Here is a 72089-nt window from a genome sequence, read left to right as displayed (position 1 = left end):
CGCCAATCAGACGCCCTTACATCTGCTATTAACGTCCCGTGCGCCGCTACGCTGAGCTTCCTGACGAGGATTGCCAACCAAGTCCACCGGATCCTTGATTATTTTGGGAACATTTGACGCTTTTTATGAAACGTAAGCGTGAACAGAAGCGTGCATTAGAGATAGACGCACGCTTGCAATTACACCGAGAGACGGAGCATCGGAACGCATATTCGAGAACATAGGCAAGTTAAGGACATCGTTTTTGCCTGTTGTAGAAAAGTAAGGGGCCTTGAGTGAAGGACACGTCGACGATAAAAGCGATAATAGCCGACGGTTCAGGATAGTGACGGACGGGCGGCCGGGTGGAGGGGTGCACCCAACAGCAGGACATTGACCCTGGAGATGAAGAAATTAAATCAGTGCTACGTGGATTGCTGCATTGCAGGACCATGAGTGATGGCAATTGCTCAGGTAGGTCTTCATCCATCAATGGATTGAACATGACTGATGATGATGATGATACTGATGCTAATAATGTCATGTATTTACCCTAAAAAACTTCACCGAGTTTTTTTCACAAGGTGCCTGCGTTGGAATGTTGAACCAATTGCGTTTTAACAAGTGCTTTGCGTGTTGGACAAAGAGGAAACTATCTAATAACAACATAAATTGTGTTAAAAATATCAGAATAAGCTTCACCCTTTCTTATGTTTTCATCATTTTGATACTGGAAAAAAGGTCCCATGAAATTGTATTGATTTGTATTCATTCAAATATTTCTGCCCGGCTCATGATCCCACTTGTTCTACTGCCAGCAGCCCTTCACTATCAAAGTGTCGAATACGCTGGATGAAAAGCATGCGTGCGCCACCAGGCTCGGCAAAACGTACGGCATGAAGCACAACGGGACAATGCGAAGCGCTGTCATTATCGCCAACGTCATCAATAGCCATCATCTATTTACTGCTGCATGAGGACCTCCCCAAGTCATCACTATCGAACCAACCATAAAAGACAAACAAAGAAAAAACAAATCCTCCGAAGGTCCTTTAATAGGTATTGCGGTCTATGCAAACATGACTCCTTGTAAAAAAAGGTGTCAGTTTTGTTGCCAGATAGAAGGGTAAAGAACCAATTATCATATTTTTACTGGCAAATGAGGTTCCCATAGTGTAGATGCTTGCCCCGAGCTCTCATACTCTGATGGTGCATTGTCTTTGAGTTGTGCGCCTTTTGGCGTCATCTGGTCCCACCCATATGAGACTAGGCTCTAAGGAAAGCTGTCTCGGGTGTGGATCAATCAACTTTAAGGACAGTGCACATTATCAGAGTTATGTTCTTTTGTTTGTATTATGACTGCAGGTATTGCGGTCTATGCAAACATGACTCCTTGTAAAAAAAAGGTGTCAGTTTTGTTGCCAGATAGAAGGGTAAAGAACCAATTATCAAGTAGACATTATTCAAATTACACACCACGTAACCGACGTCGAAATCTTCTTGGTTCTTTCCATGCCCAAGTGAGCAAAGAGTGATGCCCGCACATCTGACCCACTGTTGGAAATTCCACGTTACCATGGCAGGGCCCATTCTCCATAGGACAACCACTGAGTCAACCACTGTAATTTGAACTCGTGAGATGATTGCTGTGAGTCAAGCCCTCCTAACCACAGTGTAACCTGGCTAGATATAAGTTGGTAAAGGTGAAGCCATGACAATTGCTTTGTAAATGCCACTGCTGGCAGAAGGACCTCCACGACCATTGAGAGGGCACCGGAGAGCCCTTTTAGAAGATATTTGGCCGATTCTTCCACTCTGTCCAGATGTTTTGGAATTGGTGGGAGTTATCCACACTTTACGCCACCGCACGTGACCTAACTCTGGTTGTCTCCACTTATACTGCTGGGTCGACAAAGTTGGGGGACTTTGTTGGTAATGCCGATTCAATTATGAACTGTGTTAGTTTGTATCTCTGTGTGACATATGTATACACTCAGTATGTATATGCACTATAATTAGTTTCGTGGATGGTTTATACAAATGAAATATAATTTACGTAAGACAGAAAAAATACATATAAGTTAGCCAATTTTTCAGAAAAAATATTTTAAGATTTATTTACCATTTTTGACGGTTAAATGGCATAAGAGTTTAAAATTACAAGTAAAAATTACGGATAAATGCTAAACAATAAGTATTTGAAAACATAGATATGTACATAAAAAGTTGAAAAGAAACACAGACAGGAGTCCGTTCAATACGCGTAACAACTAAATACAATTATATTTAAATCCACAATGCATGGAGAGAACACATATATAAAAGCTTAAAATTATTGACACATTTGTATGTGACAGTGATCCAAATCCTTTGTTGTGTGTGCGCGCGCGCGTGCGAGAAATTCCAACTTTGACCGGGAGATGTGACTGTAACATCACAGGTATTCCTGCCTCTGGCTACCCGCGCCAGTGGGTTTATAGTCATAGCAAAAGATCGCTCTCCACGCTCAACCTGACCCACGGACGGGTGACTGGGTAAAGCTCCTCACCAAAGTGTTGGATGACAAGGGCTCATTTTTTTTTCTTCCGAGTTGAGAAGGTTAAGGGTAACTGCGCGTGTGTGTGTGTGTGCGTGTCGCTGTGGGGAGTGGTGGGGTAGCGGTTAGCGCGTTGCGCCGCGAACCCGTCGACCCGAGTTCGATTCCCGCTCACGGCCAACACCGGTGACGATTATCTGAACCGGTCCTGGGCCTCCCCTAGATCGACTCAGCCTCAAATGAATACCTAGTGCCGTGTGTAAACATCGACGCTAGGGAGACAAAGGCGGCCGGGAGTAGTGCTGGCCACCTACCCCCCCCCCCCCCTCGTGTGCTGTCCTGGCCTTTATAGGTGCTACTCGCTAGCAGCACTTGCCCCAACAGTCTGTGAAGGCTATACGGGAGATCTTTGTCATTGTCTGTGTTGCGTGGTGGTGGTGGTGGTGGTTAACGCACTGCGCGACGAATCTCGCCCCCACAAGTTCCATTCCCCCGGCCACTGCTAACATTGGTGGCGATTATCTAAACTGGTCCTGGGTCTCCCACAGGTTGACTCAGCCTTACACGAGTGCCTGGTGCTGCTGTGTGGGAAGATGAAAAACAGCTGGGTATGGGTGTTTACTGATCACACCACCGCCCCTCGTGCGCCGTGTCTCCCTTCATTGGAGCAAACAGCACTACCCCCCCCCCCCCCAAATCCTGTGTAGGCTACATTGAGGATCTTAGTCTTTGTGGTTTGCATGGTCTTGTGGATGTTTTGGTTAGGGAGCGCTGTACTACGGCTTAAGCAAGCTTTGTTGAATTCCAAGGTATGCACGGAATCAATGGCAAGCGGTATCTGCATCTGTTCGGGTACTCTAACTAGGTCAGCTGAGCCTGAAATTAGTACCTCGAGCGGTGTGTAAGCCAAGGCCGTAATTATAATATATATTGGAGGACACACATCCCCCCCCCAATATTCAAATATGCTCAAAATGTCCCCCCCAATATATTGCTATAAAATAGATTTCTGTTTATATGATTGTGGTTATGGTTGTACTTGATTAATCCCTCATCTCTGCCATTACATACAATGAAACAAGAAAAGGTGAAAAATAAATAAACAGAGCAATGTAATACAATACACTATTAGACATTATTGTAAAACATAAATAAAAAGTCCATCCTATGTGTTCGTGATTTTTAAAATATTTTAGACAGAAAATTAGTTTTCAAATTTAGATTTTTTTTTCTGGGGGGGGGGGGGACCCCCACACCCCTGGAAGATTTGGTCCCCCCCAATGTTGACTCCATGGCTACGGTCTTGGTGTAAGCACAGACGCGGCGCAGATAAAGCCGATCACCCACCTCTTCGTTTTCCACGTTGGCCTGAGTAGGTTCTTGCAAAACAAGAGCGCTCACCCCTCTGGTCTACGAGGAAGACTTAGAGGAACCGTCGTGTTTTTGTATGGACACGTGCGTGTGTGTGTGTGCGTGCTTTCACAAACGACAGCTCAACGAAGTGGCCCACTCGTGTGGACACTCATCGCAGCCAAATACGGTGCTCGGAACGCGTGATGTCGATTCTAAATGTGGTGGGAAAAGCGGGAGGACCCAGAGAAAAATCCACGTGGCCACGGGGAGAGAGAGAGACACACACGCAAACTCCAAACATACGGGCGTCATGGTCGGGTTGGAACCCGCGAACCTTCTGTGTACCAGGTGAGGTAGTCAACATCTCGCCACTCGGGGTCGTCGGGTTCGCCTATATATATATATTTTGGCAGTTATATATTTATTAAATTATATTAATTTTGAGCTGAGTGGAATGGGAGAAAGAAGCGGAAACGGCCGCATCACCTGCTGTCCGCGTGTATATACACCTGGTAAGCGCTAAGTATTGAGCAAACAGCAGAAGGCGTTAATTTGTTTGACAATAGGAGGAGCCGTTCAAGTGATGGTGCCCCCCTTTCTTTTGTTCCCCTCCCAAACCCACCCCGGCGCTGGTACAGAGCAGTGGGTGCCGGGTAGGTGGTGGTGGTTTTTGGGGTGGCTTGGGTTTGTTGTGAGAGAGCAAAGAGATTGGAGCGAGTGACAGAGGCTGGAGAGAGAGAGAGAGGAGGGGGGTGGTGGTGGGGAAGTTATCGCAGCTCCGGATCTCAGTTGGCCATTGTGAAAAGCCGCGCTTCTCTCATTCATCGAAAAACCACGAAACGTCGTGGTTTTTATTTTTTTAAATATTTTTATTTTATTATTTTCATTATTTTTTGTCACTTTATTATTATTTTTCTATCTACGTGACTTGACCGAAAGAACCAAACAACAATACGGACGTGTTTGTTCAGAGAGAGCATTTCACCGGGATGATCCTTTGAGTCAATTGTGTCTCATTGACAATGATGGCGCTCCGCGCCGAGTTGTTCTTGTGAGCCCCGGCAAACCGCTCGCCTACTTGGCGAAGCGTCAATTAATAACTGTGGAATTGCCGGGTTGCAGCTGGCAAAATACGCACTCGGAAAGCGTTGCCTTGTATTCGTTAGGAGGTTCGACGTGGATGTGATGCAGGCTCGCGCGTGCAATCTGTGCGTTTGGAAGCAACCAACAATGGTGCAAAACAAGCAACAGGGCATGTGCTCAATGTGACCGCGACGATATGTTAACAATCGCCCTACACGAGCACTCAGGCGGCTCTGCGAATTAGCGATCGAGTAGGATGGTTTTGGATGGATCGGAGGGGACGGATAAACGGATCCAACGTTTGTTTCATTTGGGACGAAGCCACGCAAGGGGAGACGTTTTAATGCCAAAATTATCGTCATTAACCGTCCATCACCTGACAAGATTGTCACGGTCAGAGTTGTATTTTCTCGCGGTGCCAATCGATGCGGTGATTCGATGCTGACCGACAGAGCTCCTCTTCACCGGTGGCCTGAGACTTTACACGGCTGAATTCAACAACAACAACAACATCAGCGCACATATTATTGGTCCGCTTCACAGTGGATATTAAAGATCATTAAAAAGCCCATGATGTAATTTGCAACAGCAGGACATTGTGCGTCATGGTCCAAATTTGCCAACTTTGAAAAATTACCTGCAAATTACTCAAGTGGGATTAGTGTACAACACAGCAATCATTGACTTCTAAACTACCGTGACTTGGCAGGACCCTCCTAGCGAGAGTCATGAGGGTTTCCTAGGTAAACATGCGGAATAAAAATTGTATCCACAGATGATGGCATGGATATTTAGGGTGTTAATTTTTGTAGTGTAATGCCTCACATGTAACAATGTGGATAAGAGGAGTTTAAAACCACACACATATTGGTTTTGTGTGTATGTTTGAGTGTATAATTCCGTGCCAGCTTTGACGGGTGCTCGCTGACAGCACTTGCCCTGACAGTCTGTGGAGGTTATATGGGGGATCTTTGTCTTTTGTACACACTGTACGAGGAGCGGTAGTGTCGCGGTTAGCGTACCCGCGCTACCGAACCGGCGACCCAAGTTCGATTCGCACTCGCGACCAATAACAGTAACGAATATTTAAACCAGTGCGGATTCTCCTCTAGGTCAACTCAGACTTAAATGTGTACCTCGTGTGTAAACGTTAGCACTGGGGAAACAAAGGCGGCCAAGCGTGACGTTAGCTACCCACCCCCTCGTGTGCCACAGTCAGTGCCGGCCTTCATAGGTGCTACTCGCTAACAGCACTTGCCCCGACAGTCTGTGAAGGCTATACGGGTAAGATCATCGTTGCTGTGTGCATGCACGCGTTGTGCGAAATAGCATGCGTACGGCAACCTGTCTGTAACCGCGAATTATAAACGAGCATTGACATGACACTTGAACTTTCAAACCCAAAAGAATGTGAAATAGCGGAAATTTTGGATTTTCGACGTGCGTGTAATGCATATAATTATAAACACACCCTCCCACCCCCCCCCCCCCGATACCCCCCCCCCCTGCTCCTTACAACACCCCCCCCCAACCCCAACAAAGCAATGTGCACAATGTTGACACTGCGACACACACGGGGTATGAATGGAAAATGCACTTGCAGCGTTTTTCCTTGGCTTTCGGTCGCCCTGTCTGTAATTACTGGGGTAGAGTTACCACCTCCAGACGGGTCGGCGACTCCGCGTGTGTCCATGTGTGTGCGCGCGTGCGTGTGCATGTTTGTGTATGTGTGTGGATGATCAGTGATTGGGGAGCGGTAGAGTAGCGGTTAGCTGCGCTGCGCTACGAAGCCGGCTACCTGAGTTCGATACCCGATCCCGGCCATCACCAAGTGACGATTATCTGAACCGGTCCTACGCCACGGAAGGGCAAAATCCCCCCTAATAGTCTCCGTAGACTTTTGGGGCAAATTGTGTTAGTGAGCACCTATTAAGGCTGCACCGGCTACTCGTTTGAGAAATAGTCGACAGAGGAGAGACCTCAGACCGGTTCAGATGATTCTTGACTTAAAGCTGTCGAGGCTGCAGGAATTCCTATTCTTTGGGTCTTTCGGTAAAGTCACGTAGATATGTTCAAATTTATAAAAAATAAACAAAAAACTACGACGTTTCGATCACAACACAAGCGATCCTGATGACGACCCTGATGACGATCGCTTGTGGAGTGATCGAAACGTCGTAGTTTTTTGTTTCTTTTATTTTTATTAATTTTAACCTATCTACGTGACTTTACAGAAAGACCCAAAGCATATGGTTCAGATGATCTTCACAGTCGAACTTGGGTCGCCGGGTTCATAACGCAGCATGCGCTAACCGCTACACTACCCCTGCCCAAACATGTGCGCACGCACACACACACACATCTGCCGAATTCTACGACTATCACTTGAAAATACATGGGGACAATTTGGTCGTACAATGCATAGAATACGATGAATGATGTGGATTCAACTCTTAAGAGTACATACTCCGATGGTTAGCAAAATACGACGAGAAAAACAGCACGTGTTGAAACGGACTTTGCAGATACGCAGGGTTGCACTTTAAGTGAAGTTGACAGTGAATCAATTGATACTTTTGAAATAAAAATTGCAGAAATACGACCCATCTAACTGCTTTCCATTCATAAACAATTATGAGTACGGTATGTGAACAAATCTGCACGTGGGGCATGCCAGTAAATGGAAGATCACTTCTCTAATGAGACCAGGGGGTCAGTGTTCCACTCTGCAATGTACCTCTGCCGTTAAAGGAGCTGCTGTATATTATTGGCTCTTTCGGTAAAGTCACGTAGAAGAGAAATAATTAAATACAAATTTAAACAATATAATACAAATTCTCACGACGTTTTGGCCACAACGCAAGCAGCCGTCCATTCTTGGTTCTTGCGTTGTGGCCGAAACGTCGTGAGAATTGTATTATATTATGTTTTATTTTTATTATTTTATTATTTCCCTTCTACGTGACTTTACCGAAGAAAACAATAATATGAATCCCTGCAGTCACGAAAGCTTTAAATCGGAGCTGCTATACTCGCATATCATACAGAGATTCCGATACTCATTCTAAATACTAGAAATCTCGAAATGTACAAACAATCTCTGCAATGGAGGCTATACTCGCGTACATTATGTAGCGATTCATTCATTCAAATCAATTCTTAAGCCTCACTTTGCATCCAACGAATCATACTTTTGGGACTTGCGTATTTCAACGTATTCACGGTGCATGGATTCCGTGTATACCTAGGACCAAGGACTTATGGAAAAGACAAACATCTGGTAATTCGCCAGCATTAGTTCAAGCAAGTCTGACTGCGACTGCTGCCGAGATACTGAACGTCCAAAAGGGTCCAGTGTTTGCTTGTATTGAACCAATGCTGCGAAGAAAATGGGGACTTGCACAGGAGGCCAATGGGCTGTGTAAATCATATTTGTTTTGATTTAAAGCTTTCGTGACTGCAGGGATTCATATTCTTGGTTCTTTCGGTAAAGTAACGTAGAAGGGAAATAATAAAATAAAAATTTTGTATAATATTTTTTCCCTTCTACGTGACTAAACCGAAAGAACCAAGAATATACATATTTGTTTTCTCATGTAGAGAGGCACATTTGGGAAGGAGCTATTACTTATATTGTTAACACCAAAACAAAAGAAAATCCATCATGAAGTTAACCACGATACGCGACGTCATAAAAATAATATAACGCATTTAAAACAGAGTAGAGATACAGGATTACTGCTACCTACCCGTTTGTAATCTGATTACAGTTACTTGTAACTAGTTACTCTCCATCTCTGCCTTCTACCCCATAAACAACGACTTCATCTGGAGGCACGCTGACCTAAAAGCACATTAGCCAGCTGCCTGATTCTCTCGACTTCTTAGCTTTTTTTCATCTTGGGGTTTTTCTTAATTGTTTTTCAAGAGGAAGGCTGTGGTCTGGCACGGCCACAACTTGGGACGTCATACCGGTCACATTATCTGCTCATCAAAAGTGAGTTGTACGCATGAGTATGTGGAAACGCGTGCACGCGACCAGCTTTTGGAACGACTACACGCCCTCTCAATCTCGCTTCCTCTTAGCCAAAGATAGTAAAAAAAAGACTAAATGACTCTCTTGCTCTCAAATGAGCAAATGAGAATCGCTCATCTCAATTGGAAGTGCTGAGTCATCGGAGGAAATTCCACATTCCTTTGTCAGGGTTTTATTTGCTGCAAAGGATGAATATTGCGAAGCAGTGGTGCCCACTTTACCAGCACTGGATGTATGATGGGCTGTATGATTGGTATTCTCAGGTTTTTTCGGTAAAGTCACGTAGGTAAAACATTAAAAGTAATGAAAGTAAAATAAAACAAAACAAAAATAAAAATAAAAATAATAAAAATAAAAATAAAATTTTACTTTCATTACTTTTAATGTTTTACCTACGTGACTTTACCGAAAAAACCTGAGAATATGAATCATTGCAGTCACGAAAGCTTCAAATCTAGAATGTATGATTGGTGTTCGAACCCACAACCTCCCGATTGTGAGTAGAGCACTCCACCGCAACACCAGCAGCGGTGTGTTGCAGTGATTTCGGAAGAAAAAAATATTGGTTTGAAAATGCTTTATTTCTATGAAATTTGTAGAATACAGTCGACAGAAAAACAGCGCGATCTATACTGTCTAAGCAACTGATGATGATTTGGGATTTCAGTAAATTCCATTCCATGAAAAAGGTAAAAAAATTCTCAAACTGAAAGGATTTTTGCTTGTTTTCTTTTTTTAAGTCTCAAAGGCATCAAGTGAGAACACTCACAGAGTAGTCTCTCACCCTATGTTAGAGACCGGACCACAAAATCCGATTTCCCCAGGATAACTTTACATCCATTTATCCCGCCACGAAGGGGCACACTTTCCGACAAACCCGGCCACAGAGAAATGTGTGTGGCGTGGCACTCAAACCAATTTTTTTTTCCATTCTCAGACCTGGAATAAAGTGAAAAGCACAAACCGAATGTGATATATTTTTTGTGTGCCGTCATTGTTGACTGGGTTGATATCATGTGTGCACGTACGTTGAACTTCTTTCGCACCGTGCGTAGCCAACCGTGATAACCAGAGGATGGCTTTTAACCTGGGTTCCAACCTAGGTAGCAGTGGTGCCAGCTCACCGAATAGTGATTAACCACTAAAGTTTTTTTTAAGCCAGTTCTTAATTTTTAAATTCATTGAATTATATTTCTCGTTAATGTCATTTTATGTCCTACGGTAAAGGTAACTTTTCACATGTTCTGCCGTATTTTAATAGTAACCTTGTTAAACAAATATAATGACACCGGTTACTGAGAAACGTCTTGGTCACGTGGTAATGGGCAAGCAATGGGTGTGAAGACATTTCGATGTTTGCCTTAAGTTCATCCTCGTTACACCCTCATGCATTTGATCTCACTTCATTTTTATTCACTTAGTCGGTTCAACTGTTTCTCTTCTGTTTAGCGCTTTAACACCTGACCCAGTGCATTGGGAAGAGCTGTCCGAAGATGACGACTCACGACTTTTCCCATCAAAATCCTCTTTTCCCCGGGGCGGCTGTAGCTGTTTAATCGTTAATATCTCGATTGCAATCCACGCCCAGATCCTCACTTCCGTTGTCGCGTGTTTACATTTCATAATAATAATATCCGAAACATAAAACGCCAGGAAGTCTATAATCCTCGCGGAGCTATTGGACAAGTCATTTTTTTTTCTCTCTCTCCAAAAGCCTTTGAAGCTAATTATCTCTGAAAACTTAGCGAGCTTGTTGGAGTGGCTTAAAAAGGAATGGTTCGGCGAAATCGCGACCCAAATGTAGTTAAGGGCTGAACCTTGTTCGCACACACACCACAGAGAACCTGCTGTTACTGGCTCCAAGAAAACTTCGGTTTCGGCTTCCGCAGATTTCTGCCAAGCGCTTGGGTCACGACTCACGACGCATGTGCTCCCAGCGAATTGTATTGCAACACTTCAACGTTGTCCCCATAATTATAGTCGCGTTGACGTTAAAGTAAACTATTAAAACCGTGGGCTTTAATCAACAGCAAACACACACACTCTCTCTCACATGTATACATACATACTTACAAACAAGGACTATTGGGGCAAAGTGCTGTGAGCGTCTATGAAGTCGGACACGTCCCACGAGGGGGTGGGTGGCCAGCACCACACCAGACCACCTTTGTCTCCCCAGTGGCGGTGTTCACACACAGCACCAGGTACTCATTTGAGGCTGAGCCGACCTACCGGAAGCCCAGGCACGGTTCAGATAATCGTCACTGGTGTTGCCTATGAGCGGGAATCGAACTCGTGTCGCCGGGTTCACAGTGCAATGCTGTGCCCCCCCCCCCCACAAATCAATAAAAATCGAGTTGGTGGCTTTGCAGTCAATATGCTCCCTGTTGGATCAATATTTAATGGTTTGAGACCCTCTGAAGCTGCCAGTTCATTTCTCGAGAACTCATCGAAGAGTGCCAACGACTGTTCGGCGAACATCAAAGACTGTGATATCACTTCAGAAGAGTGGATCATTGTCTTCGGGATATTAGCCCAGAGTCAAATGTTAGAATGTACGCAATTTTGAAAGCGGTGCGCTAAACGGCTGCCCGTTCACGAACGTCGGACACAAAGTTCCACTTGTTGAAAGACAACCGACTACGCCTAACGGGCCTCGAAGTGAAATGACCAGCACCGAGATTTGTAGAACCTCTGCCTCGTTTTAAATTGCTAGGTCGTTCTCGATTCACGCCGCCCGATGATGAACCAAAAACCATTACCAATAATATCATCAATGCGGCCATGCTCCTCTCTTCACAGCTGCAATCCGCACTGGAAGTACTCAGTGATGTGATACAATTGGACAGCTCCTCGACTAAACCGCCGTGAGTGAATCGAACATCGGAAAGTGCGGCGTGTGCCGATATCTCCCACGTGCAAGAAAGTGTGAGTGTGTGTGTGTAGCGGTGGTGGAGTTGTCCATACAGTCGGTTAAGGCGACACGGAGGATCTTTGTCTTTGGGGCCGTCCATAAATGATGTCACGCGATTTTGGACGATTTTTGACACCCCCCCCCCTTCGTCACATGGCGTCACAAAAAGTCAGACCCCACCTCCTCAAATATGACGTAAAAAATTCAAACATGCTTCAAATCGCTTTAAACTATTGTCTTTAATGTGGCGCTGCACTCTGATGTTGGAGGAGAAAACATTTCTTACAAAGTATATTTAATTAAGTAGAACGTGTTGTCTATATTTATTTAAAGTTGCGCATTTTCATGTGACGTCACATTTCTCAAACCCCCCCATCGTCACACATCGTCACAAATGTCTGACCCCGCCCCTAGATGCGTGGAGACCCGGTTTCGATTCCCACTCACGGCCGACACCGGTGACGATTATCTGAACCGGTTCTGGGCCTCCCCTAGGTCGACTCAGCCTCAAATGCGTACCTGGTGCGGTGCGTAAAAACATCGCCACTAGGGAGACAAAGGCGGCCGGGCGTGGTTCTGGCCACCCACCCCCTCTTGTGTCGTGCCGGCCTTCAGAGATGCTCGCTAACAGCACTTGCCCTAACAGTCTGTTAAGGCTATACGGGGGATCTTTGTCTTTGGTGTAGCGGTTAGCGCACTGTGCTATGAACCTGGATACCCGGGTTCGATTCCCGTGTGGCCAGAACCACTTTGGTGTAATGATTAGGTCGTCTAAGCCTCAAAATAGTACCTGGTACGCTGTCTTGCGGGTCATGAAGTGCGGTGTACTTCTGGCAGTCTTCAATTATTCTTGACTCTGCAGCATGTGGTAACTGCACCAGCCCTAGATTAGCTTCAGATGGATACCTCTTGCATGAAGGTACAGTGAAGACTAAGGCGAGCGTTCGCGAAATACTCTGGCCACATCACCATCCCATGTGTACCAATTCCAACCCCGACAGGTAATCACTCGATAGCAGCATTTGCCCAGCAGTCTGCCGTGCAACTTGGGGCTCTCCTCTGTGCGCTGTGGCTCGTTGCTGTGCCAGTTGTGCCTGCAGCCACTCAGACTCAGGTGAGGTCATGGGGCGGAGTAGTGGCGCTGCAGTTCGCGCACTGCCCTATGACCACGGCTCCCCCCCCCACCCCCATTGACTAACGTGGTGAAATATGGTCACCCCCCCCTCCCCTCCAGCACCCCCCAAGACTAACTCGGCATGGGGGGAACTTCATCCAGGAGCGGATTGACAAACGGCTGTAAGTAAAATTACCTTCTATTCTCGCGCATGATGGCCAGAGGTTCGGCAGCTAAATGCCAATGTGGGGGTCTGCCGCTGGCCAAGACGAGAGGGCTTCAGGAGAGAGAGAGAGAGAGTTCGTGTCGTTTTGCTGTTCCTCCTCCGTTGAAGGAGCGCAGACCACAGCGATCTAACTACATGTGTCAATGAAGGACAGACCACAGCGATCTACCTACATGTGTCAATGAAGGACAGACCACAGCGATCTAACTATATGTGTCAATGAAGGACAGACCACAGCGATCTAACTACATGTGTCAATGAAGGACAGACCACAGCGATCTAACTATATGTGTCAATGAAGGACAGACCACAGCGATCTAACTACATGTGTCAATGAAGGACAGACCACAGCGATCTAACTACATGTGGCAATGAAGGACAGACCACAGTGATCTAACTACATGTGTCAATGAAGGACAAACCACAGCGATCTAACTACATGTGTCAATGAAGGACAGACCACAGCGGTCTAACTACATGTGTCAATGAAATTATGACAAAGGTCACCGTCATATAGAACGCAGAGATAAAGCAGATAATTGTGGAAATGAGCACGATGACAGAATTCAGATGTGATTAACAGGACGTGCACGTACATGGCGGCTGGGTTTAACAACAGCGAGGCTCGCAAACAGATCATCGTTGCAAAAGGATACGGGCGCGATGATGACATAGCAAGAAACTAAGTGGATACACACAACCGACAAGACAAACAAAAACCAGAGGCGTGCGCAGAACAGCAGGGAGAAAGAGCGAGGAGAAAAAAACATTTGAGAAGTGGGAATGAGCTAAAATTTGCGAGGCGTGTAACAGTCGCTTCAATAATGGTAGGTTTTTACCCTTTTAACTGGTACAAAACTGACACCTTTATTCAAGGCATCATGTTTGCAATGACCACAACACAAGTAGTCAATAAAGCAAACAAAAAGAAGCAACTCTGATAAGGATAATAATATGCACTGTCCTTGAAGTTGATTGGCCCACACCCGAGACGGCTTTCTTTAGAGCCTAGTCCCCATTGGTGTAGGGCCAGATGACACCAGAAGCCGTACAACTCAAAAACAGTGCAATATCAGAGTATTGAGAGTTCGGGGTAAACATTTACACTATGAGATCTCTTTTACCAGTGGCAAAATATAATGGTAGGTTTTTACCCTTTTAACTGGTACAAAACTGACACCTTTATTCAAGGCATCATGTTTGCAATGACCACCAATCAACTTCAAGGACAGTGCATATTATTATCCTTATCAGAGTTGCTTCTTTTTGTTTGCTTTATTGACTACTTGTGTTGTGGTCATTGCAAACATGATGCCTTGAATAAAGGTGTCAGTTTTGTACCAGTTAAAAGGGTAAAAACCTACCATTATATTTTGCCACTGGTAAAAGAGATCTCATAGTGAGTCGCTTCAATAGTTAACTGGAAATGATGAAGCTATGATTAAGTACATTTTGCCTTAATCCAAGGTAAGGTTTTGCCTTTTTGAGCTGGTATATGTCCTCGGTCACTCTAAGTTTCGGAAGCTCGATTGGAAATCAGTGGAAGTTATAAACGTGAATTAAAAATCGTTCTGTGTCAACTGAGCTCCACATAAAAGGGCGATAAAGTCTATATCACACCGAATACAGGCAGACCCACCGGATGCATGGAAGTCAAACGTTGTTCATGTATGGAAAACTGTAACCCCCCCGGCTCATCCGTCATAAGAATGTGGGATTTCAGCAACAGACAGACAGATAAGCATCACCTAACCCTCTTTGTGGAAGAGGCGACTTTGACCGTTTATCAACGTGTGTGTGTGATGCATCACGACTGAAGCTATATTCCATGAGAGACTGGTAAACGTGATCAGATGACGTGCAGAGGAGTGGACAGGGGGGGGGCAGGTTGCCAGGGACTGGCGTTTGAAAACCCGCGCTGCTCTGCCGTCCATCAAATCATGAAGCCCGATTTCCGTTTTGTCGAAAGGCATTTTTCGTCAAACATATCTGGAAAATGAACAACGCTTCTTTGGCTTAAAAAAAATGAACCCAAAAGCCACCTTTGCTTATGAAAGCGAGGCAAAACGTGACGTCACCGCGGAGATAAGCATCGGTTCCATTAGGCTGCTTGATTATCTCGGCGACCGATCTAAATTAAACATACCAACGTGTCGTGCGCCGTCCACCTCAACGGAGCTGCCGCGGATTTCTATTGCACTATGCAGGACGAGTGTGGCAGATGTTGCATGTGCGGAGGGGGAGGGAGGGCGACTGGGAATGGAGAGGTTTTTTTTTTGGGGGGGGGGGCAGTGAGTTCTTATGGGTGGGGGTGGGGTACAGGAGAGAGAGAGAGGGAATGGTGAAGGAATTGGGCGGGGGGGGGGGGGTGAGTTTGACAGCATTGGGAGCAGGGCGGGCGAATAAAAACACTTAAGACGCAAGTGTCCGTGCGGCTCGGCACCTTGAAAGAATTGGCTGCCGACCAAATGATGCCATTGATGACGGCATTTGAACCACTCGTCTGGATCAACCATCAAGACGGTGCTTTGGTTTCCGTCTGACGAATGCCTTGCTCGCGTTGTCGGGCAGATATCCCTGGCGATGAAACGGGGGGCCGCCTCTAGCTGGAAGGGATTTGGGATAGGACATTGGGGGGGGGGGGGGGGGGCGTGGGGGGGGGGGTATCGTGAAGAGACATCCGAATGTTGGTCCGGCTTGGTGCTTCGTTCGGATGGGGGCGTGGAGGGGCGTGTGTGCGTGTTGAATTCTAGAAATGAACGGCCAATGTGACCCTGTAAATTGACAATAGTCTCAACCCCGCAATGTTTACAGGAACTGAACCATCTTCATGTACCAGCGAGGTCCCTGAGATCTTTCGGATCGCGCCTCTGGTTAGCACGGTCGGCTACGTACGGTGTGAAAGAAGTTCAACATACATTCTAAGTACTCCGAGATCAAGGTTCATTTCCTGCAGGGGCGATCGGGATTTTGCCACTGTGTATCTCCCAAGCGTTGGAACAACGCTCTGCCTTTGCTCATACGACGATCAGCATCGTTCGCTATATTTAAGTCCGTATTGAAAACTCACCTCCTTAAACTGACCTTTACCCCCCAACTAGTTCTGGCCGATTACCCGGGAGGTTCTGTTAATTTCCTATTTTCCATACACGATGGCGCATTGGGATCCACGGGTGAAATGCACCATACAAATATAAAATATTATTTTTTATCAACATATCACCGTTTTTTTATTTCTCCAGAGCCTCGCGAGTGTGATCCGCAGTACAATTGAATCTCTCTGCGCTCTCTCTCTCTCTTTGCTCGGAAGAAGGGCCACAGACCAAACCGTCAGCCGACTCTGTAGCTTTCTGTTATGAGGCAGCGTTCATGCATTACACGAACCGTTCTTGGGTTGTGCCTGCTCTCGCATTGTTTAGCTTAAGCAGATGTAAGTAGGTAGGTTTCTAAGCCGACAATGGAATTTTGACATTGCCAGGAGGGGGACTGCTTCAATTTCTGTGGCCTCACCAGACAATTTCCATTTTTATTCTCACCCTGGAGAAATGATAATGATGGTCATCACGATGACGGCATTCGAGACTGCAATTGCCAACTGATTTTTACAATCATCGAAATTTCTTTGATTTATTCACAACCCAATTTTCACCTTTCCATCAATAAAATAAATACTCCTTTGTGAAACATTACTCTTGGTTGTCCTACGAATACACGGGCTTCTGTCATAGAAACGTGGAGTTTCCACCATTTGGTCAGCGCCACCAAGAGACCGGCACATCGCCCGTGCTGGTTGAAACTGGGGAAACGCTTCGACTCGTGACGTTTTGAATTGTGTGTTTGGAAGAAGAAGAAGAAGAAGAAGAAGAAGAAGAAGAAGAAGAAGAAGAAGAAGAAGAAGAAGAAGAAGAAGAAGAAGAAGAAGAAGAAGAAGAAGAAGAAGAAGAAAAAATATGATTTGTCCAGTCCGATCGGCAAGTATGAGTTAACAACAGGCCGATTGGGAACCTTACCATTAATAACAAAAACATGGATAGGGGTGGTGTAGCCTATAACGGATAGGAAATACTACTCTGCAACATGCTGTCTTGTTCAACTTCCAGCCACTTATTGAGCCAAACATCCGATAAAATTGATAGCTCTGTGTAGCATCTTCATGTTGACTCAGCTCCAGCCCTACACAAGATCAGCTCATCCTCCAACGCACACCCTTCGGGCTCCACACATCGATGTGAACGTGGGCACTGAGCACCCACTGCTGCAAGCTTAAGAGGGGATAAATAAATAAAAATAAGGCTGTAACGCACGTATGTACGATTAGCCAACACAATAAACAACAACATTCAGGCAATGTGAATTAAAATTATCTAATTTTGCTTAAAGACACGTATCATTCAATGCATGCATTTGTGTTTTGTGATCATGGTTAACATTTTAAGGTCAGGTAAAAGAGGTCATCATGGCCGAAGCTTGTTGATGCCACCACAGTTCATCAAATGATTTCCACCCTTTGGCAGATACCACAGCGGCTGCATAACTTCCAAGAACTGACCTCACGGTAACAGTTAGCGTTGAGAATAAAAGTGAACAAAATGTGCAAAGACGATTGAAGCAGCAAAGTCAATAAATGACCGACGAAATATGGAGGTCATTCGGCCCCAATGTCGCTCTTGGGCTAATGTAGAGAAAATAAGACAATCATATTACAAATAATTGTTGTCCAATGGAGAGACTGTCCTTACCATAACAATGTAGGATTTCCATCAATGGCTCAGGACCACTGATGAGACAATTGGCCCACGCTCATTTGAAAGGAGGAGACATTGATTTTGACGTTTTACTTGAATTTGGAGTGTATAATTTTGGCTTTTGCAGTGGCACAAAACGACTTATTAATACGAGTGTCGTTGTCACAGGGCCTTTAACGTCGGATGAGTAATCATTAAATAAATAACAACATCGTCATTCCCTTTTGGGGAGTGAACTCTCAACTCCGTGGAAACTGGCCCGGTGACTGGGCCAATCGCTTGCTGCACGGTGCTGCGTCTAAGAGGTTGAAGCCAAGGGGGTGACCAAAAGCCAGATGTTGCAATGAGGCTGTAAGAGCGAAACTTTGGTGTTGACACAGGCTGCTTCTGGCAGTAGCAACGGTGAGGTGTGGTGGCATGAGTGGCCTTAACCTGTGGTGATCTCCTGACTTTTACACTGGAAGGGAGATGGGGTTTTCGGGTGCTAACTGTGCATTGCTAATTAAGAATGGCAGTGATAATTTTAATGAGGTCATTGCACGTCAAGTTACATAATGTGTCTGCAATACCAGTAACATTCACTAGTTGCAGAGCCTCTACGTTGCCATACCTATGTCACGAACCACTCAACAAACCTTTTGTACGTAAAAAAAAAGGCTTGCTTTTATTGGAAGCCAAGTGAAACATTATGTCAGACACGAAGAGAGGGATGTAAATTCTACCCAGACCAAGGTCTTTCTACCACACTGCGAATGACATCAGTGGTGGACAAAGTATCGGGTTAAACTCGCAGTGGTCCTAGACCTGGGGTGCACGCATTTCCTGGGGGTGCGAGATGCCCTTTCTGAGAACCAGACGGGTGCAGGCTGCAGTGACGGTTAAGAACCACTGGGTTAAAGGATGACCAACGCTCAGCCTGTTTTTTATAATGATCAGGTCGAGTGATGCTGTGGTCAACAACTCGACTCAACCTATCCACCCAACAGAGTCGACAAAGTTAGCAGCTGTACCATTTTGCTCGAAAGTCAAGACACATTGTTTCGTGTAAGAGATATTTCAAACCAATGGCCCTCGCCATAGTAATGTGAAATGTCCAAAGACTGTGCTTTCAGCACCGGTCAATGATCATTGGAATGCGGAATACACTTTGAATTGCAACAGACCCAGCAAGACCAACGGGATAAGCTGGGCGCCCAGCTTATATATATGCTCCAAGCTCGTGTGCTGTTTCATTCAGACTCTGTCGCCTCGACGGACCTGGTTTTCACCTGAAGACGGCTGCTTGCGTTGTAGCCGAAACGTCGTGAGAATTATTTTATTGTGTTTTATTTTTATTCTTTTATTACTTCCCTTCTACGTGACTTTACCGAAAGAACCAAGATTATGTATGTGTATTTAACGTCTTACGCACCATACGTAGAAAACCGTGCTAAGCGGAGGTGCTGGGGAAGGACAACAAACTAAACACAAAAAGCAGTTCTCAACAACTGAGTTTTCATTCTACATTTAAAACTGCATAGCGCCAGTGGCTTCTTAATATTGGAAGGAAGAGCGTTCCAGACGGCCGCAGAAGCGCATCTGAAAGCGTGCCATACGGTGACCGTCTTTGTTCGTTGGCTGGCCAAAAGCCGCCGCTGCGAAGCTGACCTGATGTACAACTGCCACTACATTTCACAATTTCCTGTGGTTGAGCTGGAGCGAAGAGAGAGTGACGTCTCTCCCTTCCCAATCTTCTCATCCTTGCTCTGAAACCAACCACGACCCCCACCACTCATCCTTCCCCGTTCCAAAGAACACCACAATGACCCCTTCCCATGCCCCTGCCCAAGCCCTGGGTGTCCCGCGTGCCCATTGCGTGACGAGGCATCCCTGTTCTCCAGTGCCCGAGGACCCGAGGAAGGTCGCCTCCCCTAAACATCCGTCCGGCCGTGTCCCGCTGAGAGTGCATTCATAGTAACGATGGGTTTGATGGGTGGGCAGATGAGTGCAGGCAAGGGGTTGGTGATGGCACGGATCCTGCACCTGCCTTGCTTGCAGTGTTCCCATCCCCACCACCAACATCTCACCAACACACCGACGCACAACTGCCCTGGGTCCCGGGCTTGCCCTAGGTAGACGCAGCCTAAAATGAGAGATGTATCTGGTACAGTGATCGAGCTTCAGCGCTGCGAAGACGAACACAACGCTCGCCCGCGCCCTCTTGCCCCCCCGCCCCCGTGCCGAACTTAATAGGTGCTCGCTGACATCGCTTGCTTCTTGATAGTCCAAGTGGGGCCTGACTTCTCGCCGACTGTTCTCCGAGTCCGCTGGTAGACCGGAGTAGGCACGTGACTAGCAGCCACAGTCACATCGAGGGGTATGGCCGATGTGGTGTGCCTGGAGGGGGGGGTGTGTGCAGAAATATGTATCCGGATCGCTGACCCGGGAGAGAGCCTGCTCAAGTTTAAACCTTTAGTCCAAGGGTACATTGGGATTCCTTTTTATTTGCGTGTAGCGGTGGTGTAACGATCAACTATACCCAGGCAATGCAATTCATTTTCGTGATCCAGAGACGTGATTCGATAAAAAAATATTTTTTTTTGTTACGCTTTCGCCTTCAAATTTATAGTGTTTCTTTGTGATTTCTTTTGGCCCCTTGTGAAGATTTTCTCACTTATTTGCATAGAAGCGTCATGTAACTTTCATGTATGATCAACGTGGTGCGACGCATGGACCATACGCACCTATGGAAATCAGCTCCTAACGTTTGAAGTCCATATCTTAATCTTGCTTGGGCCACCTCTAGGTCGACTCAGCCTACGTAGTGCCGTCTATCAACGTCAATGCAAGGAAGACAAAGGTGGTCAGGCGTGCGCGGTGCTGACGACTTACTGACCACAGCTGGCAATCGTGTGCATGGTCCTGGCCTAAATAGGTGCTCGCAAATAGCACTCACAATGTGCACGCTTAAGTGTGTATCTGCTGCACAGCTGTAGGTGGAAGAACTAGCCCAAACGTCCGACCATTAATATTACCAACGTGTATTTCCTCTCTACTCACCGTCTAAAGGGACCCTAAGTTCAAATCCCGGTCGAGGATGACTCAGCTGTCTCATACCACAGGGCTCGATTGAATCTCAATACTATGTCAACTATTTACCCACGAAAGCCTCAGCGAGTCTCCAGACTATTCCAGGAGGGTCCTGGCATGAGGATGTTTGGACAATTCCACTAATGAGCGAGTGTTTTTGCTACCGCTTTTTGTTGACAAGCCAACGGTGGTCGTCCAATATATGCACTCCCCATCTCGCCATGGGAACATTGAATTTCCACCTCTGGCTGAGGACCGCCTATCGAGATGCGGGTCATCCCAGTGTGCTCCTTTGAGTGGGGAGACATTCTGGCTTTGATTTGTTCGATTACCAAAGAACTTATCCATTTGTACCACTGGGTAGACTATTGCGGTTGAACTTAATTCAGCTCAGCCATCAACCCCAAACTACCCCGCTAAATAGGAGCTGCATTCAGTTCCCCAAGAACCCAAGAAGCTCCCAACGCTTGGAGTGAACCGATGAAAGTGGTGCCAAACAAACGCGTGGTACGACCCGAGAACACATGCAACAAAAGCTCAACTTGCATTTAATAATTCGCTAAACTGCCCACGTAGGTTTTATAATTATAGAACGTTAGGCTCCGCGCCAACAACACATGACCCATCACCCTAGCTACCCCCCCCCCCGCTCCTTAACTTCTTTAGCATGTTAAGAGGAACCTGCGGTGCCTCTTCCAAAAAAGACCTTCTCTTCGTGCCACCACTGTCTTCCATGCGTGTTCGTACGTGCGTGCGCATTGCCTCTGTGTAAACCAATTTGGTGTTCCGTGTACACAAACAACTGTCTTGTTTCCTTGAGAAACTTCCGAACGGGCGATTAGGAGATCTGATAGGGCTCTCGCATCAACATTGGCTTAAGGTAATGGCCCATCAGTCGGTGGCTCGCGTGAGATGGGCGATGAGGGAGGATGGAGTTAGCGATTGGGGGGGGGGTGGTTTGTCAGGGGGATTTGGGATGGAGGTTTGGCAAGGAGGAGGAGGGGGGGTGAGTGACTTGGTGTGCGTTGAGCGGGGATTATTTGAGGGGCATAGAGGTCACAGAAGGGACATAGTTCAAGCTGGATTTTTTTTGAAACGCTTGTTTGGCTTACGTTAACATGGGTATTGTATTGTTAGCGAGGCCTTATGAAAGGGAAACTTGCACGTTTCTCCCCTATTGGTATCACATTTTAGATTGAACAATATTTATGGAGGTGCCACTCACACCACGACTGGCGGACGGACCTCCCCTCGACGGAGCTCTTGGGTGACCCTCTGTATTCTGACGTCTTGGAGGAAGTGGGAATACCCACACTTTACCCCACCACACGCATCCTGCCAAAACGACCCTTTATGCAATAAATGTGGCCCACAGTTTATTCTGCCGTGGTGGGAGATTGAACACGCGACCCCTTGATTTTATCATTCCTGTTGCGCTCACCATTCACACCACCGTGGAAGCATCGCACGTTCCTATTCACACTCTAACTTCGTGTATTATGCTCAAGATGAAATGTGTTACATTTAGATGAAGCACCAACATCCAAATTGTCTCCCAGGGCTTTTAGCCAGTGATAGAAATGCCACGTTCCTGTGGGGCTGCTCAGTTGTATCCGAATTGCAGCCACTAACCGCAACGTGGGACTCGGTACACTCCGAAAGGACGAGACTCAGATGGGCTCAGTCGATATCCTCCTCCTCGAAGGGGATATGAACTCGTAACCTCCTGATTGTGAGTCAGATGCTCTGAACACAGCGCCGCACGGCCGAACACAATATTTGTCGTCGTTCCATACTCTTTGCTTCTTTCGGTAAAGTCACGTAGGTATAAAATAAAATAAATCACGACGTTTCGGGCGCAACACAAGCGTCTGTCATCAGGTAGGAAAGCGTGGTCTGCTGCTGAGGCAGACTGTTTTAACAGGTTTGAAAAGGGTGTAGCCCAAGGGTCATAAAGAGAAGTGGCCGGGGCTAGTGATGTCAATGTGATAAATTAGCATGTAACTGTAGAAACGAAGGAAAGCGGCCTCCTAGACGAGGGCACGAAAGTGGCTATCGTCATCCCCTCCGTTGGCTGCACCTGGGAAGAACGTCCACGGTGGAGACGGAGCAGTGAAATCAGCTGGGTTGCAGGTGCGAAGTAAATGATCACATCGGTCGAAGGAGACATTCATCCAGCAGTAGATTTATCATGGCTGATGATGATGGTGACGTTTAATATTCCGCGACCTGTTCTAAAAGTAGGCCATCATACTTGTTGTTGTTTTGTTGGTTTATTGCACCGTATTTTACGTCCTTTGTTTAAATTAGCCCATGCATAAATGTCGTTCTTGCCTGGAATTACATTAAGAGACGGAGAAAGGAGAACGTGTAGCATTGGAGGTCATACGCAGATTAAAGATATCATTTCGACTGCTTAAGAAAAGAACGTTTCTTGACCATATATTATGTTCCTTTTAGATTAGAAGTTTTCGTGACTGCAAGGATCCATACTCTTTAGTTATTTCGGTAAAGTCACGTAGGTCCTGGGATGTAACGATCTACCCAAAAAAATGTTTCTTTTATTTTTTAACTTTTATTATCTTTTATTTCCTACGTGACTTTACCGAAAAAACCAAATAGTATTATGTTCCTTGTTTAAATAAGCCTATGCATAAATGTCATTCTACCCTGGAATTACATTAAGAGACAGCGAGAGGAACACGTATGGCATTGGAGAACATACACAGATTAAAGACGTAATTTTGATAGTTTAAGAAGAGTCAGTGGGCCTGGGCAGAGCAACATCGCAAGCGGGGATGATGTCCAGTGGGCTAGAATAACGCGAGAGTTGGAGCAAAGGGAGAGGAACGTCTGAAAGGGAGAGAGAGATAACGTCCTTCGTGGAGATGGACTAATGAAAGCAGCTCGAGTGCAGGTTCTGGGTGGATCGTTCCACCCCAGGACGGTGAGAAATGCCAACAGCTTTGGGGGGACTTACTTCATCCAGCAGTGGATTGATCATGGGTGGTGACGATGATGATGAATCAAATTTCGGTCTTTTTTATATAAATTAGTATTTTAATTGAATGTACCCCGTGTCACAACGGGCTGGTCTGCATAGGCTCCTCACACTTTGTCATACAATTTTATTTTTTATGTTTTGTCTCAATTATGGTCATGTCAATTCCTGGAAATGCCACATTGCCACCGCGGAAACATCTCGACGTCACTTCTTGTAGCGTGACAACAGTCGCGTTTCATCGCGTGAAGCGTTGGCGCTGTTAATCGGCGAAATTCGTTCCGTTTCCGGCTAACGGCGAACATCAGTCGCGACTCGAAAGTTTTGTATACGGTATATATTTGAACCAGGCCGCGAATTCACCACCTACCCCCTTCAGGCCGTGTCACCAACCCGCACGGACCGGCGTGGTGAAGTATGGTATAAAAACCTCCCATGAACGATACGACCTGGATTTGAACTCCACGACCCTTCTGAGCCGAGTAGTGCACGTACAAACAAGCACACAAAAAACAACCGTACAGCCCCTTTTGTCGATTCACAACTCGATATTTTGACCATACTTCACCCCGCTGGTCGATGCGAGACAAAGAAGGCAAGACAGCCCAGTAGCGGTTCAGATGAAACTCCCCACCGATGTTGGCCGTGGCCTGGAATCGAACTGGTGCGGCCAGGTTCACAGCGCAGCGCGCGAATCACCGTCCCACCCCACACAACACGTGTGTGAATCGGGTCAAGGTGCAGCCCTGCAATAGCTTTGCTCCCTCCACTGCTGGCGGCAGGGACATGCGCTCCGGGGTTGCTCCCAGAGGGCATTTTGCCCTCACCCTTCTCGGACGAGGTGGTCATACCCCCACCACACCGCGACCAGACGATCTGCTGGGTGGACAGAGACGGCGATGGGTGAGTGGGGTGGGCGGCGGAGGTGTCGGTGGGATGAGGCATTTTGAAGAAACCTGCCCATTAATTTTTTAACTGCCGCGCCTGGAGATGGAACCCGCGACTTTACGCACGGCAAGTTCGGAGCGCCAGCCCATAACAATCCCCGACAGGTTGTGTGAATGAGCGCTCTAATTATTATGCTAAGCACTCCTGCACCGCCCACTGTGTGTGTGCGTCCTGTGTGCCTGTGTGTGTGTGTCCCGTGTGCCTGTGTGTGTCTGAGAGAGCGAGTGGGAGATGCGTGGGGTGAGTGGTGGCGCAGCAGTTAGCGACAACTGCGCGGGTTCGATTCCCGCTCGCGCCCAACACCGGCGACGATTATATTGCACCGGCCCTGGGCCTCCCCTAGGTCTACTCAGCCTCAAATGAGTACCTGCCGCGACGTGTAAAAACATCGCCACGTGGGGAGACAAAGACGGATGTGCGTGGTGGTAGTGATGGTGGTGATGGTGACTCCCACCTCGTGTTGCCATGCCAACCTTCCATAGGTGTTGCTACTCGCGAGCAAGCACTTGCCCCACCCGCCTGTCGAGGCTACACGGGGGACCTTTGTCTTTGCGCGCGTGCGTGCGTGATGTTTCGCGGCATCCAATCATCGTCATCATCTCTCTCTCTCCGCTTCCATCAACCCAACCCCGGCGCAGCTCTTGTGGCTCTCCCCTCCTGCCACCTACACGTTCAGCCTCCACCCCACGGGCAGTTCGTGTTAGCGGGGGGCTGTATTTAAACCTCACGGAGTCTGAGCGCACTCGAGTTGCACATACACGCACGCACGGGTGCGCCGTGGCTACGTGCGCCCCCTGTCAACATTAAGGCACTCGCCGCTGTCGTTGTGGCATCAGACCCTGAACCATCAAAGCCCTGCATTGGACAAGGTACGTCAACAACAACAACAACAAAACAGCACTCGACACGGACAAAGACACGCACAGAATCACACGTTGACACACACACACACATACACGTGTGTGAAATTAGCGCTGCGTATGTTTTAACTTTGCTAGACTCAAGGATATTATTTTGAATGGAAGAATTCAGGGGAGCTTTCGCGTGGGTGGACTTATGCTGCCATGGGAATGTGGAATTCGTAGCAATGGTTAAGGGATTGCTTGGGATATTAGGCGAAAGCCGCGTTCGGGCGTGGATATACGGTTCTGTTTTATATCATAGACCTCAATGCGGACTAAGATTACTACATATAGATGGGGCGATCCATTTACAGACACCCCACTAATATACCATTTAAAGAGAAAACGGCATTTGACGTCAACTCCTCGACACGTCTCTCACCAATCTCTACACGTGCACACTTTACATCGCTTTAACACTCGACCCTAAGATACCGAGACATCGCTTTCACAGTGCAGCTTTCGATCAAAATCACCTGTTGAGAAGAAAGTCGTTCTTAGACAGTGGTGTATCTATAAATGGATCACGCTGTACTATTAGTGTCGTTAACAGGCACGCCACACCTAATAACATTGGGAGGTCTATTTTTTGTTTTGTGTTTCAACCGCGGTTAACAACGATAATATAATGCGATATGCAGTGCCATGTGTGTTTGCGTGACTTGGGACTGCCGGCTCTGTGTGGTTTGCATTGTGTGGTTAGGGGATAGGGGGGAGGGTGGTGGTGGTGGGAAATATATATTAAAAAATAATTACACATGACAGAATATATTTAGGAGCCCGAGTGCCGTGCGTGGGCGTGCGTTCTTGAGCCGAGTTATAAAAAAAAAAGTGTCTTGTGGCAGTGTGTGTTCGGCATGTGCGTATTGTAGTGGTGTGTGTGTAGCACGAACGTACAAAGACAAATATCCCTCCCCCCCGTGTAGCCTTAACAGACTGTTGGGGCAAGTGCTGTTAGCGAGCACCTAATGAAGGCCGGCACGGCGCACGAGGGGGGTTGGTGTGGCCAGTACCACGCCCGGCCGCCTTTGTCTCCCCGGTGGCAATGTTTACACACTCTACCAGTTACTCATTTAAAGCTGAGTCGATCTAGGGGAGGCCTAGGACCAGTGCAGATAATCGTCACTGGTGTTTCCCGTGAGCGAAAATCGAACTTGGGTCACCGGGTTCGTAGCACAGCGCGCTAACCGCTGCGCCACCGCTCCCCCCCCACACACACACACAGAGCTACACACACACACTTTAAACTAATTCCGCTTACTCTTTGGTTCTTTCTTTATACCTACGTGACTTTACCGAAAGAACCAAAGAGTATAGATTTCTGCAGTCACGAAAGCTTCAAATCAAGATGAATTCCACTTAATATATCAATCGACCATTGAACGAACGCCTGCCTTAGTCGGTCATGGAGATAATCTGACCATACTTCACCACGCTGGGCTGTGCGTGTTGGTGAGGGGGGGGGCGGGGTGGGACCGGTTATGATATCACGTTACCACTGATGTTAGCCGTGGTCGAGAATCGAATTCGGGTTGCCGGGTTAATAAGCGCAGTGCGCTAACCACTGTGCCACCGCTCCTCCCCGCTAGAGGTAACGTGTCTGTGTATATTGATACAGCGGCGTTCATTTTCATGTTATTCGGAATATTGGTGAAGTTGCGTAACCTCGGTTGGGGAGGTCCTGAGTAAGGTATTGAAGATTACACATTGCCGTGGCGGGGTCGAGTCTGTTCTTTGCATGGGGAGCATCTGCTGGTGGTTTCCCACAAAGCAAGCAAAGTGGCAGTCGTTGTTTTACTCTGACGGTCAAACAACACTCACGCATGGAATTGGCAAAAAAAAAAAACATCCCAAATCTGGAACATCCTGCAAGAGGAGTTCTGAGACTTGTTGAGTCTTTCCTGGACAAATAAAGGAAGTTATTGTTAAGCGTTACTTATTATATCCCTCTCGGAGGGATGAAACGGGGCTGAGCCGACCCACCAATCAAGATTTGAATCTCGCAAACTTCAAAGAGCTCCAACCACAGTGTTGCGTAAGTTATCATCTATTCTTCATCAGGCGTGATCAATCCACCGCTGCATTAAAGGCGTCCCTCGACAAATAAGCGGCATCATTTACGATCATGCGATGCAACAATTCCCCTAGCAGGTGGCGGGGATGTTCACTACCTCGCCTGGTGTGCAGGAGGTCGTGGGTTCGATTCCGACCCTGACGCCTGCTGCTGCTGTATATTTGGAGTTTGCGTGTTCCTCTCCACGTGGTCGCGAGGATATTTCTCCTGGACCTCCGGTTTTTCCCTCCACATTTAGAATCAACGTCGCCACGCGTTTACAGTGTTCGGCCGCTCTACATTTTGATGTGATACGCCACTTCGTTGAGCTACCTGGTAAAATAAAAACAAAAGTTAATAGTTTTTTTCTTTTAAATCGCTCCATCTCCTTGGCGTACGTAACTATCAAGCGCGTCGCCTGTTTCCCCTCGACTACCACTCAGTCATTATCCTTGACTACCGGCCGTCAGCATTTATAGCCGTGTGCCGGCTTCGAGTCCACTATCCTCGCAGAGTGCTTGTTGATTACATCAGCTCATGCGCAGATGCACGGTGGATGATTCACATCGCAGGGTCGTGAGATGGTGGAGGCTTGGAGAGGCCTTCATCCAGCAGTGGAATGACCACGACCGGCCACGATTATGATTTCATATTAAAACGTGCCCCTATTTATATGAACACACAACGAAACAGGTTAATCTATACTGGCAATCCTGAATACGTTATTGCAATTCTACATTCCCTTCACGGCGACCAATCTCTGCATGTAAAGTTAAACTTGCAAATGATCATATTAATTCGCATGTATTAAACACGGCTTTGCAGTAGCGCCTATTAGGAACACGTGTAGCCACTTTGCATTGTGGGGATTGAACAAATTATTTTGGTGACACTGCGTTGGTAATCGTGCAAAAGCGGAGATAAACAAAAACAAAAACTTGACACATTCTCCAATAACACTGCATTTATACGTGAAATATATGGCAACATTTCAAGCAATGACCCTTCTCAAAGGCACGTGCTGCTGTATAGCCGTTTTTTATACGCGATGAAGAAACGGGCGTAGCTCGAAACGCACCGTTTTTGACCAATTTGTTCAAACTAAAAAAAATATTACCGCGGGATACCGTGGGCTCGGATGTGACACGTGCTTGCATGAGCTGTGTCTGCCACTGTGGCTGCCTCGCCTCGAGCGTGAACAACGAACTGAAGAATCCTAAAGGTGCTTTGTTTTACACCGAGAACCTCTGCCATTAGGAATTCTAAAATTACCTTTGCCCCTCTCTGGGTTTCGGGAATTAACAAAGGGCCAAGAGGATCCTAAAGGTGCCTTCATGTACCTCTCTGAACTTCGGGCATTAACAGTGCACCTTAATACGAGACCAGTAAGTACGTCTGTGTTGGCGCTATTGTATAAACAGCTGTAATATGCACGCGGATCTTGTGCATTTCTGCGTACTAGTTTATTTACGTAATCAAACTCAACATTAAAAGAGGATTTTTCCGACTCACCATGCACTGCCATAGGGCAGCCACAGTCATCGAGTCTCCTGTATCACAAATTTGGTGGAAATTTCACGTTCGCACAGCAATTGGCTCAGACCTTCCGTAAAACGACCGCCGACTGTAGAATCCCTACAAAGCAATTTACGAAAGTTTTAAGTCGAAAGCAACATAGATTACTCGCACGTGTCGATCCATGTGGGAGCAGCGGAAAATGCGATGAGCTGACTCGCGATTTGAACTCCGCCAACTTTGTCGCGAGTTGCATCGACGATCAGGTCTCTTTCTATGTCTGCATACGCCCGTACGTTCAGGAGGTGGGTGTCAATGCCAACGTTGAGGTCTGCGAGCCACGAGAGGGCTTCAGGAGAGACTCGGTGTCGCCTTGCTATTCCTTCTCCCTTGAAAGAACGCAGACTACAGTGGTTTGCTATACGATCCATTCGCCACGAATGATATTGTTAAATTATATTTATTAAATTAAGCCGATATTTGATATACACACGCTCTACTCGAGTTTATGCGTATTGAGAATGAAACTCAAACATTAACAAATATGTCATCTGGGCCTATGCAAATTACCGCTCGGAGGTTGATTTTGTTTCTCGCACAGAGCAGTGTCACTTCCAGGTCTCAGTGTTGATCACACACTAGCTACGGTATATGCACACCATCTCCATCATCAGTGTACCAAGTAATTCGCCGCCCGTGTAGTATGGTGACACTGATTCACATGCGTTTGATTCCCGACCACGGCTCACATCACTGACGAGTAATAATGTGAACCGGTCCTTGGCTTACAGATGCCCTTTCATCAACCGACACTTTCCAGCGTGGTCATGTATGGTCAAACACACTCCAACGAACTGCACGGCGTTGGGATTCCTTCATCCGGCAGTGGATTTACAGAGTCGTAGTCGATGTACAAATAAGACTGAGCGCTCAGTTGAACGTCCGATGTGACGCATTGGTCGGTGTGTGTGTGTGGGTGCGTGACACGTGCGTGTGCGTGTTGCGGTGTGGGGTGCGGTAGTGTAACGGTTAGCGCGCTGCGCTACGAACGGCCAACCCCAGTGACGAGTATCCGAACCGGTCCTGCGCCTCATCTAGGTCGACTCAGCCTCAAATGAGTAGCTGGTGCGGTGTGTAAAAACATCGTCACTGCGGAGACAAAGGCGGCCGGGCTTCGTGCTTCCCACTCCACCCCCGTCGTGTGCTCGCTAACAGCACGTGCTCCCAAACAGGCTATACGGGGTGTCTTTGTCTTTGTGTGTTGCGGTGGGTGGGTGAGGGAGGGCAGGGTTGCACGTGGAGTGAGGTGTGCCCCGTGGGCATGGGCGGATGATAACCAGTCCAATATCAGCGCTAATGAGAGAGAGAGAGAGGTGGGTGTGGGAATGCAGAGTAGGGCTTAAAAGTTGACGTATTGCGTAGGGCCTATCTATATACTGTACTGTATATATCTATTAAACAGTCGGCCAGAGCACAAAACTGATGATGGAATTGCAGCCAAAGGTGGGAAACGCATCCACGGGGAGACGACCATGCATGTATGTAAGTTGAAATTATTTCGCACCGTACATAGCCAACCGTGAAAATCCGAGGTGCGAAAGACAACAAACTAAACACGAAAAAGCAGTTCTAATAAGAAATGAGTTTTCAATCTAGATTCGAATATCGGAAGGAAGAGCGATCCCCAGACGGCGCGATGGCTCGCCGTTGAACCAAGACGATAAAAAAAAGCCGCTGTGAGGATGACCGGAGTTCGCTTGATGACCGGAGTTCGCTTGATGACCGTCGTGGTGGAGCGATGGGTTCAGTTCCCGTGCAAGGGGCGAGATGGATGGTTGCAGTGGTGAACCGTCAAGGATGGCGAGGGCGTGAGTCGGCAGACCTTCATCGAGCAGTGGATAGAATAACGTTGATGGTGATGGAAAAAATAAGCATTGGTTCAGATGGGCGGCGCTGCGGTTATGTTGTTCAACTGACAATGGGGTCACTCTCAATTCTCAGTTGGGATCGACTCAACCCATCATAGTGTCAGCTCTCCAGGGTCGATAAAATAGGTATCGCTCTGTGAATCGTCAACAGTTGAATGTCGTGTGGGTAAGATGGTCCCCACCATAGGAATGTGGAATTTCATGGGCGGCGAGGGGCTTCTAAGAGGTGGTGCAGCAAGTAGGTTCACAGCCGATCGGTTCAGACATTCGGTGTTATCCCATTGTGTGGGCTTCCTCCGGACACCACCGGTCTCTCTCCGTGTGAGAAAATTACCCAAAGAATTTGGCATTACGGGGACTACTGTATTTACAAACATTTTCAAAGATACGAACAAACTTGTCCGTATGTCCAGTTGCCTGTTCTGACCGAGACTCGTAAGTTTAACTTCCGCGCAATAGACGATGGTGGTGGCATCTACATCAGAACATGGAGATCCAGTGGCATCTACGTCTACAGGAGGTTTGCCCGTATAAATAAAGTCATTAAAAAAACATCGCATAATAGGCCCGCAAAAAGTTATGATAATTAAAATTCCGTACTATCATTTAACTCTTTGAACTTGATATTTTTAACTATTTCAAAGAGATATGTCTTGTGATAAAACATTTTTTAATTACACTTCCTCTTCATATTGTTAGAAATCGTTGCTTGTTTACGCTGTCTTGTTATTTTTTTACTGTCATGCTTAAGTGACTTGAAAAGGATACTTTTTGATCTCAATGGGCTCTCACCAGGGCGTGACGATAATTATGATGCCGACGGTAAAAATAATTACTTATTTCACACAGGAAGCCAAGGACTCGTTTTTGTTTTCCAGGAGAGTCCTGCATTGCATGCGTTTTTTCAATATTAAGATATTTCAGACAATTTAGCGAGAAACCAGAGCACCTGCAGAACACACACATGCAAGGGGGAAACACTCTATCCCCATAAGAGATTGGACAGATGATATTAGTCCACTCTTGCTGTACCGCCTTCTCCTGGCGAGCCGTGGTATGGCACCCAAATGTGAGAGAGTGAAGAGTGAGATTTGCAACGTTTGTGTGCAATCCACCAACACTCCGCCTCCACGGTGCTGGATTACAGGCCGCGTGTGTAACCACCACCACCACCACCAGGCTACATGATGATGATAATGATGAAGTGGAAGCAATAGTAGATGCAAAACAAGGGAATGATTTACAAAAACACGAACAGCAATCTTCAAAATAATTCAACTCAGTAAATGTTGTAACTGCCAACTACCACACAGCAACTGCCATACATATAACATGTTAAATTAATGGAGCTGGTTAAACGTTCAAATGCAGGACATTCTTGATAATTGTTTTGTTTATTGAGACCGAATAAGGCTTTCCTGGGTAATTGAACTGAATAAGGCTTTTCTGTATGAATACATTATTGCCATATCACTCTGATGCCACATTACTATTGCGAATAATGTCCCAACTTAGACACCAACGGCCCTTCAACTCAGAATTGAGCAACGTCTCTTCATTGCACTCTGGTCTGAAATGTCACAGGTCGAGCATGACGCGTTGATGCGGAGACTGGCTTTTCTCTTCAAATCCACGGTTGGACTCCTGTGAAGATGACCATCCAGGAACGACAACCCTCGTGTCATCTCAGCCGGGTGTTGCTCTGAGTACATCACTCGGCATCCTCCTGCTCACCACCACCACCACCATCATCATCACCGTCGTCGTCATCATCGTCGTCGCAGTGAAGAGCGTGCCCCTTGGGCGCGCAATCATGCTCCTCGCCACGTTGAGAGAACCCCACAGCCTCTCCCACGGCAAGGGCTCAAGATGAGCGAGTCTCGGCACGGCTTTGTGCTGCTGCTGCTGCTGATTACGATGCCGTCAACACTGCCACCGTGCGCGGCAATGGATTTATCGACGTTTGGACGAGTCGACATCGTCAAGGATGAACGCGGCGCACAAGTCCTCTCGGCGTTTTCGTCCGCCACCGCCGGTGCCCACAAAACATATTCCTCGTCTACATCATCATCTGCTGCCGCTGCCGCGTCCGCTCCATCGGAGAGCCAACGACTCCTGCAAAAGGACCTCGAGACGCGGCTGCTGGAAGTGTTCGGCCTCAAGAGGCGACCGAGGCCTAGGCCAGGCGTGGCGGTATCCCAGTACCTCGTGGACGTCTACCGCCTCCTGCAGACCGCCGCGCTGGGGCCGACCGGCCCGGGGGGGTCCCAAGCAGCGTCCGCGTCAGAGTTGGAATCCGATTTAGGGTTCGCGGAGCGAGCGTCGGCCAAGGCCAACACAGTGAGGGGCTTCCACCACGAAGGTAAAGGGGGAGGGGGGGGGGTGGTTATTGGGGGTCCGAGTGTAATGTGACCGGGGAGGTGGAAAAGCACGGCCGGTGGCAGCAGTGTGAGATGTATTTTAACGACAGACAATATCACGTAACGCACGTGCAGGAGTAATGCACGGCGGTGTTGGAAGTGGGTTTGAAGGGCTGCCGGACAGCTGTTATCTTGCGCATTTTGTTAAAAATATATATCTTTTTTGTTGCATATAAGAAAAGGGAAATTCAAAAATGTTTGTGAAAAAGAACCTAATTATGTATCATGTACAATATTAATATATGTGTATATCAGAAGGTCTCTCTTGCAAAAGTATACGATTTGGGTAACATAACAGAAAGGTCTTCTTGGTTATTTCGGTAAAGTCACGTAGAAGGGAAGTAATAAAATAATAAAAATAAAACATAATTAAACAATTCTAACCACGTTTCGGCCACAATGCAAGCAGCCGTCCTCAGGTGAAAAGCAGGTCTGTCGAGGCGACAGCGTCTGAATGAAACAGCACACGTGCTTGGAGCATATATATAAGACTTTGCTTTGGTGGAGACATAAGAGACCCTAAAGAGGCAGAGGTGGTCTCATGCGGAATAAAATAGTGTCATTTCACGTTCGAGGTCTGCGGAATCGGACATCAGAGGTTTATTTCCCCGAGTAAAGTCCGTGGAGCCGTATCGCTCTTTTTCAAAGGTGACTCGGCCAGCATGCAAAAGTACACTCACTCTGCGAGTATCAGCACGATGCAAGAAAGTATAATATTGAATTTTCAAACACGTCAGGTATGTTTGTTGTACGCTACGTATGTTGAAATTATTTCGCGCCGTATGTAGCCAACCGTCCTAATCGTAGGTGCGGGGAAGGACTAACAAACTAAACACAAAAAGCAGTTCTAAAGAAATGAGTTTTGCAGTGTTAAAACTACCAAACAATATTTAATATATATTTTTTATAGAGTATTGATCAACATAGCAACAATGACAACTCGACTGTTGCATCAATATTTGAGCGGGAGTCAATAGTTTTGGCAATGTGATGATTACAAATATTCCCAAAGAACAATGGGCCAAAAATGGGCCTTTATTATTCTTAGCCGCGTATATAGCTGTAGAATTATAGAATAAATATAACAGAATTAGCAATTAAAGAATGATACCCGAGTACTTTGAATATCCTTTCCTTGAAACGTGTCAGCCACCTCTGTGTAATTTATATATAACAAGCGGCAGGGTATAATGTGTGTGTGTACTTTACACACACGCATCAACGCATTGATCATGGTGTACTCGTATATCAAGACATACACAGTGTGAAATCACCTTCAACTAGAAAGGCAATGTCCTCCCGTACGTATAATCTACACCATGTAAAACACATCGAGATAACGGATCTATCGATGGGTGACACACCTCAGTGCTAGACAATGAACACTTGGTGCAGTGTTGTCCCCAACGCCTATTCAACGCAGAGCACCTCCGATTAGCCCGGTTTGGCTACGTACGGTGCGAAAGAAGTTCAACGCACTCTTCGGTTCTTTCGGTGAAGTCCCGTAGGTAGAAATAGAATAAAATAAATCACGACGTTTCGATCGCAACACAAGCGGCCGTCATCAGGCGGAACCGATACAGCAGGACAACATCGCGATCGAAACGTCGTGATTTATTTTATTCTATTTCTACCCACGTGACTTTACCGAAAGAACCAAAGAGTATGGATTCCTGCAGTCACGAAAGCTTCAAATCAAGTTCAACGTACATACGTTATAATCAATCGCTGAGACGAAGGCCGCCTCCCTCCCCACGCTTTGTCGGTCATTCGCGAGGTTTGTTGTGAGCATGCCTCACCACGCAACAGGTCTCTGGCGACAGAGAATCCCATAGCAGAGCTCATGAATAAGGGGGGGGGGGGTCCCCCCGATTTGTATCCTCCCCGGGGCCTCTAGGGTCCCCTGGTCAGTGCAGGTTGATGTCGGGAGGGATTTGGGGCGTGGGTTGTAGGGTCGGTTTAGACATCACTCGCCACTGATAATAGTCGCGTCCGACAATTGAACGCGGGTGCCAGATGTTCATACTGGAAAGCGCTAACCACTGCGCCACCGCTCCACCCCCACGATGCTGTAATGTTAGAGGAATACATGTTTTTGTTGTTGCAAATTTCGAAGCTCAAAATAGTGGTGCGTGCTGGTAAAGTAGGGGTTAGCAACTCACGACAAGACTGCACGCTCAAGACACTCGCCTGCAGGGATAGCGAGGTGCTTGTAAGCAGTACAGAAAGCAGGTTTCAGATCTTGATGTGTGGAGTTGGAATCTTGTTTTCTCTTCTTTTCCCGACATGATAAGGTTGGTGATGGTCATTCGGGTGGATTGAAAGTGCTGCTGCTGATACTACTTCTGTTACTCCTGCTACTGATGATGATTAGGATCATAATCATTGATTAAGAACGCTGCTGATGGTTAAAAGAATGCTGCTGATGATGGTGATATGGTTATGCTGCTGATTGTGCTTTGGCAATGCTGCCGATGCTGATGCCGGATTAAAAATAATCTTATTGTTGTTGCTGATTATGGGGGTGATAACGATGTCCATTAATTGGATATTCTAGCCGTTTTAATAACGGATGATGCCAGATTGAGCTCCTGCTGATGCTGATGATATAAAAAAACGAAAACGAGAGGATTGAGATTGCTGCCGTGTCTGCGAATGCTAATTATAACGATGGTGGTTGTGGCGGTGGTGATGATGATGGTGGCGGAGTTGGGAATGAACGCTGTTGCTGCTACTGATGTTGCTGCTGCTGCAGATGATGATGATGGTGTGCACAGTGGTGCAAGTTGTGGCAAGTGCGTGTTCGTTGCATCTGCCGATGAGCAAACCCGTCATGCTGAGCGCAGGGCAGTCTGGGATTCATTACAGCTGGAGCTGTCCGGGGCTGAGCGCTGGAAAATATTCCCACGCACGAAATGTTTCCATGAGAAACTCGAATTAAAAATATCTATAGCGGCATCTAGTGGTGTGAGAGGTCACGTGTATGATCCACCGCTAAATGAGGGCCTCACCGCGCCGTTTGGGTCATCAAGGTTATTTGACCATACTTCACCACGCTGGTCAGTGCCGATTGGTGAAGGCGGGGTAGCTTAGATGGGGGGGGGGGGCACAGAAGTACAGTGCAGCAACTGATTATCGTTGCACTGCCCTCTGATGCCCACCACAAATCTACAGCGAAAATCACTCGCCACGGACGCGAGCACTGGTGGGGAATCGAACTCGGATCACCGGAGTTCATTGTACCAGGGCGCTAGTCACTTGCGCCACCGCTCATCGACCCGTTTGCGAACTTTGCCTTTTAAAAGGAGCCGTCACAAACGCGTAACTAAACACGACCACGCGAAACATTTTTTTTTACATCCAGGATATGCAACAAATTACTTTACGAGTTCAATTGTCTTTAACTCAAAACATTGTGAGCGGTTCCAGAAAACTGTCGGTTCAAATGAGTGCGCCAAAATGATGATACTAATGCCGTGAGAATGCTGATGTGCGTTAAAATGTTGCTTCTGCTGCTGCTGCTGATGATGATGATGATAATAAGGACGCACGGATGATGATGCTTCTGCTATTGCCAATGATGATTGTATCATGATGATGATGATTTGAGAATGCCGCTTCAGCTGCTGATAGTGACGATGATGCTTTTGGGCATGAAAAATATAAACAGAGTAATTGTAAGTGGGTATCGGATAGACACAAGCGGGCCCAATTCATTGGCCACGTTGCTCCTTTCATAATGTACACATGCAGCCCTTTTGTTAATCCACTGCTGGATGAGGGCTGGATAGTTGAGGGCCCTCCACGTCATAGCTGGTCGCATGGTGGAGGGTTTTTTGACCATACTTCACCATGCTGGCCCTTTATAATATAGAAATAACATTCAAGAGTCAACCAAGTGTACCATCACTCACACGAGCAATTTGTGACGCACGTATTTCTCCATTGGCAGCCCTTAACCGATTACAAGTCCATATTCCCATGACGGTGACCAGTATATCTAAAAAAAACACCCACAATTCACTTCTCACAAAGTGGTATTTGCCCATTTTATCGACCTGCAAGGACGGATAGGCGAAGTGGACATGCGACGTTTCGAAGGTTTCACTGCCCCTCCAGCCAACGCGAATAATTAGGAGTTTCGGATAATAGGATTGCGGAATAATAGAGCCGCGGATAAGAGGAGTTCTGTATGTGGAAAATAACGTTTCACGTTTACTCCCTGCATGTAATTAACATTTCATTCTATTGTCTTGTCCACTAGAGGACGCTGTTTTCATTGGCACCCACAGCATGCAGGAGTTGGAGTCTTATAAAAGCCAACATTTTCCCCACGTTCTATTATTCAGACACAGTAACGCCCGTGCAACTGTCAAGTCTAATGAATGGGACCTTATTATTGTTGTTGTTGTTGTTTAAAGGCGGCTGACCCGGTGCTATGCAATACATATCTACAATGAAGCAAACGCGTCGATTCGCGCTTGAGTTGTGTTGAATAAATAGCCGGGCCTCTGTGTGAACAGCCTCTGTCTGATGCATATTAAAACTCGTTGAAAGACGTGCCTTCACAGCTATAGTCAATTGACGTGTCCAACAAAAAGAAGTTTGTCATTTAAAAAAACACGTTTAAAGCTACTGGCGGGGGTCTACAGCGAGCCGTGTGTAAAAGCGCATGCATCTGTACAACGCGGATACAATGTAGTGTCTGCATAATATATGTCCTTTCCATACGTACAGCGGTGAGCATGTGCATGTTAGAGCGCTTTTGTCAATCCACTGCTGGATGAGGGCCTGTTTACGTTGTGTGGGTTATCTGAATGTGCTTGATGATGGCATGGGGGGCATCGATGTGGGAGCATAGAAGCACAGTACAACAATGCATGTTGCTGCACTGCTCCGTCGTATATAAGTCCAAAAGTCAGGACACATAGGGTTATTATACTTAGGTGAACAAATCACATAGGGTTATTTTAGTGATTTTAGCAAATGTTCAAACTGACTTCCGTTAAAATGTACGCACGCATATACATGCGTTCTCTTTCAAATTAATTTGTGACTTTATTCGGTACATGTTCTTACCATTTGAAATGTAATTTCAATATAGATAAAACATCAACTTCAAAAATGTACTATTAAAATATTTTAATGCCAGTGTCAATATATGTATTATACCTAATGTGTTCTGACTTTTGGGTTATGCCGGGTCTTCAGGTTTTTCCCTCCACACTTAGAAACATGCGGTTAGAGTATTTACACTATGAGATCTCTTTTACCAGTGGCAAAATATAATAGTAGGTTTTTACCCTTTTAACTGGTACAAAACTGACACCTTTATTCAAGGCATCATGTTTGCAATGACCACAACACAAGTAGTCAAAAAAGCAAACAAAAAGAAGCAACTCTGATAAGGATGATAATATGCACTGTAAAAACCTACTATTTTGCGGTTAGAGTATTTGGCTGCTATACATTTCCACATTCTAAGCCACTTCGTTGAGCTATCATTTGTGGGCAGGTCGCTTCTGAAAAAGAGCTAGAGAGCTCAGTGAGCCTGACCTGGTAAAACATATCTATATATATCTCTACATATACGTGTGTTCTTTGAATGCATGTCATCAGTTTCAACATGCCGATTACACAGGCACATGAACCTGGCACACAACTGTGATTCTAATCAAATCTCATTTTATTTTTTTAAAGTACGCATTCACTTCACGTAGTTTAAGCAACGGTGATGGAAGAGAATGATTTTGATCGAAGGTGCATGCAAGGATTGAGGAATGAGTGACCGTGATAGAGGGATACTTAGGGATCACGAAGGAGTAGGAATGGGATGGGACAGAGTGGAGGGATGAAGGAAGGAAGAAATTGGCCAAGAGAGAAGCTGTAAGCTGAGCATCAGTGACAAGTGGCATCAGACTTTGCCCTGGGCCTTCCCTAGATTGACTCAGCCTTCAACGAGCACCTAATTCAATGTGTAGAGGGATCAGTACTGGGGAAACAAAGGTGGCCGGGCCTGATGCTAACCACACCACACACTCATCTGTGGTGCTGGCCTCTTTTTGAAGTGCTTGCTAACAGGACTTTCTCCAACAATCTTGATGGCAACACAGGGAATCTTTGTCTTCGTGTGTGTGCATCTACACCTCTGTGTATGTAGTCCAAGCAATATATGCAAAAATATTGATTTATATTTTTCTTAAAAATCTGTAAATATCACTGTCTTATGATTCCAGTTTTCTCAGGTTCCATTTCTGACCATCAACGACACCAGTGGCAATTGGATTCTGAACTTAGCCGCCACTCGGCAGACTGGGCACTCACAGTGAGCACGTCTCCCCACTGCCAAGAATGTCCTGTCCACTTTTCGTCCAAGTCTCACTTCTCTCTCCAGGTGTTTCCTGGCCACACGGCTTCATCAAAGCCTCCCCTATGCTTTGCACTCCCATCGTGATTTTGTATTGTATGTTGTTGTAGTAACTTTCTGACCCCCCCCCCCCACCCCTACTGGACATTTGTGAGTAAAAAGAGCTCTATAACTCATCGGATTCCTCAAACATCAATACAAATTCTGATTCTGAAAACAACAACAACAACGACTGACCCAGTGATCCCATCCCACGTGCGCGCGAGCAGATTCATTGGAGGAGCAGCCGTACCGCGGCGAATCGGCGGCGGCGGCAGCGGCGTCGTCATCGTCGTCCCACCACCACCACCAACACCACCACCTGGTCTTCGACCTGTCCAGCCTCCCCGCCGACGAGTGGGTGCACGCTGCCGAGCTGCGCCTCCACCGGGCCCGGCTGCGGCCCCAGCGGCGCGCGGGCCGCCCGCTCCGCGTCAACGTCTACGAGGCGGCGGCGACGACGACGCCGCTCCTCGACTCGCGGCTCGTGCACGACAACGCCACGCGCTGGGAGAGCTTCGACGTGAGCGCCGCCCTCCAGCGACGGGCGCTCGGCGGGCGGCCCGGCTCCAGCCTCGGCCTCCTCGTCGAGCTGCTGCCGACCCCCGGGGAGGACGCGGCCGACGGCGTCGACGGCGGCGACGGCGGCGGCGGCAACGCCGGCCACGTGCGCGCGAGCCGGGCGGCCGCGCCGCCGCGTGTCCGTTCGCCCGAGGACCTCGACTCGTGGCCACGGCTCAGGCCGCTGCTCGTCACCTACGGCCACGACGGGAGGGGCGGCCGAACGTTGGGCGAGGCGAGGGCGAGGTCCCGGCGGGCGTCGGGGAGGCACGCGGGCGGCCGGCGGCCGCGCGTGCTCTGCCAGCGCCAGCCGCTCTACGTGGACTTCCGCGAGGTCGGCTGGGACGACTGGATCGTCGCGCCGCCGGGCTACAACGCCTACTTCTGCCAGGGCGAGTGCCCCTTCCCGCTCGCCGACCACCTCAACTCGACGAACCACGCCATCGTGCAGACGCTCGTCAACTCGGTGAACGCGAGCATCCCGCGCGCGTGCTGCGTGCCCACCGAGCTGAGCCCCATCTCCATGCTCTACATGGACGAGTATGAGAAGGTGGTGCTCAAGAACTACCAGGACATGGTGGTGGAGGGCTGCGGCTGCCGTTGACTCCCTGCCGGTGGTGCGAACGTCGGTGCTTGCGAGTGGCCGTGAAGGTTTTGTCGCGGTGAACCTTTGCCAGATCGAGTGAACGCAGAGCCTCGTCGAGTGTGAAGATGCAGATGATGGCCCAGTGCTTGCAGAGGCTCTGAACGCCAGCGAGGGAGCGCTATGCTGGCCCCGCTGGCATTCTGGAAACAAGTCCAGGTTTCTCTTCCACCCACCGTGATCAAACCAGTTTCTCAGGCATAGTAAGTAAGTTGACAGTCTCTGCAAATTCACCAATGAATTCAAAAACAATCCATCGCATTGGATGAAGTGCTTCGCATAATTCCGAATATTACAACTTCTGAGAACTGAAAACGTCCAGTTGTGTTGCCTTGTAACGACGAACGCACACTGTGTGCTCCACAAGGAGTGGACAGGAGGCAACCGGACCGACCACGGAAGTAGTTCTACGACATCATTTTCCGCGACCCATTACAAGACCACACTGCTCATTTTGAGCTTTTCCCTTTTTTCGTTTTGGTCTCTGACATGACATAGACAGCGCAACTAAAATATATTCTGTATATTTATATAAACAAAATATTCCAAAAATATTAAAAGTATGAAGCTGAAAGTATTCGAGAATGATCTTCGTATGAAGGAGTTTGCTGAGAGTGCAGTGCCTTTGTAGGGAGAACTTTTGAATCCAGCTCACAAACTTTTTGTCAGGCAAAGGTGGTGCACACCTCACTGCTTTAGACAGGGAGGTGGTGGCGGGGGTTGGTGGCTCACCCAGGGACGCTAGCATACGTGGGTCATCCACCTGCAGGTCTGTGGCAATACCGGTCGAATGCAGTACAGCAAGTAGGTCGTGGACCTAACTTCGCGGATTCTTGCCTGTTACCTCCTCATGTACAGGTGTATTGTCTGGGTGCTGTGGTTTCTTCTCACACACAATATACTTTTAAAAAAGATTATTTGAATACATTCCCAAAAATAACCTTTTTGAAAAGGGGCCTTGAGACTCAGTGACGTGTGCTTGGATAATGAAACTACTTATTATTATAAATATTGTGAATGGAAAACCACGTACAAATACAGAGTTCCAGTCCCCGTGTCTTGCCCTTGGTAAATGGACATGGATGTCTAACAACAATGTATTTATACCAAGGCCCTGTGGAATCATACCGGTGAGACTGGCCAAGTTGAAATGCATGCCTTGGCAATTAATGTTCTCATCCAAACTTGTGTAAGGTATGTGTGTCTGTGCATTTATGTCATAGGGTGTAATGATGCACGAAACTCATCATTTAATACCCATTATTTCAGCTGACAATCCACACATCAAATTTGCCAGTTCAATAAACCAACATTTTTTGCGGGTTACATATGTTGAACGTAATGGGTACAACATGACCCCGCCCCAACTCACCGCCACTAACCACTCGAGGCAGCTACATTCAGCAGTGTTAATTTTACAAAAAATCAACGATTTTAATCGAATCAGGACTCTTGAATCGCGACGGACCATCGAATCGCCTTGATGGGAAGGGGGGTGGGGGTATGAACCGCTACGCCCATTGCTGCTACGTACACATGCAAACGTGCCCAAGGGGGCTCAGAACGAGGCCAGGCGCTAAACGAGACAACTGTGATGTAACGCGGGGGGGGGGGGCTGTGTTTGTCGATCGCCGCACTGACAAACGGAACGCGCGGTGGGATATCCGCTTGGGATTTACATGGCTCTGCGTTTTTCACAGACGTTCGTATAACGTGTGTGTTTTTTTTGCCAGAAAAGGCACGGACGTGTTAATCAAACGCAACGCATCTCAGTTCATGTTTACCCGGAGATTAATGTACCATCTATTGGCATGCTTAGTGCATTTGTAATTCATTGTATTCCACTCGTTCGAGAAGGATTAAGGCACGGTGCACAGCATTCATACGATGTTTCAGGGACAGCCTCCAAGCACTTTGGATGCTTCAATGGTCCATCTTGCACATTGTTTGCATGGTAGCTTTTTTTAAAATCAATCTTTGACTACATTTCGATTTAAAGCTTTCATGACTGCAGGGATTCATCTTCTTGGTTTTTTCACGTAGAATGGAAATAATAAAATAATGTTTTATTTTTTTTATTTTATTTTTCCCTTCTACGTGACTTTACCGAAAGAACCAAGAAGATTAATTTTTGACTACTTACGACAAAGCCGCTATAGAAGTTTCGTCAAGTGGTCGTGAAATTCGGTGATGATTCGGACAAACTGGGCCCCTCTACGTCGCTGTGATTGCGCACCTCTCGTCAGCGCACAGCCTCGGCAAATGACTTGCGACCAAATTAATCGCCTCGACGGCTTCCTCCGAATGCACGAACGTTTGGTCGATTTGACCTTGTGGCTATTACAGCACCGTCACCACTCTCCGTCGCCTTTGAAGAAAGCTGGATAGGACACATTGCAAGAGGCGATTTCTGGTGACACCGTTATTTCACTCCCCACCACCGCTACCACTACCGTGCTATGAATCAGGAATCAAGCAGGTTCACGCCTGCTGGTAGGGCTAATCTGATTTGCACTCACCGAAACCGGAGTGCATTCGGACGTCACGCGGCACCCAACTGGCTCCTGATCACAGAGGCGCAATGGCTCTGAGAGTTAAGCGTCAACTCCCCGGACCCCCCGCGATCTTACACAACCACGGCATTTACAATCCCCCCCCCCGGTCTTACTTTGTGCAGGTGAGCGAACATTTGGCGGAGTGCCGCAGGACTGCCAATAACCCCCACCCCACCCCCCCAATACTGGCAGTGTTGGGGGTGGGGGGTCATGACCGCGTGAACTGCAGCTGAAAATTATTGTTGTTTTTATTTGCGACGGCTTCCCATGCAGTCGCAGTTGGTGACCGTGTTGAGATGGTAAAACTGGCTAACACGGAAACAAACAAAACCTGCTTTTCATCTCTGGTGGGAACCTAAGATCAGATCCTAAGGCCTATTGCAGCTCTGGCTCGATGTTCAGACACGTTCACGACATGAGTTGCAGTCAGCCACATGCTGCCTCGATACTCTATTAATCGTTTATAAGCCATCGTATTCTATACAGAACATATCACTTTTACAGAACTGGTATACGAGCATAAAAGTGGTGCCTTGTGGTTTACGCGTTAAGCCTTGTGGTTTGCTTGGTGTCCTAGTGTGCACGCGTAACCCTTTCCACATGTGGACCAATGAAATTGTTTCAACGCCCCGGACTTCCTCAGCTGTTGACGGCCCTTGTATGTGCGTGTGCGTCTCTCTGTATACGTTGGGACGAGCCAAACACGTGTGGGAGAAAGAGGTACTCAATGGAGTGGTGCAGTGACTTCACATTAAGCTATCGGGAGTATCCATTCATCGTTACGTTTTCTACCAAACGCAAGATATTACCGTCAGGCACGGATATAGTAGAATTCATCTTGTCCTCAGCGATGTAGGAGACGAACTCTGCTGATAATAGGATCAGCAATTAATTTTTTTGGGTGAGATCGCGTGAATATAAATGTGTCGTTAAATCCGACACCACCCGACACAGCCAGCCAGCTAAGTAAGGTTTGTCACGTTAACGAAACGTGCCAGTTAGTCACTAGTTCAGCACACCGGTGTTGGAGAGTAAACCCACAACATCTACAATTTGAGTACAGTGACGTTATTTGCCATTCCACAATGTAGGACGTGAAAAAACCGTGGTAGGCTGCAGGTAATGGGAAGAAGAGAGGGCACGGATAATCGGTGTTCTACTCTGCTGTACATGAAGCCATGGTGGTGCTGTGGCAGAGTTCTCCACTCACAGCCAGAAGACTTGAGTTCAAAGCTCGGTCAGGGGTCAACTCAGCCCCACCTATCCCTCTTGGGTCAATAAGATAAATGCCACTTTGTGAAAAAAGTCAGCAATGATTGTTCTGTCGAGGTAATGGCAATTGTTAAAAATAACGTGGAATTTTCATTTCAACCACCGACTAAGTGTTGCCAGTGGAGATGAGCACTGACCAACGATCACTTGAGGAAGGAGACACGTTGAATTTGTAACTCCATAAATAGCGGAATCATTTTAATATAAATATAATAAATGTGTTTATTGACCAGTGTATTTAGTTATCGTTTCATAAACTGGCTCAGGCAATGTCTAACTAGGTCCGCCACATATTTGTTTGCAAGCTTCACGTTGTGTTGAAGGCAATTAATATATTATAGATTATGGGTGCAGCGATGATACAGTGGTTTGTAAACTACGCAATGAATCTCTGTGGCCCGAGTTTGACTCCTGGCTGTGGCTAACATCGGCCGGTGAGTAATATCTAACCCAGTCCTGGGTCACCCTCCCATCCTTCACCATGGATGGTTGGCTACGTATGGTGTAAAAGAAGTTCAGCATACATACATTGAACAGTGTGGTTAAGTATGGCTAAACAACCCCAACGAAAGACAATGCATGAAGAGACATTTATTCAGCAATGAATTGCAAGAGGATTGGACATTGTTAAATGATTGAATAGATATTAGAGTTTCGATTTAAAGCTTTCGTGACTGCAGGGATGCATCTTCTTGGTTCTTTCGGTAAAGTCACGTAGAAGGGAAAAAAAACCATAATAAAATAATTTGTATTATGTTTTATTTTTATTATTTTATTATTTCCCTTCTACGTGACTTTACCGAAAGAACCAAGAAGATAGATATTAGAGATATCACCGAATAATATACTAAGCAGAAATATAGTACTGTATTTATATTGCATTTTGAATATGTTCAATTCGATTTTTTTAAAGCTACTCAACGGATGTTGTTTTGTTGATAATTCACACCCAACAATAGTGCAACAGCAAATCTTATCTAATCAATGCGTCTCCGTGCTCAAATAATCAGTGTTGGGGAAATACCATCTTGGTTGACATTGCCAACCATTCCTCAAAGAGGTACTCATTTACGCACCATTGCGGGGATAATGGGTCTCCAGACCAAGCGAGCCCCAAACTGCATTTGAACTGGCGGCCTTCCAAGAGCGAGTGGGGAGCTATGTTAGAGCGCCACCTTGCTGGATCACGTGGAAAGTGACGCAGCCAACGTGCTCCGTCTTGCCAACAATGCAACAATGGCTGGGTTCTTCTCTTGCGATGATGGCGCGTTGGGGAACAGGATAGCGTCTAGACTGCGTGTCATGTAGGGGGAGAAGTGAACACATTTTTTTTGTTATGTCTCCTTTTTATTTGTTAAGTGCAAAAAAAACCTAATGAAAATTTATACCTATTTCCGTTTGATCCCATATATTTCGAGAATAACTCATCCCTCCTTATAACGTTTTATTACCAATGAAAATGAAAATCCAGAAGCGGTTGTCGAATGTAGGAACAGCAGGATTTTAAACACGGAACACGCTGCTCACATGTGCACTTATTTCCCCCCACACCCCACGATCAAAAGCTAAGGTAACGTATTGTTTAAATTCTTTCCCACGTCTTCTTGGTTCTTTCGGTAAAGTCACGTAGAAGGGAAAAAAAACATAATAAAATAATTCTCACGACGTTTCGGCCACAACGCAAGCAGCCGTCCTCAGGTGAAGAACAGGTCTGTCGGAAAGACAGCGTCATTCAGGTCTGTCATTCAGACGCTGTCTTTCTGACAGCCCTGTTCTTCACCTGAGGACGGCTGCTTGCGTTGTGGCCGAAACGTCGTGAGAATTATTTTATGTTATATTTTTTATTATTTTATTATTTACATTCTACGTGACTTTACCGAAAGAACCAAGAAGATGAATCCCTGCAGTCACGAAAGCTTTAAATCGAAATTCTTTCCCACGTTTTAAAAGTTACAATTGGTAAAATTCAAAGTGTTTCTATGCTTAAATGAGCGTTCAGCTGTGCTCCACTCCATTGGCCCTTGAGCCGATAGTCAAAATCCCCCATTGCCTTTGGTGGGGGCCAGTATTTGCCTATAACGACCATCAATATACAGGGTTGATCCCACGTATTATCACCCCACCATTAAAATAATACCGAGAAATTACTGAGAAAACAACCTTCTACGTCAAAGACATTGTGCGTCTTCCACCATTCCTTATTGTTAAATCCTTTACCGTTCTCAATATTCAGTCACCGGTTAAGAAGAAAGCAAGAGGGTTAATAAGAAATCAGTGGGGCGTTCATCAATGGATCACCCTGCACTGCATTGGTCTCCCAGACCCACCGATTGAATTTGTATGCCTCGGTTCAAATGCGTGCAAAGTCAGAGAGTCTTTGTACTTTCTTGCTCAGACAAGCATTATCTCTCGACTGGTGGCCATTAGCTCTGCAAATTGAACCCAATATTTCCACATTCACAATGACTGTAAAATGACAGTATGGTAAATTTAATATCATGTGTATTGTTTTCGTGGTTGTGCTGTGCAGCTCTGCGATTTGTGTTTATGTTGTACCACTTGCTGTTCAGCACGATGCCTGACGTTTCACTCCAACTCGGAGGTAAATGCCAGACGTCATGTAGACCAGCACGGGTAAACACTGTTTAAAGTTTTAATGACTGAAGTTGAACTGCTGGATGTTATATCGAGGCCAGATTATAAAATTGAGTTGCTTGCATTAAAAATGTTTAATCTATCCAATTTGGCTACATTTTATAATGTATTCCTTAGTATGTCAAAGTGACACCCTAATACAATGTCGTGAACTGGATTTAAAACTCATTATCTTATTATAAAATTTGACATCTCATCCCTTATCACGCCATCAACACTCTGCCTTGCCTTAATTATGGATCCAGTTGACTTTGCTGCCAAGCGTGAATTTCCAGCCTGACAATATTCCACTTGGATACTTTTGACAAAAAAAAAACTCGCATGCCTATAGAAATACAGTAAACGGTCAAAATCAGAATCAAAATATGTATTTATCCCGGAGAAATCCGATGAGCTATGAAGCTATCTTTCACAGATGCCCAGTATCAAACGGTAAAGATGCAGCCCTGCAAATGCTTGCTCTGACCACTGCTGGCAGAATGGCCTCGTCTAGAGGGAGATATCCTACAGGGCCCTATTGGAGGACAATTTGGTCTCATCTTCCACGGTGGCCACGCGGCTCGGAAGAAATGGGAGTACCCACACTTCACCCCACCACACGCGACCTGCCGACTGATTGACTAACCGTGGTGGTGTACACATCTGTACTGTCTAACTGGTGATCTCTGTATTAGAAGTACAGTAAGTATATATATATATAATAGCGTAGAATTTGTACGATTTCATAAATGGGCCAGTGGATTTATTCTTGTTAATATTGTTGCTTTGTTTCATTATTATGAATTCACACGTGGTCTTATATTGTCATGCCAATCAATATATGAATACACAAACATCAAGTTATTACAAAGAATGTATAACGAGCTATATTTTTGGAAAATAAAGATATATTTATATGGGCCGTAACACGTTGCATCAAGTTACTTATAGCATCGGCAAAAACCAAACCCTTGTGTACATAGTAAATATTAAACAAATTGCCACGTGAAATAAACTCGAAAGCAAAAACTAACGATGTATCGTAGCTATTTATTGTTGTAATCCCAAGATATTTTTTGTGCTGTATTATTAAAATATATGAAGTACAAAAACGAATACAGGTTTCTCTTTTATGCTCGCGTTTGCTGCTGCAAATGCACGTTTTGTTGGTGTGAGAATATTGCGAACCGTTAGTGTTGATATGTAACTTATTAAAGATGACATTACATTAAGATTGCATTGATTCTCAGAGACCTGTATATTCATATTCAAATTTTTCTTTTTTTACATTTGTTTTAAATACAGGCCAGACAGAATTTGAATATTCATCTATACTGGTGGAATCCGATGAGATATAAAGCTCTTTTGCACAGATGTCCAGGAGACTTTGTCGGGGAAAGGGGGGGGGGGGGTGGTTACGTTCCGTGTTGGACAAAACCGCATTCGACAAAATCATAGACCTCACGGGGAAAATAGGGTTGCGTTCCTGGGTCTTTCTTGAATAATTGCACGCGTTGAGCCCTTGTTATTGTACATAAGGAGCACGAGTCGCTCTCCATCTCTTGTGAGGGCGTGCACTCTTTATTTTTCAGACTTCACCTCAACACAAACCCCCCCTCCCTCCCCACCGTCTTCATTGATCTTCCTGCACCGCGGCACTCACGCCCAAAGCTCGCCCCTCTAACGCTGTCACTCGAACCTTCAGGTCTCGCCATCTGGGCGTCCTGTACGACTCACGTCCTCAACGATTGGACTGTGTGAAGATACGCGTAGTGCCGTTGTGCGCGTTGAGTGTGGTTACATTAACACGCAAAAAAGCGCACGTGCACACACACACACAGAGGGTAAAAAAATATCCCGTAAAAACAAAGTTTTTCACTATAAATCCTTAATATGCGTGGCGGCTAGAGTCATCTCGTCCTCTGGCTTGAGATGGCTACCACCTATGGGTCAGATGATTGCCTGCCACCATTAAGCAATTGGTAATTAAATATATATATATTTTTCCTAAAAAGTGCAAAGTTATGGAAAAAAAATTTCACGAAAATAAATTGTCACGCACAACGAGTCTGTGTGCAAAATGTCAGCTCGATTGGATCACGGAAAGTGGGTTAAAAACCGACCGAAAGACTTGCACGGTCGTAAGCGCGCAAGCAAGCAAGTAAGCAAGCAAGCAAGTGAACTTAATATAAAGGATTTAAAAATAAATCGTTCTCGCAGTCGATGCATTCACACCTTCCAATGGGTGCAGTAATTCTCCCGGCACAACTTCTAAAAGCAGAGATAAGAATCCTCGCCGCGTCAAACCGCGCTGTTTCGGAAAACGAATTCGGTACAACGTGCAGAGGCGAAACTCAAAGATAATGGGGCAATACACTGAAGAGTACACAAAGCATTGGAAGGCGGACGCAGGCGGTGAATTACGCTGACAAAGAGAGACACGTGGGTCAGAGACCTTTTCCGTGACCGCGCCTCCGATTAGCGCGGTTGGCTAAGTGCGGCGCGAAAGAAGTTCATTGTACATGCGTACCTGTCTGGAAAAGTCACGTGGGCTTGGGATAGGAGGCAATTGCTCGAAGGGATGAAGGCCGACGGATGAGACTGGCGACGGAGTTGCAGACAGCGGAGGGATTTGCGCACGAGAAGAACAACCGCCCGAGCAGATGCAGCGAGAGGATTGCCCGATGGGCTGCGGCCAGATGGATGGTGGGCATCGCAGGGCCGTGGGAGCGGTGACCCCACGGGGAAGCTTTCATACAGCAGCAGATAGAACATGGCTGACGATGTCCTTTTAAAAAAAAATGTTCTCATGCAATAGAATAACTCTTTTCCCCCCACAACCTGCTCCCAAGACATCCATGTGCGCCAAACTTGCCACATGTCAAGGCATTCCGCTCCCATGATGAGATTTCAAAATCATTTGTGGCTTTCTACTTCCTATAGACATCAACACTTCATCGTCAGCATTGGAACCTCATTTGCCAGTAAAAAATATGATAATTCTTTTTTAACCCTTTAATCTGGATACAAAACTGACACCTTTTTTACAAGGAGTCATGTTTGCAGAGACCACAATACCTGCAGTCATAATGCAAACAAAAAACATAACTCTGATAATGTATGCACTGTCCTTGAAGTTTATGTATCAGAGTTATGTTTTTGTTTGCATTATGACTGCAGGTATTGTGGTCTCTGCAAACATGACGCCTTGTAAAAAAGGTGTCAGTTTTGTTGCCAGATAAAAGGGTAAAAAAACCAATTATCATATTTTTTACTGGCAAATGAGGTTCCAATGGTGTAAATGCTTACCCCGAGCTCTCATACTCTGATGGTGCATTGTCTTTGAGTTGTGCGCCTTTTGGCGTCATCTGGTCCAACACCATGTGAGACTAGGTTCTAAGGAAAGCTGTCTCGGGTGTGGACCAATCAACTTCAAGGACAGTGCATACATTATCAGAGTTGTGTTTTTTGTTTGCATTATGACTGCAGGTATTGTGGTCTATGCAAACATGACGCCTTGTAAAAAAGGTGTCAGTTTTGCTGTCAGATAGAAGGGTAAAAAAACAATTATCACTTCATCGTCAGCCACGCTCTATTCACTGTTGGATGAAGGGGGCATCCCAACACGATCGTCCCTCGCGCTCCTGCCTTGCACACAATCCCCTCTCACCGCTGCGCATGAGTGTATCTCATCGCTGAATCTGCTCTCGGGGCTGTCTGCACTCCCTTCGGCATGGAAAGTTGGCTGAGCGATGCTAGCTCGGGATTGCATTAATCCCGAGCGAGCATCAGAATCAGAATCGTTGTTTAGTTCAAATGCTGGTCAGCAGTTGACTCGATCCGTTATGCCTCCGCGGTCAATATCATGAGCACCAATTTTGGTAAAATCGACAAGTGGACATGCTTTTATTAGAAGTGTCCTTTGTGTTTAGTTTGTTATCCTTCCCCGCACCTCCGATTAGCGCGGCTGGCTACGTACGGTACAAAAGAAGTTCAACATATATACAAAGGAGAGGCTGCCCAATCCCATAGAAACATAGACTTTCCACTGCTGGCTTGGAGCCACCGCCAGAGATAAGCACCACCCCAATACTTATTTGAGCAGGGAGACAGTGTTTCTTTTGATTTGAATTTGCCAATCTCTTGATCGTGGTTATCCTATCTAGAGAGACTTTCCCCAGCATGGGAATGTTGAATTTCCATCACTGGCTCTGGACCACCAACCAACACCCACTTGAGCAGAGAGGCACACTTTAAACGTGTTTGTGTTGTATTTTTGCAACGTTAAAACGAATAAGTACCAAAGAAAAGTAAAAAAATCGGTTATCCTGTATTTGTCTTCAAAACTTTATAAATATATAGACATATCCTTTGTGTATTCAGAAGAAAGGGAAAATTATGTCTGCACGTGTGGATCAGTGTGTATCCGCTAAATCCATTATCCCGAAATATTCACGTCCAGAAAATGGAAATTTCATCATCGTAACCCAAACCCTGCCACACTTCTGTATTCACGGTCAGTGAAAGTTTGTTCTCTTCTGTATGGAATAATGAAAACATTATTGCAGCAATAATAACATTGTTTTTAGTCGGGCTGTTTTAACATGCTTTGTGAATGTTTTTCTCGCTACAGATGTACAGCGTTAACGTTCAAATTCACGTATAATGGCAAATTATGAGAACATTTCCAAAGCATGCACAGTATCATGATGTCTTTAATTCAATGTTAAATAATCTCCCTTGGATAAACAACGGTTTCTGGTGGCCCTGAATTAGAGTGTGGAAATTCCACATTCTCATGGTGGAAACCACGCTATCCATCGGACACCCACTATTCAATGATAGCTGAACTCATAACTTTCTGCTTGTGAATGAATAACTTTAAACAAAGCTTCACCTCGCTGTAACAAATACAACCTCACAAACACACACTTCTGGCCGAGAGCCATATTTTCTTGATAATACGATGTATGCGTTAAAGTGGACACATACCCAGATATAGGTCAAAGGTCAATGTGGGGCATTGCAAGTATTTGCTGACGCCACTACCGATTGAAGGACCTACACAAGAATGAGCTATGGCGAGCCCCTATGCTTTGGCCTTCTCTTCCAGTCTGGCCAGACATCTCACCCTGGAGAGTTTTTACTTTTCCATTTGTGCATCAGGTTTCCGCATCTGCCATGGTGTGTGCGGATGCGGTTTAGGGTGGACCGCGAGCTTTGTGGAAGATCAAACCCAGGAATCTTCTGTGTGGGCTCTTTCACAGGGTGTTTGTTTTCGAGTTCTTTTGAACTCCATCCAGTCCTCCAAGCTTCGTCAGGGTTGATCTCGCGTTGTTGAGGGTTAAGCGCATGGGTCCCAAAATGAATTGCGTGACTTCAAGCGATGCCGAAGTAGCCGAAGGACGATATTGAGGTCCCGATGAACGTGAACGCGACCGTTTTCCTCGATTCTTCCACGATGACCAGACGCCTTAAAAGCGGTCAAAGTTATCCACCACACGTGACCTGTCGAATTGACTAACCGTGGTGTACCAATTTATTACTGATGGGTGGGCAGAAGCGTCAGTGTACATTTTAGAAACGTGGCCACTCCGTCAACTGCCGTGCCGGGAGATTGCAGTGACGACCTCTGGATTGCAAGTCCAATGGATTGAACCATCACACCGCGGCAAAATGCCAGACATTTGTCGCGTGCGTGTGTATATATATACTGTACAGTATATGCCAAATGTATCAATAGCATCCAGTTAATTGCAACACCACTTTGAAGTGCTAGTACAGAGTCCGTCAGAAGTGTGCGATCAGAAGGAATTCAGTCACTGTGCAACTGCAATAGACTCTCGATTATCTGCGTGCGGTTTTTATCCGATGTGCGGATTAACCACGCACCTGAGATTTTGACCCACATTGTTAAGATCACTGATTTTCCCTTGAGCCCAAATTCATAATCTAAAAACAGTTTTTCATTGTTATTCTTGGATAACAAGGCACGTGCTTAAACCCAACTCAAGTTTCTTAACTTAAACGTAATTTATATCTACGTTATTCATTTTTGGCATAGCAATCCGTGGATAATGGATATATTTGGGATCATTCGCGATTGTGAATTATCCACGGCCGTCCTTCCCGTCATTCGCGCGGATAACCGAGATTCCCCACTGCACTACAGCACTTTGCATGACAGTACGAGGCACCTTAAACATTCTTAGGGTTTATTGTTAATGCTTGGGGGCTCATTGAATAAAAAAAAAACCCCACACTAAAAGCACCTTCATGATGTATATGGTTGGTAGATACTATCCCGAGGCTACATGCACCACGTTCAGATTGTTTTAGGACTCCTTGTTAATTCCTAGAGCCAGAACGTTAAGGTCAGACGTGAAGATTAAGGCGGCACCTTTATTTTTCGTACGTCTCTTAAGAACCAATTGCAAGACCTCCATACCTGCAGGTAACCAACCCACGTGTGTGCAAACGGTCGGACTGCGGCTACCCAGCGTGACGTTGAGATGCCTACTCCAGGTCCAGTTATCCGCGGTAGCTATCCACGGTTGCACTTGGCATATATGCATCGAGTGCACGCAAATTAGCCTGCCGTTTGTATTTGTCTCAATAAGTTTAAAACAAAAAATGCACACACACACACGAGCAAGAAGAACACACCAAGTCTTGAAGTCAACCCTGTTTCCCTCCCAAGAATTCTCTCCATCCTAGCCACCTCTTCCCATCCCCACCCCCCCCCCCCTTTTTCCAAATCCCTAACCCTCGTTGCTTCTCTCGTCTATTTTCTTTTTATTCTAAATTCAAGAGAGCAGATGGGTTGGCGGTGTGTGTGTGTGTGCGCGCACAAAGTTTCCCAAAGGGCCCCTTTTATCGTTTCTCCCTCTCCACTAACCCCCCACCACCACCACCACCACTCCTCCAAGCACACACACTCCAACTCGGCCCTCCGCACAGTATACATGTGTGAAGTCCATGCATGGATGATCCCCAGAGATTTGCTTGGGGCCAAAATTGCTTTAAAATACAGTATTTATTTACTTACGTTATTTCACCCACCCCCCACCCCCAACCCACACACACACACACACACTTAATTCAGCACAGATTGTAATTTGCGCTTTCGAAACGCGGTGGTGGCCGCGCACACATCGAGCGCAAGCGTTCGGTGCCTTCGACGTGCAGCAGCGAACGAACGGGTGTTTGGGAGTGGGCGCGTTGGTGGCCCGGGTGGTTGGCGCGCCGCGCTACGAACCTGGCAAAACCTGAGCGTGGCCCTCTCTGTCCGCGGTTAATGTCACGGTCAAGCGATATCTGAAAAAAAATTCTGCCCCCGGTTGGGGGGGGGGGGGGTGCTCCCTTCTCCAACCTGCACTTCGTCCAGCAGTGGATTGACCAAGGGCTGTGCATTTTTGTTTGTAGGTGAAACTACTCAAACGAAGTATTAGTAACTGGCTGGGTGATTTAAAGTGTATTGTTTCGATGAACAGTGGTTACATTGGAAAACGCACCCGCACGCAACATCGTGGTGCCTGGTGGTGGCTACGCGAGTCTGTAATCCAGCGCTGTGTAGGCGAGGGTTCGGCGAGAATCATCGCTACAATTTCCACGAAGTTCCCATCCCGTGGGTGGACGTCGACGAGGAAGCTGTTCCCCTGGCTCGGCCAGGAGCAGGCGGTTACAGCAAAGTGTGTGGACTAATCCCCATCTGTTACACGCTCCACAACTGTGGGTGGGCGTCGATGATTAGCCCGTACGATAGCAAAGTGCGGACTGATATCAAATTTCTCTTCCGTAATGCGATACGGCGTTGCACACTCGCACACGTGGCGCTGCGGTTATCTCCACACGTGTGTGGACAATCATAAATCGGCTGAAGACGTCTCAATACGTAGAGGACTGCAGAGCTCGGGGCAACTGTTGGTGCCGGCTCACTGCCTGGCTGCCACCCTCCTCAAGCTTGTCTGTGGTTCGCCCAGCGTTGTGAGATAACAATTTGCATGAACGACACTTTTCAGAACTAAATGACATTGTATGTTATATTAAACGTCATACTCGAATTGCAAATGTTGTGGGTTTACTCTCCAACACACCGGTGTGCTGTACAAGTCACGAATTGGCATGTTCTGCTTACGTGACAAACCTTACTAATTGGCTGCGTGTCGGGTGGTGGCGGGTTTAACGAAACTGTTCTATTAACGCGATCTAACCCAACAAAAACCTCCATTGTGGACAATCACATTAACTCTAAGGCAGAGCCGGCCCAGCCACTAAGCGACCCTTGCAATTGCAAAGGGCCCCGTGGCCAGCAGAGGGCCCCCTAGAGTCACTGCTAGCTAGTGGGTGAAAAAAATCATACATCAAAGGGGCCTCCAACCAAATTTTGCTTAGGGCCCCCAAAGGTCTAGGGCCGGTTCTGCTCTAAGGCATTTGAGAGTCGGCACCACGGAAGAAAACGAACGACATGCAAGTTTCCTCTCTTGCTTCTAGAATGTGCATGGATTACACCCCCAGATTTACCTCCTGAGTTTTGGGTCACCCCCAACGAACCAGTTGAATAAAAACTGTCAAATCAGTTTTACGTAACTCGGGACCACACGTGCTAAAACACAGCTGTCTCAAAGACCTCACTTTTTTTTACGTAAAATTGTTCCACCGTAATATTTAATATTCACATTACCATGCACGTATGCTCGCAACTGCCCCTCCATTTATTGGAAAGCATTTTTACGTGGAACATTCTCATGGGATTTGTTTCAGAAGCTATTATCACTGCCATTTGGTGCCCGAGAAGGTGCAACTAAATGCCATTAGACAACTTTTTATGCCATACCCATTGTCAAGAGGCGTGTAGTTTAGCAGCCAATTGAGATTATCATCATCATCATCATCATCAAATTTCGGTTATCGGGCTATGAACCCCAAAGGTCACGTGACATATCAGCTGTCCCCTCTCTCCACTCTTCAATCACTATCCATTGCAGCCTCTGCCAGGCGTCGTACCGGCTGATCGTCACTCCCACGTCATCGCTTCTGTCAACCAAATTGACATCGGGGTCGTCCTCCCCGACGTTTTCCCATCCACCACCGCTCTCTTCACGGCGGTGTCGGATCGTCAGCATTTTACCTGTCACTGGTCCAAACCAACTTGCGCTTTCATTTTCTTCACTCTTGTCAACAGTTTGTTCGTGATCTCCCAATTCCCCCCCCACCCTCAGTGCTGGATGAAGCTAGTGCAGGGCCTGTAGCATATGTTATAAAGGGTCCCTAAATAAAAACAAAAAAGACGCGTAGATATTCAAACACATTTTTTAGTAACTTGCATAGTAAATTAATTGTTTTTATTCATTTGCTATACAGCCCAGACAATACGACAAATCGCTAACGTTAAACACCCAGTCGTTCATAAAAGTTGAAGGCGGTATAGTACTATAGTAATTGACAAAGTGCAGAATCACTGAACCGGAATTGATAGCTTGAACGAATTTAGCGCGGGGCCCTTGAAAGTACATTTGTTGCTAGGATCATCCGGCACTGAGCCCCACCCCCCCCGCCCTCTCTGCGATGTCACCTTCAGCGGATTCGTTTTGTGGAGGCGAGCTTCTGTGCGCTGATCTAGCAAATGGGATTCTGCTTTTTTGCATTCAGCTCGTTGTTCTTCCAAACGCGCCTCCGGGTAGCACGGATGGCTACGTACGGCGCGAAAGAAGTTCAACATAAGAGTACATACATTCAGGTGCAACAAAGCCATCCACCGCATGTCCAACCTCGACACTGCAGATCAAATCACTCCCCGCCCCACCCCCCGGTCTGAATGTTCTCTCCACCGTTGGCTGCGTACGGCGCGAAAGAAGTTCAACACACGCACAAGTTCTTATCGGCTTGCTCCGTCTAAGAAGAAGTATGAACTCTTATCCATCACAGCTTTAATGGCGCTGTTTTGTCGCTGGATACTTGGCCGTTTGGTCCTCTGCTCGGCATCAGCAGCAGCTGTGATTAAATACATAAATGTGCAGATTCGGTATGAAGTACCTAATGGGGGAACCTACAAGGTGTTAAGATGAGCCACCGGTGAAGTTTACCGATGCTGCAGGCGCACGCGATTTCATTTGACGGCCGTTTGTAGCCTTTTTTTCCCCACCATTGGACTCTTTTCGACCGATCAGCATATCATTCTGACCACAAATTGCCCCGAAACGACTTCAAATCTTGAGAGAGAGAGAGAGCGAGGGGAAAGGGAGAGAGGGCCCACGACTGATTTCTGGTCGGCACGCCGTCATGTAAAACGTGCCAAAAATCGGGCTGTGGAAACATTTAAAAAGCACAGAGCACGCATGTGGCTGGGAGCTCTGCGTTATAACCGCTACAAGTCGAATGCACGGGGGAGACAAAGGCGGCTGGGCGTGTGCGCATTGTTGGCTCCACTGGCACCGCTCCTTGTAAGTTATGCTGGCCTTAATACAGTAGCACAATAGGCGCTTGCTAACACGTGCTCGTCTCTGGAGGCTATCCACTGTATCCAAGCTGCGTGTGTACATGTTTGTGATGGGCACAGGTGGTGCTAATGCCATTTTTCCAAGTCAACCCTTGGCACCTGGGTCTGTGCCGTGACCTCCTGCCAGCAAGCGAGCCCTTCGGCACTTCGCATGGCCTCAAGGTGCACCTAACCTGGCACTTGCGCTGTGGTGACGTCACCGCCACTAAGTGGAAAACGGCGGCGGTGGGCAGCAGTGGCCCAGCGATTCGTGGATTGTGCTGAGAACCGAAGACTCGAGTTTCATTCCAAGCAACAGCTAACATCAGCGACGAGTGGCATCAGAACTTGTCCCGGGCCTCCGCTAGGTTGACTCGGCCTTGAATGAGTATCTGGGGCGATGTATGCCCTTCAGCACTATGGAGGCAGACACACGTGGCCAAGGATTTTTTTTGGCCACACCACGATTTGATTGCCTTTCCTGTACGTTGCACTCCCTATCGTGTTTTTGTACTGTTTGCCGTTGTAACGTTCTGACCAGCCCCGATTGGACATCTGTGGAAAAGAGCTTCATAGCTCGTCGGATTCCTCCGGTATGAATACTGATTCTGATGCCAATGGCCGGATCACTGCTAGACTGGTGTAGGCGCGGGACAAGCAGTCACAGCAGGAGCAAGGGGTACACTGGATGCGATGTGCTGGGTAGATACATATTCACTGGGTCAAAGACACGCACAGGCCCAGCTGAATTAAATACCCGGGTTAAGTCTGCAACTCTTCTGTCGTGTTGGCCTGACAGTGGTAGGCACTCATGCGAACATCCCTTTCCCTACAGTCTATAAGGCTCTATCGGGAAATATATGTCATTAGTAATTACATTTAGATACAGCCCAGAGGCCACACTGGTCTAACAGAATGTATTTATCCATTTGGATACATCTCGATTCACTAATCAGCTGTTGTGCAATGCACACAGTGCACGCATCTGTTGATTGGCAAGAGGCTCGTGAGATGACTTACCATGTGTGGTCCAAAATCAAGAGAGATTAACCTGTGAGGGAGGCCAGATCGTTGTGAAAACATATTTGCACTCATGCCCGTATCCGCTCATCCATATAAGGCCTTTGTCAGCCATATGCAAAGCTAACCTGATTTCTAAATTCAACCTCCTATCTAAGCATCACCCGCACCTAGTTTACACAACAAAGGCATATTCCTAACAGCGTGCTTCAGCCGCACCGAACCTCACAAAAATAATATTCAGGCCCTAACTTGGCTCCTCCCACCCTCAACCAGTATATATACAAGGACTGTTTTCTTAGAATTTCTCTCACTTGGTACAGCTATCGTGCTGTGACGGTTCCACCTGAAGACGGAAGCTTGTGTTGCCTCCGAAACGTCGTGTACCTACGTGACTTTACCGAAAAAACCTAAGAATATCCTTGCAGTCACGAAAGCTTCAAATCTAGAATTAAGGCCTTTGTGTTTATAATTCCTCTGATTAGGGGGTGGTTCCACGGTGGTGTGGCACAGCACTAGTCATTCCTGGCCACGGATAATATTGATGTTCCACAGTGGCGAGATGTTAACAACCTCGCCTGGTGTACAAGACGTCGTGGGTTTGATCTCAACACTGACGCCTGCTGCATATTTGGAGTGTCCGTGTTCTCCGCCGTGGTCGCGTGGATTTTCCGATGAGCCCTCCGGTTTATCCCTCCACGTTTAGAATCGACATGCGCGTTTCGAGTATTTGGCTGCGAAAATGTGCACATGATGAGGCCCACTTCGTTGAGCTATCATTCGTTGCCCAGGTCACTTCTGAAAAAGAGCTATACAGCTCAGTGGGCCTGACCTGGAAAAATAGAAAATATTTGACATCATAAGACCTCCTTTGCCAGTAGCAAAAAATGATAATAGGGTTTTTCCCCCTTTTTTCTGGCAACAAAACAGCTGTGTTAAGACGTTAAAACACCAAACTGAAACCTTTTACAAGGAATCATGTCTGCATTGGGTTATCAAAATAGTTGATAGTTTAGTTTTAACATCAATGGCAAGCTCTATCCGATCTGGACCAACCGGTCCTGACCGGTCTGGTGAAATAGCCCCGATGCGGTCATGACGTGAGGGGCAGCATTCATCCAGGTTTGGATTGATTCAAGTGAGCAAATAATATTTCTTGATATTTACTAGAATCCCCATTCAGGTTGCTCGCGGGCAAACACATTGTCCTGCGGAGGGAGCTGGTAGGAACGCTGGGTTGCTCGGTCAATGGCCAGGGTCAACGGCGGCGTGGTGTATTCCGCAAATATGCCCGACTGTGAGGGCGGGCACAAGCCGACGTGAGTAGGTTAAACGTTGAGTTTTATAAGGGCACCACGGGGTGACCAGCCCCTCCCCACCCAGCCTCACCCCTCCCACCCCCCACCCAGCCCCACCCTCCCCACCCAGCCCCTCCAGAAAATGACTTAAGACTCAGCGTAGCTTTCCCTTGATAACATGGAGAAAAAAAATCTACAATTTAGGCGAGTGATATTTCCCACGGTTCATGCACAGTATGTGTTGCGAACGGTCATTCGTATGATGGAAAGTCTTTTATAGTTGAACCAAAAACAATAAAAAGTTTTTTAAAAGTTGAGGTGGGAAATGTGTTGTTGTCATAATGCAATTTGCAACACTGAATCCACTCCCGTACATGTTTTAATTCTGAAAGTTTTAATTCAACCAAACCCATGTAATTATATGACTTACTGGTTCAATGAGTGTAGACAATGAATAACGGGTTAATTTAAAATAATAAAAGGGTTCGTTTTAACCGTCGTTGGCTATCCCTTCTTTGATCACAATGACAGCAAAACGAAAGCCCTGTCATTATTTCAAGTAACCTGCTATTCAACTTAATTGTATTGTCCTAAAACCTTTCCGACGGTAACGATTGCCCATCGCTATTTGCGCAAATCCTGATCGAGTAAGATCCGGGTGCTTCAAGTATAGCAGTGGATGGATCACGGCCGAGGATGATAAACACATTTCATTCGGAAGAATCTCACTCACCGAGACGCAGAGACCTCATCGTGAAAATCCTTGCGTCGAGATTGTTTGCAGAGAACGGTCACCGCCCCCCCCTGTGATGATGGTGGAGTGACGGCCAGAGGAGGAAACGCAACTCAAGAGGAGGAACCCACACGTGGAGACAAGATACGTTACCTCTTGTTAGGTGCAGGCGGTTAGATCACTCCGATCGTTGCAAGCGTGGAGCGGATGGTGAAGATTTTGATTGAAAGCTTTCGTGACTGCAGAGATTCATATTCTTGGTTCTTTCGGTAAAGTCACGTAGAAGGGAGATAATAAAATAATATAAATATAAAAGATTCCAAGAACACAGGATGAGATGTTACTATCCTTTGTGCAAGCACTTTCAAGAGTTCATGAACAGTGAGCCTGGTGAAATTTGGGGAGCGCATCGTCAGTAGTGAACCTTTGGTTCCTAGGGTGTTTCGGCCTTTCATACATTGTTAATAACATTTTATTGTTTTATATTTATATTATTTTATTATCTCCCTTCCACGTGACTTTACCGAAAGAACCAAGAATATGGATGGTGAAGACTTTCAGAGATGCCTTCATCCAGCAGTGGACAGAGAGCATGCCTGATAATAATGATGATGATGTTACATCCAGTTTCTCTAAAAAATTATGTTTTAAATTACATGAAAATTTAAATTGTGATGCCTTGTAGCTGTTTTTTTACAATGGTGCGCTAAACACAGCCAAACTGTGTACCAATCTTTATTTCTTGTTTGTTTTCTAAAAAAAAAACTGAGTCAACCGATTGTTAACATGTGCTGAGAATTTTGCAGCTGTTATCATAATTTTATGCAACTGTGCATGTAACTGTTAAAAAAAATTGTAAATGTCTTCTCTGTGTTTTTAATTTAAAAATAAACAAACCCAAAGTGTGCAGTGTAAGCAATAAGCTTACATTTCAAATGGCAATTGAATGTGCCACGTGTGCCTGTCAACCTATGTCAACCTACATCATCCTTCAACGGAGGATAAAATGCACCTGCTTGAACCCATTAGAGTCAAATAGTCTCCCTGTTCATGCAGCCGAGGGGTGGCACGCATTTCTCACAGCAGCCCTGAGCCAGCGGTGGAAATTCTACATTCCCGTGGCAAGGAGTAGGTCACCCACTTACATTTACCATCGACTCCGTAGAACCGTTCTGAATAGCGCGTTTTGCTGACCTCCATTTAGACTAGCTGTCAGCAAAACACTGGCATATGTTTAAAATATTTATATTTAATCCATCCAAAAAATATTTCTTCTGGACAGATCTGCTAAAGATGTTGCATCTTGTTTGCAGGATTGTCTAACTCCCACAGGGAAAGCGTTTATAAACCAGCAACACTAACGATGTGAAGGCACCGTTACTTGGGTGGAGCTCGAGCCCTATTTTTTTTCCACTTGCACATCGGAGTCACGCCAGCACGGGGAGGGCCCTCGCGATACGGGTGAGTTTTCATTTTATTTTCCCACTGGCTATACGCTGCGCTGACCCAGAACCAACCCCTGATGAGTTGGCCTCACACAGACATTCGAATCTGGCTTGGGGGGGGGGGTGCAAGCAAGGCCACGGGCAGGACAAATGACGCGTTCGTCGTGCCCGACGTCAGGCGGGCAACAACGAAGCACAGCGTCCTGGTTATCAGCTGCATGCACGTAGACTCGTACACCACGTGCGAGATTGTCAGCAGGCACGGCTTGGTTTCTCCTGCAGTGGGGAGGAACAAAAAAAACACCTGGTTCTTCTTCAGCTGCGCCAGGCTGCCTCAACGAGGTCCTGGCGCGGCTCGGTTGTGCGGTGGAAAAGACGTGTCACTAAAGCGCTTTCCTGCGACACTTCATTGCAGGTTACGAAGACAAAGATCCCCCGTGGAGCCCTGAAAGATTGTTGCGGCAAGTGGTGTTAGCGAGCACGGCACACGAGGGTGGCGGGTGGCCAGCACCCACCGGGTACTCATTTGCGGCTGAGTAGACCTAGGGGAGGCTCAGGACCGATTTAGATAATCGTCACTGGTGTTGGCCGTGAGTGGGAATCGAACCTCGGCGCAGTGCGCTAACCACGATGCGACCGCTCCAATACATACCCACACCCATACATAACTTACATTCCCATCATTGTTAAGGCTTTCACATTAACGCACAGTGGTGTCCGTTTCCAAACAATTATCTCAAGTCAAAGTGGGACATGGGGCAGTGCTCATCTCTATTGGCGGCCTTCAGCCAAACGGTGGAAATTCCACATTCCCACGATAGGAATCAGTCTATCCAAAGGACAACCACAGTCTGCCTAAATCTTGACTTTAAGCTTTCGTGACTGCAGGAATTCAGATTTGTTTTGGGTCTTTCGGTAAAGTCACGTAGATAGGTTCAAAGAAAAAACTAAAAAAATAACAAAATACTACGACGTTTCGATCACAACGCAAGCGATCGTCATGTGTTGTGATAGAAACGTCGTCGTTTTTTGTTATTTTTTTTTATTTGAACCGATCTCCGTGACTTTTACCGATGGACCCAAAAGAACACAGTCTGCCTATTTTTTGGTGGTTGTGATGTTTTTTTTGTTTAGTTCGGCTCTGATGGTTGCCCGAGCCAACTTTCGCAGCTTCAACAACTGTCGTGGCTGCGTAGAATTCACTTCGCAGGACAGAGCCGAGCGCACAACGAGTTCGCCCGCCGACGTGCAATGCACCGACAGGACCGCGAGCCCTGGATGAAGATGAAAGGAATCATTGCGTAAGCAGGTGGGAGTGTGTCTACTGCTGTAGGGGGGGGGGGTGGAGGGAGGGGGGTCAAGGTGGCTCTACACGAGATAAACAGATGCTGGAGGTGGTGGTGGTGCAGTTGGCTGGGGAGTTGGTGTCACCTGGGTCTAGGGGTTGGTGGGGAAATGGGGCTGGGGCGATACAGGAGACGCATGCACAACTCATCATTCGCGCAATGCAATCCCCCCACCCCTCATCCCCAGCTTGAAAGAGTCGAGCAAAGGATATGCGACAGGTCCACGGTATAACTCAGAGTACTCGTGTGACGCAAGGGTGCAAAAGCGTAACAATGTACGCGCGTGGTAAACGGCGCGGGCGATGATGTTGCGCAAGCAGCTCCCCTGCAGGGAAACGATGTGTTCACAGGTGGCAGTACAGCAAGGAGGTCGATGACGTCTCCATCCTGAGCGTGAGCGATGTCCTTTCATACGCGTGCATTTTTTTTTGTATTTTCAAGGACTCAAGACTTCCTGCCACAGTACATGCAAAATGTTCAACGAAGAACTGGCCAAACATCCTTACAAGCATGGCTCTTGACAAGGAATATTGAGGCCCTGTCTGAGGTTTGTACGGTGTTAGTAACTTAAAAACCAAATAACAATGTTATTGCTGTTATCTTTGACCACAGATGCAGTGTTGTGAATGTCCGTTTATTGTCTCGTTTAACAAATCATTGGAATTTCTGTTCCAGCCAAATGATGATAACAGTTTCCAGGAGGACGCTGCAGCTTACCACATGCCCTGATGTATAGAGAGAAATGCCGGTCGCATGCCAGTCAAATAGATATTTTAAAATCTCAGAGCAGGACTTTCTGTAAGCATGAAACAACATGAACAAATGCAACAGGACGGGGCATTGTGCTGTGCACTCGCTCGCCACTGGGTTAGCAGCGTCAGCTCACTGCTCTGCGGGACGACACGTTTTAGTTTTTATTACGTGGCAACTATAAATGCAACCGCTGCTGAAGACGCCGCATTAAACAGCGGGGCAGGTGCATCACTGCCTGGCCATGGGTGGCTTGGTTGGGCTCGACTGCCCGAAATAAGCAGTGTCCGGGCTCAGTGCTGTGATCTCCGAGCCGTTGAGCTAACAATGTAACCAACCTCACGTAAACTGATGTTCAAATGCTGCATAGATTAAACGAAAATAAACTTCGATTGAAAGCTTTCGTGACTGCAGGGATTCATATTCATGGTTCTTTCGGTAAAGTAACGTAAAAGGGATATCATATTTCCTTTCTACGTAACTACGTGACTTTACCGAAAGAACCAAGAATATGAAAAAAACGTATTTTTAACTAATTATCATCATCTATATAAACTGATGCATCTTGATTTGAAGCTTTCGTGACTGTAGGAATCCATACTCTTTGGTTCTCTCGGTAAAGTCACGTAGGTATAAAAATAATAGATCACGACGTTTCGATCGCAACACAAGCACTCGTCATCAGGTGGGACAACCACAGCAAGAAAAAACTGCTGAAGTAGGCGAGACATCTGCCGTGGTCCACTCTACTCCAGTGACCCAGGTGCTGCTGCTGCGGGGTCCACTTTCTGCCCTGCCTCCTTCACCCCCCCCCCCCCACTTCTCTCCCCCCCCCCCACCAACTGCCGAGGCCTACTATACACTACACTATACACTACACTATACACTACAATACACTACTATACACTACACTATACACTACACTATACACTACACTCTACACTACACTCTACACTATACACTACAATACACTACACTATACACTACACTATACACTACATTACTACACTACACTATACACTACACTATACACTACTATACACTACACTATACACTACTATACACTACACCATACACTACACTATACACTACATTATACACTACACTATACACTACGCTATACACTATACACTACACTATACACTACACTATACACTACACTCTACACTATACACTACACTATACACTACTATACACTACACTATACACTACATTATACACTACACTATACACTACACTATACACTACTATACACTACACTATACACTACGCTATACACTACAATATAACCTCGTGCCACGGCAAACCTCTCGCCTACTTCAGCAGTTTTTTCTTTCTGTGGCTGTCCCACCCAAACTGGTGAATGTTTGATGCTATTCTTGGCAGCAGAAGCGGTACACCGTCACTCACAGGCGTGCCTTCCAAGTGGGGAGAAAGAACCATTGTCCGTCACTCGTATCGGAAAACGAAATTAATTCCATTTACATTTTCACGATGTAATATCAAATGGTATCTAACGTGAGAAACAAGACGTGAATTAACAATGGTGTTTTTAATTTTGTTTAAAAGGGGTTATGACGTCAAACGGCTGTCTAAAAACGTTAAACGTGCCCTCTGCCACCATCCACCGCTCACGCATTTCAACATTTCATTTGTTAACTCAACGTTTCATTTGTAAGAGCTCAACATTCCACTCCCTTACATTTTTAACCCCCGCTATCCTTGTATGCCACTCGGCCACCCCGTTTTTTGTCCCATAAGATAAGTTACCACTTCTGGTGATGGGGCCTCTGCTCTACTGCACTTGTTTTTCCTAACATTGAGTACGGCTCATAAAATACAGTACCAGTATTCACTTCCAGCACCGTGTGGTTTCTCCCCAAGTATAAATCACAGCCCAATGAGGAATGCCTGGAAAAAAAACCCCTATATATATCTCTCTGTTTAAAGTTTCACAATTATACAATGCGGCACAAAACCCACCGTCGTGCACAATTGAAGCTTTCGTCGCAAGCGCTCCCTCCAAATCCAAACGACCCATGCACACGGCTAAGCCAGCTGGCCCTAAGAAGTCGGGAATGTTCACATGGCCAGGTGAATTCTGCATATCGTGAACCAAAGCAGTAAAGAGAAAGAAAAAAAACCCATCAACCAACCCTTATAAATTTGGCCTCCAAGCTTCTTTAAAGACCGGCGGCGGAATTCGAGTTTATTTTTTCTGCATTAACTCACGTACCCACAAAATATATTGTGCACCTACGCTGACAAATGTTCTCCCCTTTGCTGGCGTTAAGCCGCGCGCTGATATACAGCCCTGCCCTTTCCCCCACGCGCTCTCATTCGGCCAGCTGCTGCCAGATTTAGTGCAGGTGAGGCTAACCACGACAGCAAGAGCAATTGATCATAGCGGGGGCTCAGAAATAGATTTTTCGAGGCTCGGGGGGGGGGGTGCGTCTGCGCACGTCGTTAAGAGGGGGGGGGGATCCGAGCGATAAACCAGGAGGACTTCCTCGCGAGTCTCGATGCGTTTGGACGTCTCAGCCCATCCTGCCTTGGGAAGGGTTCCGTAGCAAGACCTCCAGACTGATGAAATCATATTGGCATGTACACGAGTAGGTGCTCACTTACTCGCTCGCGCGCATGCACCAGAGTGAACTTCTTTTTATGACGGACCATTAAAAGTGTAACCGTGTGAGTGTAAAACCAGCGGGGGGGGGGGGGAGCAAATGGAGATGTAAGGCTTGTAAGAGAAGCTAAGCCCGCGTGATGAGATACTGAGTAATTGAGGTGCTTGTGGGTGTGTCTGAATAGTGTGTGGTTGTCTGGAGGAATGGCTGGCCCCCTTATCATGGGATTGTGGAATTCTCACCCGACTTGCTCAGAGTTGTCAATTAAGATTTGTATTCTTAGGTTTTTTCGGTAAAGTCACGTAGGTAAAAAATGCACCACCTGAAGACGGAAGATTATGTTGCCTCCGAAACGTCGTGATTTTTTATTTATTTTTATTTTACTTTTATTAATTTAAATGTTTTACCTACGTGACTTTACCGAAAAAAACTAAGAATATGAATTCTTGCAGTCACGAAAGCTTCAAATCTAGAATTAAGATTTGATTTTAGCGGACACTTGTTTTCATAGGGACTTTGATGTTAATTGAACGGAACAAAAATAAATAGTATTTTGACTAAAACGCTGGAACGCAATGACCGTCGTGAGTTTTGTCGAATGGTCTTCAAAAATCATCTAGTGACTACATTCTGATAACACAGCCATCCCTGGCTCATCTTCCACACGTGGTTTATAGTTCAATTTCGGCACTTGTGCCCTGTGATTTTGAAAGGGAATTAAGCAAAAACGTTGCCATGTGAATTAATGTGGACATTTAAAACGAGAAACACTTTTTTTATTTTAACAGGTAAGGCCCACTGAGGTATATAGCTCCTTTTCAGACGCGATCTTGTCACAAATCATGGCTCAACGAAGTGGTTCATCATCATGTGGAAATTTATAGCAGCCAAATACTCTAAACGCATGTTTCTAAATATGGAAGGAAAAACCGGAAGAGCCGGATTAAACTCCACGTGACCACGGGGACAACATACAAACTCCAAATATACAGCAGCAGGCGTCAGGATCGGGATCGAACCCACGACCTCCTCTATACCATGATAATTGTTCTTTTACCCTTTTATCTGGCAACAAAACTGACACCTTTTTTTACAAGGAGTCATGTTTGCATTGACCACAATACCTGCAGTCGGAATGCAAACAAAAACACAACTCTGATAATGTATGCACTGTCCTTGAAATTGATTGGTCCATACCCTCTATACCTGTATACCAGGCGAGGTAGTTAACATCTTGCCACCGCGAGATGATTCTGGGGCATTATTTGTGAGCCCCGGTGCCAGTGTCAGATCCAAATCACTCAAGTATGAGGTTACTATACTCTTTGGTTCTTTCGGTAAAGTCACGTAGGAAAAAAAAAATTAAATATGAGGTTACTCACAACATCGTGATGAATAGTATTCCTTTAACTATCGCGAAAAGCCTTACTCGATTTTAACTCGTTTTTTGAGAAGTGTTCGGCCGCGTGTGTTTGACCGCTTCTTTATTGAGTATTTTTGCACGCGGTAGGAAACCAGAGTAGCTGGAGAAACGCCACGCAAAACAAGGACATATCGCAACAACAAAAACAACTATTTAGCAGAAATAGGTCAAAAATATACTCGCTGTGCTGTCATCTGCTGACCACTTTAATGCTCTGCACTGGCTTGTCTCCCACACTCTCAAGCATGGCGGTGACGTGGCCCAGGTGTAGCTCGTTCACCGCTTGTTGCAGATGTGCGTGGTTCGAATTTGGCAGGCCACCCCCTCCCCCCTGTTTATTTCATGTCATTAAAGGCCCCCTGACATCACTTTAGATGCGCAGATCATTGTGTGTGCAGAGCGTCACGGTCCAAATTTGAAAGATTACATCCAAATTCCTTTATTTGGATTACACAGAGCAACATTGCTCCCTCCTGTGAAACAACTTGCAGACATAATGGTAGGTTTTTACCCTTTTAACTGGTACAAAACTGACACCTTTATTCAAGGCATCATGTTTGCAATGACCACAACACAAGTAGTCAATGAAGCAAACAAAAAGAAGCAACTCTGATAAGGATAATAATATGCACTGTCCTTGAAGTTGATTGGCCCACACCCGAGACGGCTTTCTTTAGAGCCTAGTCCCCATTGGTGTAGGGCCAGATGACACCAGAAGGCGTACAACTCAAAAACAGTGCAATATCAGAGTATTGAGAGTTCGGGGTAAACATTTACACTATGAGATCTCTTTTACCAGTGGCAAAATATAATGGTAGGTTTTTACCCTTTTAACTGGTACAAAACTGACACCTTTATTCAAGGTATCATGTTTGCAATGACCACAACACAAGTAGTCAATAAAGCAAACAAAAAGAAGCAACTCTGATAAGGATAATAATATGCACTGTCCTTGAAGTTGATTAGCCCACACCCGAGACGGCTTTCTTTAGAGCCTAGTCCCCATTGGTGTAGGGCCAGATGACACCAGAAGGCGTATTATCCTTATCAGAGTTGCTTCTTTTTGTTTGCTTTATTGACTACTTGTGTTGTGGTCATTGCAAACATGATGCCTTGAATAAAGGTGTCAGTTTTGTACCAGTTAAAAGGGTAAAAACCTACCATTATATTTTGCCACTGGTAAAAGAGATCTCATAGTGTCAACTTGCAGACAATGTCTGTGGCACATAGCGCCCACGTGATAGCCTTGCAATATACAAACGGCGACAATATAAAAGTGTAACGTTGAGAAGTTCGTCATTTTCTGTGCAATTCCACCACCATCTGCATCCAGGCGAAACTGTGCTCACAGTACTAGGCTGGACGGTCGTGGGTGTGCATACCATCATCCGTCTAGGTTTAGATTATTTAGATTACGAGCCACTTAATTGGAGCTATCATTTGTGGCCAGGTGGCTTCTGAAAAAAAAGACAATAGCTCAGTGGGCTTTACCGAGTAAAATAAAAAAAATGTCCATGGTTACATTAAGTTCTTGGTTTTGCTGTCTTTTCTTGGATTTTCTGTTTGCACATAGTCACTTTAAGATGTTTTCTTGTTCATGTTTTTGCTTTTTTTGTTTGTTGCGGTTGCACTCGATTCAAGAGCCGAATGGCTCACAGGGCTATACCTAATAAATTAAACTTGAAAAACTTGAAACGTGTTGTTGTGGGTGGATGGAGCTTAAACAGCGCCAGTACAGAAACACAGTATACCCAATTCCGCTCCAAAAGTGAAAGATCATTACAAGAGCCACCAGATTTGGACACAATTGGAGCTTGTATAAAAAATGTGTTTTGGACACTTTGGACAGCCTGTTTATGACAGATTGAAGGGAACTCGCGCTAAAGGATGCACCAAGTGGTTGAAATACAGGCAGTCCTCTACTTACGATGGAGATGCGTTACGATGACCCCATCGTAAGTCAAAAATATCGTAAGTCGAAGATGGCCTAGCATACCCAGGAGTCTTAAAAAATGGTAATAATTGAGCAAAACAGAGCAATTTACAGTACCGTACTGTATAAACTATATACCGTATGTATATATTAATTACATTACTATATTGCACAGTAACATGTAAAGTAAAAAAAAGGTAAATTCTTAGCCTACCTATATGAACTGCAATTTAATAGAAAGTGTTTTCAGGAAACAATCTTATCTGCTATAAAAACGTTTAACATGCATTGAACGTATCGTATCGTGTTGACCCTAAAATGAAATCGCTAAAGCTACGTATCATAAATGCATTGAACGTATCGTAACGTATCATATCGGACTGTACTCACCAAGATCGTACCTCGTACGCTGCTGCGTTTGCCTGCCGCGCGAAATTTAAAATATTTAACAATTTTGTCGTATCGCTATCGCCATCGTAAGATCGAAATATCGTAAGTCGGACTATCGTAACTCGGGGACTATCTGTATGTGTTTTTTTATGCCCTTCTGTAGAAGTCCAGAGACCAAAAGGCAAGATAAGCGTTCCCAAAGCGAAGGCCAAACTCCGAAGACAATGACAAGGCCAATATTAAAACCATTGATGTCTTGGCTAAGATCAAGTACTTGCTGTCCAAAGACATTGCACTAATCCATCACGCTGTAATTTATACATGAAGGTTTTTTGTTGTTTTTAGTACAGCTTATGTGCAGTGCCATATACAGTTTGATTTTTAATGGACTTTCAAGCGGTTTAAAAAATAATTATTGGTATCATCATTTGATCCAGCTCTGTGAAACTATTTTACAAGTCTAAATCCTGTTAGGGCACCCACTCAGCCCAACATCATTCCAAGGGCCAATAAAATAACTCCCATTTTTGGTTGGACATCAGCAGTACTGTGGTCCCGTGGTCTCTACCATAGACAATGAGGATGGCTGCTTGCGTTGTGGCCGATACGTCGTGAGAATTGTTTTATTATCTTTTATTTTTATTATTTCCATTCTACGTGACTTTACCGAAAGAACCAAGAAGATGAATCCCTGCAGTCACAAAAGCTTTAAATCGAAATTCAACGTGGAAATTTGCACCACAGGCTCACGACT

At 46.2% G+C, this 72089-nt stretch overlaps 1 protein-coding gene across 1 annotated transcript; it reads left to right on the top strand.

Moving 5' to 3' along the window:
• The first annotated feature begins 33271 nt into the window (after window positions 1-33271).
• LOC144729614 (bone morphogenetic protein 2-like) lies at window positions 33272-43002 on the top strand. Its single transcript, XM_078610002.1, has 2 exons — window positions 33272-33764; window positions 40459-43002. The coding sequence occupies exons 1-2, from the start codon at window positions 33272-33274 to the stop codon at window positions 41391-41393; spliced, it is 1428 nt and encodes a 475-aa protein (XP_078466128.1). The 3' UTR covers window positions 41394-43002.
• Window positions 43003-72089: the final 29087 nt, after the last annotated feature.

This window comes from Lampetra planeri, chromosome 33 (genome assembly GCF_965212315.1).
Source record: "Lampetra planeri chromosome 33, kcLamPlan1.2.h2, whole genome shotgun sequence".
NCBI lineage: Eukaryota > Metazoa > Chordata > Hyperoartia > Petromyzontiformes > Petromyzontidae > Lampetra > Lampetra planeri.
Note: the sequence above shows the minus strand (reverse complement) of the source record. Positions and strands in the feature narration are given on the sequence as shown.

Excerpts from the sequence above, each read along its gene's own strand:
- LOC144729614 (XM_078610002.1), top strand. The coding sequence starts at position 33,272 with ATGAGCGAGTCTCGGCACGGCTTTGTGCTGCTGCTGCTGCTGATTACG. Across the intron at positions 33,765-40,458 it reads GAGGGGCTTCCACCACGAAG|ATTCATTGGAGGAGCAGCCG; the intron begins GTAAAGGGGGAG and ends GCGCGCGAGCAG.